At 44.4% G+C, this 62,160-nt stretch overlaps 2 protein-coding genes across 3 annotated transcripts; one reads left to right on the top strand and one right to left on the bottom strand.

Moving 5' to 3' along the window:
• Positions 1–5,043: 5,043 nt before the first annotated feature.
• MTRF1 (mitochondrial translation release factor 1) lies at positions 5,044–17,197 on the top strand (the record flags this gene model as incomplete). Of its 2 annotated transcripts, XM_084263371.1 has the most annotated exons (10): positions 5,044–5,070; positions 6,320–6,778; positions 8,789–8,880; positions 9,692–9,773; positions 10,009–10,116; positions 10,208–10,380; positions 11,584–11,701; positions 12,785–12,921; positions 15,599–15,697; positions 16,992–17,197. In XM_084263371.1, 9 exons carry the CDS (start codon positions 6,343–6,345, stop codon positions 17,112–17,114), a joined length of 1,368 nt encoding a protein of 455 aa, XP_084119497.1. In that variant the 3' UTR covers positions 17,115–17,197. The 2 variants fall into 2 exon arrangements, with proteins under 2 accessions (XP_084119497.1, XP_084119496.1); XM_084263370.1 differs by lacking the exon at positions 5,044–5,070 and having other exon boundaries at positions 6,295–6,778.
• Positions 17,198–24,831: 7,634 nt separating this feature from the next.
• WBP4 (WW domain binding protein 4) lies at positions 24,832–44,243 on the bottom strand. The gene is made up of 10 exons (XM_084278755.1): positions 44,140–44,243; positions 38,724–38,796; positions 37,179–37,241; positions 36,954–37,077; positions 35,894–36,124; positions 35,045–35,100; positions 31,934–31,997; positions 29,707–29,858; positions 28,514–28,728; positions 24,832–26,108 (listed from the first exon to the last, which is right to left on the bottom strand). Coding segments are annotated over exons 1-10 (1,188 nt in total). The 5' UTR covers positions 44,142–44,243; the 3' UTR covers positions 24,832–25,900.
• Between the last annotated feature and the right edge of the window lie 17,917 nt (positions 44,244–62,160).

Here is a 62,160-nt window from a genome sequence, read left to right as displayed (position 1 = left end):
CGGGGAGGCCTCGCCGCCCGGCTGACGCTGCAAAATGGCAGCCGGGGTCCCCTCCGCGCAGGCGTACTGCAGCCTGGCGGCCTCCCCCTTCAACCCCCACCCCACCGCCAGCCGCTTCCCCGCCGCTTCCCCCGCGCTCCTCCCCACCCTCCGCGCCGGGCTGGGGCGTGAAGGGGATCGGCCGCGGCGTGCCCCGGCTCGTTCTGTCTGCCCCATAGAGTTTGTTTGGCGGCGGTAGCTCTTCCCTCTCGGTGCCCCTGAGGGGGATCCCTGCCGTGAGGCGCGGGCGGCCCCGAGGAGAGGAGCCCTCGGCAGCACCCCGAGAGGAGGAGGAGGAGCGGGAAAGAAGAGGGGTAGAAGGGGGCTTCCCTCCGCGGAGGGTCTAAAAAATCGCCATTAACCCCCCGCTCGCTCAAGGTGCGAGCCACGGCTGTGGCTGCGGAAGGTTTTGCGGTGCTTGGCCTGCCCCGGCCGTGGCTGGGAGGGAGGGCAGAAAGTTTTCCTTTGTGTGCTCGGCTGCCCTGCTTCCCTGTCCCTAGTAACCTAGTTTTCGCCGCCTCCATCCCCGCAGCTCGCTCAAACTGGTGTTTTTTTGGGAGACCCAGGCTGCCCAAAGGCCTGGGAGGCTATTGCTGGAAGAGGGTACAGCACAGACTCTGCAAGCTGCAGAGCTTTCGGAGGCTGCGTGCTTGCCGTGTGCCCTGCCTGGTATTTAAGGAAACAACAGCAAACTTAGCAGGCAGACTTTTAGCAAGCAGGGGTGTCATCTATTGCATTAATGCGTTTTTCAGCAGTTGGTTATGTAAAACTTCCCGGCACTGCTGTGCACACTTAGAACAGTAAGCGTTTATTTGTGGCACGGCCCCATTCGCTGGAGGAGGTTTTAAGGTCTCTTGGAAACACTATTTTATTTTTTTTCTTCTTGTTATTCCCAGAAATTGTTCTGAAGTTAATCTTTGCAAGGATTTAAAACAAACAAACAAACAACCCCAACCAGAAACACTAAAACCACATGGCCCGGGGCGTTTGCTTAGAAAGAAAGCTGGTTAAACTGTTGGGAGTTACAAGCAATTAAAAGGACCCATTTTACAGGGAAAAAATTAGGCAGTTTAAATTAGAATCTCTGTTTATATAATTACTCTTTAAAATATTAATCGTCGTTTGGTATGTTTTAAAAGGAGATTAATTTTCTAATAGTGCTATCTGCCTACCATCCCAGATGATGAACATTGATAGATACCTGCAGTAAAGCAAGTGTGTGGGAAATAGTATATAACAACAACCAGTTAAGCCGTGCACTTAACATGTTTTATTTGGTTACACGTGAAGTAGGTGACTGTGTGACAATGACCGTGGATTCCCCACAGTGTGTCTTGGACTTGTCCCAAGTCTCGTGGACACTGATGGACGTGGTAGCTGCTTTCCTTTCAGGAGGGAGCAAGAGAGTAGACAACCTTCTTGGAAGAGAATAACCTAGATGATGGCCTAACTTCGGGCCTCCTAATTAGGAAAAACAAAACAAATGAAAACAAAACTGGTAGGCTTAGGAAGCCTCCTGAGATGAAAATAGCAAAGATGAGAATATTCAAGAAGTACAGTGTATGCTTTCATAGTTGTTCCTAGCTGAGCATTGATTTAAGGCCAGTGCTTTTGGGGATGGTGGTTGGGTTTGATGGTATTTTGTTAATGTGTGGTCTGTAATAAGTTTATTTGTAGAAGGAATATCTTTATTGTGTTTATTTCTGACTTCTTTGTTCTGCCATGCTCCTAATGACGTCAGTCACCTAGATGAATGACAGCAGCGTAATTTCAACATGCTGTATCCAGTTCGCTGTTCTTTCTGCTATATGGTGTAGCCCTGCTGCACTCCATACCTGATTTTCTCAAAGCATGAGTACTGTTGACAACTTGACTTTGGCCTGCTGCAGCATTTTCAGAGCCCTTTTGTACCACAGCGTGTATTCAGCACTTTTTAACCCCTGACTTTATGAACTCTAGTTTTCTGCCTTAGCAAAAGGCGTGCTGTGCCTCCGGTTGGTGTGAGTGACAAACAGATGCATCTCTGAGGAAAATGCTGTTCTAGGTGGATCTTTGTTTCAAAGCAGTAAAGCTGTTCCTGGCAGCTAAAGGTCTCCGCTTCTTGCTAATCCAAATACTGGAAAGCGTGCTGCCTGAAAATAGACAAATTGCAAGTAAGAGGCAGAGGTTTGATATGCATTTAGACTTGCTTGTATTTAAAATCTGTGTTAAAAGCAGAAAAAAAAAGCTAGGAGGCAGTAAAAGAAACATTGGTAGGCTAGCTGGGAGAGAATAAACAAAGAAACAAGCTTTGGGGGGAGGCAAAGCTCTAGCTGAAAGTGAAGTTTGGGAGCACAGTCAAGAAAACTTCTTGTCATTTAATCCCACTGTGCTGGGCAAAACAAAGCTCTTTCTACAGGCTTTGTTAATAAACAGGACTGCATTCAAGACGCGTATGATCCTGTCACCAGTTTTTCCTTCAAACAGAAAGAATTCAGGAGTCTGTTGGCAAACTATTTGGGTCAAAAGGGGGGGAGCAATATTAAAGTGATACATATGTTATAACAAGCTTGTGAGTTTGTTGCGCCTCTCACTTTACTCCATGACCTGTGAACATCAGCTAATGTCCTGAGAAGTCACTGCACGCTGCTTGCAGATCAGCAAACCTGGTTAGGACCCCCCAGCAAAAAGAGGGCCTCCGTGTGGGTATGGACCTGCCTTGGAGCCAAGCACATTGTGAAGCCTGTTTTGTCTGATGGGCCATTTCTTTGCCTTCACTTTCTAAAGGAACTGGCAGTTTTGGATTGCCAGATTTTAAAATACAGGACCGTTGTGCTGTCCTGAAACCCTGAAGCCTCGCTGTACTTCTGCTGTCATTCTTCCTTTCTGCACCTGACATCCCTGTGGGCTACTGTGGTGGCTGAGGAAGATGTTGGCACCCTGCCCAAAGCAGCCTTCATCCTGTAACCATCCCGCGCCGTAGGCAGCTGCTCTGGCCACGCAGGTTTTAAGGCATCAAAGCAAACGATAAGGAATATGGAAGCACAGATGGCAACAGGATTTCCCAGCCTTCATACTCAATTCCCATACTACATTCTAAAAGCATAGAGTAATTATGGGGAAAGAGTGTGTCTTAGATGTTTTGCATATGAGATGCATGGGCTAGGTCCTGTGGTTGATGGTGTATCTGGCAACCCTGCTGACAGTACGGGGTCCAGCCCTTGTCTTGGCCGTGTGGTTCCTTGCATCCTCTGCTGCCTGGTAGGGAGGGCTGAGAATTCATTAGTCTCTATTTTCACACTTGAGAGTTAAGGAATTCACCACCAAGGCATAACAAAAATTGAATAATGATTGCTTTTAATCAGAGGATTTAATGTAAGAACCGTTACTGGCTCGAGTAGAAGGTAATTTGATTTTCCTTGGCCTACCCTCTTCTTTTAAAATCAATTTCTGAGTGCATGGTCTGCTTACTGTTTTCATGTTCTTCCTAGCTTCTTGTTTGTCCTCCCACAGATTGCCCTCTCAAGGTTTTTAATTGTCAGATTGCATATTTAGTGTCCCAATGCAAGGATAATTTTATTATTTCCTTTCACTGAGGCCTATGTCATAGTGGAAGAACGAGACGTGATGGGGACGGCGTCTGGCTGATGGCATCCCTGATGGTGTGGCACAGCAGGCACCAGGCCTGGGAGATTGCAGGGTGCTGTTTGCTGTGGCCCTTTGGTAGATCAGCTCAGCTCTGGGGCGAGTCCTGTTCCCTGGAGGAGCCTTTTAAAGTGTCTGCCTTGCCTTCTGGGATGGAGCAGAGCCAGAGCCAGCCTTCGAAGCTAAACAAGCAGTTAGCCTTCGTTCATGTGCTGATGAAGTTTGATCCAAACCTTCCCTATCAGTCTCATCTTCAGTCTTTTGGAATATATACCTCACCAAACCCCACTGATGTTACGTGTGCCAAATACCAAGTTTTTACCTTTTTTTTAAAAAATCCTATTGAATGACAGCAGGTGGGAGGAAAGAAACTCCGAACACAGTGGCTTTTAAAGCATTCAACCACAGAGCTGGGCTTGCTCAAATAGAAGATAGGGTATGAAAGTCACCAAAACAAAATTCAGAAGAAAGAATTACTTCTCAGTGCAAGTGGCACACCTGTGAGAAACAGAGAACAGTTTCAGACGACAGTTTTGTTTTTTTTTTTTCATCTTGCCTCTTAATACATTTCCCTCCTATCGCATACATAGTATAGGTTTTTTTGGTGATTATAGGTATAAAAACCCGATTTTACTTCAATCTTTTTAAGAAGTAGAATTAAGGGTATATTTTTCTGTTTGATATTGTCTATTATCATGTGTTTAAAAATGTTTTAAACATGGTTTAAACCATGCCTTACTGGGAAGCTGCATCCTTTTAGCTTAATGTCAATCTGAGCAGTTGTGGATATAAATGTTTTATAACTGATGGTTGTTTTCAGGGACATAGTGGTAATTCCTTTATAAATATAATTGAATAGCGAGCTTTGACGTAACGTAGTTTTATGCAGACTTCTCCGAAATCCAGCTCTTGAATAACCAGGTTTGAAACGACCTGTGTCCTCAGCCCGCGTCTGGGAGACGGCGTGGAAGAAGCCCGTGTAAGGCGCAGGCTGGAAGCCCCCCGTCGCTTCTGCCGTGCAGCCGGGCGGTGCTCCCGGGCGGTGTTCCCGCGCAGCGCCGAGGAGCGCACCTCAAGCGAACACCTCTTTCTACGCGCGCCTTCCCCGTTCCCTACTGCGAGGCTTGCGCCTCAGCACGTTGCGGCGATGTCTGCCTTTACCGGCAGCGGAGTGCTGCGCTGCCCGCGGGGCTCCCGCGGCGGCGGCACCCCCGTCCCTCAGCAGGCCGGCGGCCCGGCGCTGCGGTGGGCGGGGAGGAGAGAGAGGGCGGGCCCTGAGCCGAGGCAGGCCGGGAGCGCGGTTTGTCCGCGGGCATGCTGGGACCGGGAGTTTTCCCCTTCTACTTCCCGTCTGCCGTGGCCTCTCCTCCCGCGGTGGGACCCGTCCTGTATGGACGTGTGCGAACGGTGAGTGCCAGAGCTCCGCGGCGGGTGGAGGGGAGCGTAGCCCCCCTCGCCCCTCACAGCCGCGGGAGGCCCCGCTGCTTGCGTCTCCCGCCGGCTCCGCCTTCCCCCCTGACCCGTGACCTTTGCGATGGCGGAGGGCTGCCGGGGGGCTGAGGGCTGCCGGGGGGCTGAGGGCTGCCGGGGGGCTGAGGGCCGCAGACTGAGGACCGCGCGGCTGTCGGAGGGTTAGCGGGGGGCGGCTGTCGTGGGAGGCAGAGGCGCGTTGGCGGTGGCCTCGGAGGCCCGGCCTGGAGCTGCCCCTGTTCCAGCGAGCGTTCAAGTGAACGTCTCTACCTGCATGTTTTTCCGTGCCTGAATTAATCTGCGTGGCGTTAATACCACCTGTATTGTTAGAAATCGCTTTTAAAACCTCTTGAAGTGATCACAGCAGTGATAACCGTTCCTTGTCTGGAAATGTATATATATATATATGTATGTTACATTCATAGAATCATGGAATATGCAGAGTTCGAAGGATCATCGAGGCCGACTCCTAATATTTGTAAAATAAGAGGATCACAGTTTCACTTTTGGGTACTGGTTTTGATCTGTGATGTGCATGGGGTCTTTCATCACATCATAAAGCTATGAAAACCTGGTTCGGAAAGCAGTTAATAGGTCATCACCTGCTCATAGCTCAGTGGAAGGTGTGCGTGGTTATTTCTGCAGGGATGTGAGGCGGCAGCGTCTTTCTGAAGGGGAGGTACCCTTTTTATTTAACATAGCAAAGTTACTTTGAAATTTCTGGCTTCCTAGGTCTGTGTAATGTCATTGCTTAGGTTTTTCTAGGCATTTTGAACCAAGGATTTTACTCAGGAAGAGCAGTACCACAGATCTGTTGTTATTTGAGTACATTGCTTCTTAACTAGGCATGAAATGGTTGGATTTTTCCAGTGAGATGTATGGCAGAATGAAGCTGTTGTCTGTAAAGCCGCATCTACGGTAGCATTTCCACAGCATAAATAAACTGAGGCGGTGAGGGAAGAGACCTTTTCCAACCCTCAGTCAGTGCAACAGTGCTAACAAGCTTCTGGTGTAAACCAGGATTAAAACAGGAGCTGTATTATCTGTGACAGTTGCATCTGTGTTGGTGTAATCAAAAATTGGACTTGGGCTTGATACAGTTCTTGTGTGTTTGTGTTTTAATAAAATGATCTTTATTTCCAAGGTAATTAACACTGGGTCATGGACTGTCTACTTGTAATTTCAGGTGGTGGAAAAACACCAAACAAAATGAAACCTTTCCAAAGCATCTGTCTTTTCAAGAGCCTGCTTGCCAGTTGCTACTGTCATGGTAAACTTCACAGCTGTCTTCTCTTCCCTGTTGCAAAGAAGATAAGTTATGTGGTGGGACAGCACAGCCATGGATTTTGGAGGCCAAAATCCTTGTTGGACACAGCTAGGTTCACTCTGTCTTTAAGTGATCGGCATAGGAAAAACCATCGGGATTCTCGAGCATTGTGGAAGCATCAGGCTGTGCAGAAGTACCTGGAGACTTTAAGCAAGGAATACAAGCAGGTTAGTCATCTTTTAAATGCTGGCTCTGTAAATGACTTTGAGGAAAGAACCCTGAGGAGAAGATGTGCCGATCTGTCCCCCATTGCAGCTGCATTTCAACAAATCAAAGAGGCTGAGAGAGAAGTTCACGAGTTAGAAGCTATGTGCAGAGGTAAGGAGAATACATCTCCTTGTTTCCAAACAGAGCTTTGCTTGCAATAAACTTTGTGGCCCAGCCTTTGAGAAAAGCCAGCCCTGGAATACCCCCTGGTCCTCCCTGCTCCTGGGAGCTTGTGTACTGCTAGGGCTTTTATGCATCCAGCCACATCCTTCAGTTTTTCATCTCACCTCATTTCAGCTTGAGGTCTTAATAAAGCAAACTTGGGAGAGTAGGGATTGCCTGGAATCTCGGGGCTCTCTGTCTAGCAGAAGTAGTTTGGAAATGTTTGTTTTAAGGTGTTTTTTGATAGAAACAACAGTGTGAACTGAAGGAGTGGAAAAAAGTGAGCCTAATACACGTGATACAGGCTTGACCTGTGTTATTTAAAATGGGATTCCACCTAGCCAGTTTGTTGATCCTTACTGAGTGAACTTTCATTAGGCCCTGAACTGCCAGCTTACAATTTAAATGGCAAAAGCCATTATTTCTTTAAAAATATTTGATGAGGCCTTCAAGGAATAAAAACTGATGGTTGTCTGAGTAGCTGCTGCTTTTGAATACTCTGCCACTGTAGATGTTGGGTTAAAAAAAGAGTTAAAAGTTATTACTGGTTTTGATACCATTCAGGAATAAGTATATGGAGAGTAAAAGAATTTACAAAATAAGTAAAGATGCAACATTTGGAGTGGAAAAATATCCACCACGGCGCTGTTAGAAGTATGAGGAGGTGCACACAATAGGAGAAGAAAAAATGTCATCCAGGCTGCTGCACTGATGGGTATTAAGCCAAGAGAGGGGAACATTGGCCTGGAGAGAATGGGGCTTATGTTAAAGAAGTAAAGCCAGGGAAAAGCAAATTTCAGGAGAAATGGATCACTGGTGGTGTAAATGGAGGAGGGGGGAGAGTTCATGGTGCTTTTCAGAGAGGAGACCAAGGGGTGTTGACAAAGCAGTAAAAGCCATATTGAAATGAGGCTGGTGAAAATGTAACTTGTTTAGAAAGGTAGAAAATGTTTGTAGTCTTTTGTTCTGGAAATAAATATACATGCTTGTGCTTCTGGAAGAAATGGTGGTTATTGAAAATGGTTTTATCCCCAGCCCTCTCTAAATTCTCTTCAGAATAAAGACTCCAGCTCCATTTTTTTGATGTCTTTCTGTTAGGTGGTTGTACACAACCATAAAACCCTTCCACCTGATATTCTCAAGGCTGAATAAACATGGTTTTCTCAGCATCTTGTGATACGTCCTTTGCGTCAGCCCTTGACCATCTTGGTGATTCTCAACTAGGCTCACTGAAGTATTTCCATGCCTTTCTTGTACTGAGCAGCTCAAAACTGGACAGGGTACTCCAGGTTGTGGTCTCAGTGTGTTGAAGAGAAGGGGAGGGAATCTCCTTAACAGAGTGTTGAAGTCTTCTTCATCCTCATGACTTGCCTCCGTAACTCCTGCATCACACTGATCTCTTGAATACCAGGAGGCAGAGGGTTAGAAACCTCATTGTTACCATCATGCCTGTATTTGTAAGGCTCACCTTAATGAGGTGGCTACGAGTTGTTGAATATGTGTTTCTGGGCAAGCCTAGAAACAAAAAATTTAGTTGCAAGAGAAATAGTGCTAAGGGAAACTGAGGCACTTACTGTCTCCAGGGATGTTTTTGACCTGTGTTATCAAATCTGTTTGTGGACTTACCCCTGCACTGTCAATGTGTGTGACACAACCATCACTGAGAGTCAGTAGCTGTCAGGTGTGACAAGCATCTGTTCAATGCAGACTTTGAGCCCTGAGCTGCAGATGGAGAGGTAAGATGCCTGCTACTCCTTCCAGCACCTCTGAGGAGTACAATCACTTAGTTAGCAATATGCACCCTGGCTTGGGCTGCTCTTACTTGATATTTCCTGCTGGCAAAATGCAACTGCAAGCTTCTGTGTGCTACAGTGCATGTCTTTGGACAGCTGCATTACTTGGTTTGCTCCAGGCTAGCTGAGATTGGCTAACACATCTATTCCTGTTGTTGGAATTTAGAGCTAGACAGGAGAGATGAGAAACAACTTCTAGAGCTGGCTTTGGAAGAGAAGGAAACCCTGGACAAAAAAATCAACGCACTGTGCAGAAAGGTGAGCCTGAGGTAAAATTGTACAGCTCTCTAAGTACAGGTGTCAGAAAAATGTCCCTCTGTGATTTTACCGATAGACTGACAGTTGTGTTTAATGAAACAGAAGTCCAGCTTCTCTATTGTCCCTGAATAGAAGTGGCAACATTAATTATTAATAAGCTTCTTACTGACAATTGTGTCTTAGAAGATTATTATTTGAGATGCTGAAGGGGATTGGAAAAATAGTGAGTGTGTGCTATTGAGATCTGACATGACATCCTAGTAACTGTGGCAGCAGAGCATGCATTCATGAAAGATTTCTGATTGGAACTTGCAGGCTTTCATTTTCTCTCAGCTGACAGCACCCCATGAGTGGGGAAATTAATTATCAGCAGAGAAGCTGAAACGATTCAGTGGAGAGCTCCACGCCTGGGCTCATTTCTGTGTTCAGATCGAATATGAGATGGGGCTTCCTGAAAAATAAGATTCATGTAAAGGTTGGCTGGGTTATAGCAAGTAACTTTGTATTCACAGGTAGTTGGGGCTGGGGTGGGTGACCTGGCACCTGACTTTGCAGGGTTGAATTTTGAGCTAGCTTTCCTGTGGATGCACCAGCCTGTCCCCTTTCCGCGCTGGCTGCACTGAGTTGCCATGGCCATTGGGAAGTTTTTGGTTCTGCTTACTAGTTTGCCAAAAGAAATCAGGGCTTGTATGTGCTCAGGCTGTGGCAATTGTGAAGAGTGGCTATACATTTGATTTAGAGGAGATACAGAGTCATGAAGGAGATAATGACGTGGGATTTTTTTGTTGTTGTGTTTGTTTTTTTTCTCCAGCTTTTCCAGCTTCTAGTACCAGAGGGAAAATATGATAGAAGTCATGTCATATTAGAAGTGACAGCTGGCAGAACAACTGGAGGTCAGCAGAGTCCACACAGGAAAGATTGCTTCCAACCTCCATCCAACTTTATTAAACCTCTCACGGGTTATTCTTAATGCCTTTCTCTACTTTAATGGTATAAGGTAGCACTTTCTGAGGAAGAGTATTAATCTGTCTAGTGGCTGTGCTTGGTTAGGGTTGCAGCTTAATCTAAAAACTGGTGGCTGCCTTGCTCTGAACTGCTATTTATGCTGTAGTGCCTTTTGTATTTTAGGAGACATCTGCCAACAGTTCACTAAGGAAATCTTTGAGATGTACCAGAACTATGCAGACTACAAACGTTGGACCTTTGACGTTGTGAATTACATGCCGGCTGAGATAGGTAGGGCAGCTCCTCCAGCATCCCACCAAGAGCAGTGAAACCTAAAGCAGCGTTTTGTGCTGTGTTTGTCAGGCACTGTGTGTCTCTCTAGGTGGGTTGCATCATGCCGCTGCTCACATTTCGGGAGAGGATGTCTACAGGCATCTGAAGTATGAAGGAGGGACTCACCGCGTCCAGCGGATCCCCGAGACGGGCATGTCATCGAGAATGCAGCGCATCCACACCGGGACCATGTCCGTCATTGTTCTCCCACAGCCAGAGGAGGTGAAGTCACTGTGCACCAGGGTGCTGAGGTGCTCTGTTCCTGCTGGCCCGTTTTGGCACTGGTGGAGATTTAAAAGCATCTTACTGTTTGGGGATTTTATTGATAGCCAAGTGCTTTGTGCCAGTCCCAGGAAGAGAACCACAAGTGTTCTGACTCTGGAAGGCGATAGTCCTTGGCTCTGTACCACACGTGTTTAAATGGGTCGTCGGTAGCAACTTCTAGGCTAGGGAGCCTGCTTTGGCAGGGTGTTGGACCCGGTGATCTCTTGAGGTCCCTTCCAACCCCTGTGATTCTTTGAATCTCAGAGATTTGCTGTTGCCTGAAATAACACGTCAATCAAAGATCGTTTCGATGAGTATTCCAGCCCCAACACTCCCAAAGCTGACTGCTATAAGGACACCAATTTTAAATTACGTCATCTATTAAGGCAGAGAATATATACAAATTCAGCATGTTGAATAGTGATGCCATTTTGCAGTTCTTTTTGATTTTTTTTTGTCCCCATTTAAAGTACTGTTGTCCTTTTCTGTTAAATCAGGGGTAGTCTGCCATGAATTTGGATGAACAGGGGTGTTGGCTAGTCTTTCTGACATCTCACTGGTACCAACAGTTCTTAAACCAGCACTTTGCACACAAAATAAACAATAACCAGACACCATAGGCATTCCCTGCAAGTTCTCCTGCTTCCTCGTAATGCTTTCCTTGCAACATCAATCAGATCTGAACGTTCCTTTCCCATCCACTGAGCTCAAACTATGGTCCAGGTCATCATGGACTTGTATTTCCAATCATTACTTGCATCTGTACACATCTGTTTTTTTCCTCAGATTTTTTCTGAATTGTTCAGAATTGACTCACGAACAAGGTCCTGGCACTGCTGTTTAGATGTAGTCTGATAATTTTCTTACTTCTTAGCACCCCTGCCAAAGCTAGTAGTTTTACAGAAAGTTGCTGATGGGGTTTTTGTTTCAGACAGACAGACACACACACGCCTTCTTTTGTGAAGGATCCTGAGTGGGAATTAGACCCCCACCAAACTGGAATATTTAAAGCATCAGTAACTTCACAGAGATATTTGACATGGTGTTTTTTTTAAGTATAGTAATTACAGCTGTTACTCAGGAGCAGTTGGAGGAATTTTTAGAGAGTTGATTCTGTTGGTATTAGAATGAGCAGAAAGCTGTATCTTGCTTTGATTTCAGGTGGATGTCAAGGTGGATCCCAAGGATTTGCGTATAGATACGTTCAGGGCCAAAGGAGCAGGAGGGCAGCACGTCAACAAAACCGACAGCGCTGTGAGAATCGTGCATCTTCCCACAGGTGAGCCTGGCTGCACTTTGGGCTTCTGATCATGCTAAGTCTGTGTCCTGAAAAGCTCCTGATCCTGCAAGCTGTTTCTTAGAGTGAGTTGGCAGGGTTGGGCTTTGTAACAACAACAAAAGGGAATATACCCCTTCTTGTCCTGCCCCTCTTCCAGCAGGGCAGCGTGTGAGAAAAGGGACATGGACCAGCAGCACAGCCATCAGCGTGTTGCTGTTACACCACTTTTGTCTTCAGAGGGAGTGTCTAATGAACACACTGTCCTTGAAGGATGAAAAAACAAATGGAGGGCGACAGGGGTGGGATAGAAGACGTAAACAGTTCGTGCCATGTGCTCTGTACCTTCAGGAGTAACGGCTGCTGGCAAAGGAGGATGCACTTTGCCAAGCTGGAACCTCTCTAGGTGTAAGACTGAGAAAAAAGGAGATTGGAAGGTTTTCATGCAGTACTAGGTGATTTTATTGTATGTGGAAGAGGAAGGAAAATGTGTATTCCAGTTGTGATCTGAAAACAGCTGTTTCCCATATGCCTTTTCATTCCAGAAATCAACCCAGAAGTAAAAATAAACAACAAATGTTTTTGAAAGACTGTTATTTTATTCATAATTAAGTTCAACCCTCTCCAGTATTGTTTAGACACCCTTCTCTGCTAGAGTAATCCATTTTCCGGTCTCCAAGAGCTTAACCTAGACCGTGACTTTAAAGATGTGTTACACTGTTTCCACATGCTTCTGTAGGATCTGCAAAGTGCATTTTTAACATGTGATAATTGGAGTGGAGCCACTGATTGGAGTGGAGCTGTTTTTGGGAGGCAGTGTCCTCCAGAAGCTCCTTTGTTTCACCAAATCTTAAAATATCCCTGACTCCTCTTTAGCACTGCACAAAGCCCCTGGTGCAGCTGTTTAAAAACATCCTAATGGTTCTAACCAGTGTCTTAAAGTGATGTTTTGCCCTTCAGCTGAAAGGCCCTACAAACCAGGCCCTAGAAGGTTCTGTCTGCCCAATGTGTTAGAATGAATTTAGCTTGTTTGTTCTTTGCTATAATGGGCTTTTGATGTGAGCTCTCTTCAATCCCTCTGTGCAGGACTGACAGTTGAGTGCCAGCAGGAGCGATCACAGCAGGTCAACAAGGAAATAGCTCTGCAGACACTGAGAGCTAAGCTGTACCAGCAGATTGTTGAAAAACAACTAAGTCAAGAGCAGAGCTCCAGAAAACTGCAGGTGAGAACGTGTGGTTGTGGAAATTTGGAGAGGCTGCTATGTTGTGAATTTTTTTTCCCGACTTTTTGAGCTGACAGTGGCTGAGAAAGCGAGTGTGTGTGTGTGTGTCCTGCCAGGTGTGCTTAGAAAGGAGAATCTTGTATTTTGAAATGGTCAGCCTGATCTTCACTTACCCCAGTTCTAGTAGGCTAGTGTAGCCTTCTCAGGCAATGCAAAGGAAGCATCAGCTGTAGCTGCAAAGAAAAGAGTCAGAAGATTCTTGCCTGAGATCCTGGGGTGTATTAAAAGGACCGTGGCCAGCAGGTCAAAGGAGGTGATCCTCCCCCTCTACTCTGCCCTGGTCAGGCCCCACCTGGAGTATTGTGTCCAGTTCTGGGCTCCCTGGTGTAAAAAAGGCAGGGATCTCCTTAAGAGAGTCCAGAGAAGGGCTACAAAGATGATTAAGGGCCTGGAGCATCTCCCCTATGAGGACAGGCTGAGTGAGCTGGGGCTGTTCAGCCTTGAGAAAAGAAAGTTAAGAGGGGATCTGATCAATGTTTATAAATATCTTCAGTATGGGATGCAGGGGGAATCAGCCAGCCCCTTTTCAGTGGTCTGTGGAGACAGGACAAGGGGCAATGGCTGCAAGTTGGAGCACAGGAAGTTCCGCACCAACATACGGAAGAACTTTTTCCCAGTGAGGGTGACAGAGCCCTGGGACAGGCTGCCCACGGAGGTGGTGGAGTCTCCTTCTCTGGAGATATTCAAGGCCCATCTGGATGCCTATCTGTGTGGTCTATCCTAAGGAACCTCCTTTGGCAGGGGGGTTGGACCCGATGATCTCTGGAGGTCCCTTCCAACCCCTGTGATTCTGTGACTGGCTGGAGTTACCCAAAAATCAGCGCTCAACATCACGTATTGAATCTGCATGTTAGGGCCAGAGTTACACAAATAAACCATCACTCAAAAGTTATTTTCAGTGAAAACCAGGATCAGAAGTTCTCAAAGGTGCATTACAACCTGTTCCTAAACCACAGCATGCGTAAGATCGTAACGAGCTTTTGGAAGAAATAAGTGTATAAACAATCCTCCTACTTTGCAGTTAGGTAGCAGTTTATTTGATGGTGATTCTTCCTTAAAAGGAAGAAACAACTTCCATAAAAGTGCTTTTCTCTTGAAATGTGCAATCATTCTTTTCCCATTCTTTGAGTATTTTCCCATTTGTGGTGAAAACTTGCACGGGGATCAACAGGAATAAAACCACTTCAAAATTACAGAACTATTCAGTTCGCCCAAGTTTCCAGCTTAGCTATTTGATCACTGATTTCAGGTTGCATTTAAGCCTGTTGTTCCTGCAGTGTATTAACCCAGTCATTGTCAGCAGCAAGCCATTTATCTTTTGGTATTAATTTTAGCTTGGGAGCCTTCAGATCAGCACAAAGGACTCAGATGTGCCTATCTGAGTGCTATTGGAAAACAGACAGAAGTAAATGACCCTTCCTAACGTTTCAGAATACAGCCAATAAATTCCTGGGTTTGAAATACTCTAGTGGGTGGAGATTGAGTTTTCAGCGAAGCCAGGGAAGCAGAACCCTGTTTCTGTAAGCTGTTTGGAGTGTCTAGCTCTCCATTCCAACACAGAGTGTAACCACCCAACAACACTGCGTTTGGAGTTCGGTTTTACAACTTGCACTACTGAGCTTTGCCACTAGAGGACCACCCTTCATGTCCTGGATTTCCTCCTCTTCCAGAGATAATTTTTGACAGCCAAACGTTAGTGCAGCTACTTTGCCACACGCCGACTGCACTGCTCTGTTATTAACGGTGCCTACTATCTTTTTGGGGGAGGAGATTGTAGGTCCCACCAAAAAAAATGTGAAAAACGCTCTGATTTTGAACTAAGGACACACAGAGGAATTTGGGCTCCCTGGTGTAGAAAAGACAGGGATCTCCTGCAGAGAGTCCAGAGAAGGGCTACGAAGATGATTAAAGGACTGAAGCATCTCCCATGTGAGGAAAGGCTGAGTGATCTGGGACTGTTCAGCCTTGAGAAAAGAAGGTTAAGAGGGGATCTGATCAATGTTTATAAATATCTCAAGTGTGGGACACAGGGGGAAATAGCCAGCCTCTTTTCAGTGGTCTGTGGGGACAGGACAAGGGGCAATGGCCTCAAGTTGGAGCACAGGAAGTTCTGCACCAACATGTGGAAGAACTTTATCACAGTGAGGGTGACAGAGCCCTGGGACAGGCTGCCCAGGGGGGTTTTGGAGTCTCCTTCTCTGGAGATATTCAAGACCCGTCTGGATGCCAACCTGTGCAGTATGTCCTAGGGAACCTCCTTTGGCAGGGGGGTTGGACCCGATGATCTCTGGAGGTCCCTTCCAACCCCTACGATTCTGTGATTCTGTGATATGACTTCTAAGAATTAACATAATTCTTCCAGCTACTGAGCTGGAACAGAAGTGTACTGGAGTATGTTAGAGCTTAGTCTGGCATGGAATCCCAGATAATACAGTTCAGTATTGCCACAGTGTTTAAAAAACCAAACCCAAACCCATCTGCCAAGCCAGCGGTGGCTAGGTCTGTACATGCAACGGGCTGAGCTGTTCAAGTTTGCTCTGGTTTAGAGCAATCTTTTTTGGTTTTGTTTTTGAAACATAATACAGGAGAACTTAAGTTTTGCTGCTTGACTTTGCAGTTGGGAACGAGAGCCCAGTCGGAGAGAATCCGTACTTACAACTTCACCCAGGACAGAGTCACTGACCACAGGATCTCGTACGATGCGCGCAGTATCAAGGTAATGGTGCTTGTGAGAGTGTTTAATCACCTGTGTGTTAACTAAACAAAACCACTTCAGTATATACAAGGATATTGGACAGCCAGCTGTGCTCTGACAGAACGTCATAGGTTTAGAAAGCTTACACTTTCTTTTCTGCCACGTAGGGGTAGTGTTAGAGGCGACCGGCGCAGGGTGCAACTCGCCGGCCCTCTTCTCTGTGTGTTGTTCTCCTCCTGTACAAGTGAAAAGTGGTCAGGAGTGTAGTCCTCAGTCGTGAGCTCTGAGAGTCCCTTGGCCAAACTGGACAAGTAAAATTTGAGATTCTCGAAGCTTAGGATACCCAAAAGAAAAACCTGACCAGAAGGACTTCTTTCCTAGTCAAGCCAAGTCTTTCCTTCTCCTCTTAATGCTGGAGAGAAGAAGTAGGACAACGTGTCTGTATGTTTGCCTGCAAGCCACAGTTAAAAGAGCCTGAAACGCAATGCTTGTGTTTTAAGGTTACCTGGTATTTTATTTCTAAGTGAATCTCTACCTGTGGCATGAATCTTATTTATTATGGGTTTTTTCACATGGAAACAGATCTGTATGTATTAAATTAATGGAAAATTATTTGAATAACAGGACAAAACTTAGGGTGACCCTTCACTATTTCGGTTAGTCACCCAGCTTACTGTAAGTGCTGTTGCATTTCGAACTGAACCCACAGATGTCCTGGGCAACCAGAGAATACAGGGTGTGCTAGTTATTGGAATGGTTTGTGTTTAATGGAGCAGGGAACAGGTACACAAATACCATGTGGAGGAGAATGGGAAAGGAGTTCCATCCCTGTATAAAAATGGCTTTTGTTACTCAGGCTTTGCAGTTACTCAGCGTTGGGAGTTTGTTACTTTTCTTGAGCTACATGGAAACCGTAAACTGCCTCACAGGAGTTGGTTAAGTTTCACTTGAAAACCAACTAGTTCTTGGCATGAGCAACAGTGTTTGAATTAGAGGCTTCAATCCTTTGTTGTCCTTGCAAGGGGAAATGGCCTGAAGTTGCCACAGGGGAGGTTTAGATTGGATATTAAGAAAGATTTCTTTACTGCAAGTGCTGTCAGATACTGGAACAGGCTGCCCAGGGTGGTGGTTGAGTCACTGTCCCTGGAGGTGTTTAAAAGAAGAGTAGATGTTCTACTTGGTGACATCGTCTAGTGTCGGACCTAATGGGGCTGGATAGATGGCTGGACTCGATGATCTTGAAGGTCTTTTCCAACCATAACCATGATTCTATGATGTACAGTCAGTAATGCTTTTCTCTCTTGTTTCTTTATAGGAAATTCTGAGTGGGAAGGAAGCACTGGATAAGCTGATCAACAGGCTGCTGGAGTTTGCAGAGATAGAGGCTGTCACTGAGTATCTGGAAAATTTGCAAGCTTTGGAAGGGGGCGGCTGCTGAAGACCTTGTGTGGAGCTGGAGCAGCAGAGTTGTGTTTCATAGCAAAATAAACCAAATGTCTCTGTTAGATGATCATTGATGATGATCATTCTCAGTGTGTGAGGCTGCTCTTTTTTGTATTTTGGTGCCAGTGGGTTGGATTTATTACTTACAGCAGCCGTGGCAGAGAAGAGCAAGCTCAGAAGTATTGTGTGCACATACCCTTCCGTCCTGTCGGCACGGCTTCAAGCCAACCCCCTCTTGACCATATTGCAGCTGGGAAGGTGCAGAATCGTGAGGATGGAGCAGAAGAAATACCACATAGTGCACATTTTGTTTTGGGGGTGGGACATGCTCCTCCCCAAGTGCAAGAACCCAAACTCCCCTAATAGACACTAGAATCTGTCGCACTGAACAGCACATATTCTTACCCATAGATTGGGTGAGCTTCCTACACACACAGTCCCTTAAAGATAACACCAGGTTATGATGCTTTGGTTTGTTACAGTGAACGTGCGAAAACAAAGGGAGTGATGTCAGGCAAGGGGCCAGGGGCTTAAAAGAGAGGAGCCTGTCAGCTTTCTTATGGCCATTCTTGGGCCAGCTTGAGGAGGGTCTGGGCCTGAGAGCGTAGAAGTACATGTTCCAGTTTCAGATTAAGTTGATCCGGACGGAGTTCAGCAGCAGTAACGGGCAGCTCCCTGCTTCTTGGCAGAGAAAACCCATTCACAGCCTAGATGTGTTTCAGCAAATGGAGTAAATCTGGGATTCGGTTCCTGCCTTGATGCCTTTGGGAACGTGTGCATGTGCCTGTCCCTGGGGGGGGTGCAGGTGTCCATGGGGCGCCTGTTGTGCGGTGTGCTGACAGGCACGTGTGCGTAGGCAGCCTGTGGTCCTACGCAGGAATTTGGGAATACCTCATGTGTTCAGCGCTGCACAGGTGTATGCCAGGGCTCTGCTGAACTGGGCTGACTTGCTAGATCACTGTGCCTTCGCCTGCTCTTCCCTGGTTACGCTGTACAGCTCTCCCCAGACTTTTGCACGTGGAAAATCAATTGATTGTTGCGGTTTATATTGGGCCTTGTGGTCGATCTGTATTTACACATTTATTTCCTGATCACAAGTGAGCCAGGACTGAGAAAACATCAGTTACTTTAAGAAAAAGAATTGTTTCGACACCGAGTTCTGAGCTGTGTTAATTTTTACTACTGCACGTAGAACACACCACTTCTCACTTTGTTCAGCTGTATTGAGGCAGACAGAGTTTGTGCCAGGAAGAAGGGAGGAAAACTCCTCAGTTTCTCAATTCTGGGGGGGATTTTTCAGTTCTTTTGTGTGTTTGCACATTCTTACCAGCAAGTCTGACAGGTCTTGACTTGCTTCCTGCGCTTTCACTACAAAAGCTTTTGGGTTTTGGTTGGTTTGAGGTTTGTTGTTTCTTCTTTTTGGGTTTTTTTTTTTTCACTTACAGCTCAGAGTCCTTCAGGAAGCACATTCCCGTCCTGTGCAACTTCTTAACAGTCATTCACACACTCCAACTTGGACTTCTTATGGTGAGCAGTGCAGGAAAAGAGACTTTCCAGGGGGATGCATGACTCAGCTGACAGTTCAGGCAGTGCTGACAGATGGGCAGCAACTAGTACTGGGACAGGACAGTGTCCAGGCACCGTGCTTACCCAGGTACCCTGCTCACTTGCATGATGCAATCAGTTTTATCAATTATGTGCCTTGAACAGCCTTAGAAACTTCTTACAAAGCAAGCACTTCAAATGATCAGGTTGCATTTGTGGGGCATACTAGTGCCTGTGACGGTCTGTACTGTGAGCAACTACTGAAGCACATCACAAAAATGGGCCTCACGGCACCAGCGGAACGATAGTCTCATTTTGACTGCAGGAACTTAGGGAAATTCCTAATGAAGTTAATTAGTCTTCTGTAGCCCTTGTTTGTTGTTCATGGTTTTGTGCAGGGTGGTGAGAGAGGGGAAGGCAGAAGGCAGTTCCCCTTCATTTCAGCTGTCCCCAGTGCAGGCATTGAAGTCAAGGAGCTAAATCCTTTCTCCCAGCCTGTTCTGGGGCATTCTGAAGGATCTTTGTCTGATGAAGCTTATCCTGCTGTTGCTCATGCCTGTCTGTGAGACAGGAAAATACTGCTGGGCCCACTTAGGTCAGAGAATTCCCTGCTGAGCAGACCCCCTTTTACAGGAGGTCATTGCCTGTAGCACTTTGTTTTACTACAGGCAGATACACTTCCTTCTCCTCACTGACAAAGCATTGTTGGAAGCAATGGCTTCTCCTTAACTTACAAAGTAGTATTTGATGCCTTATTTTATTCCAGGTTCTTCCACCCCAGTCTTTCTGTGTGATGGGGTTTGGCTGGCACTTGTCTGTGAGGAAGGGGTATGGGGTAGAGCGATGCCATCTCTGAGGCATTTCCAGGATGGAGAGTACTCTGAACTTGGGCTTTGCAGTTCCTATGAGCAACCCTGACTTTCAGCAGAGAAACCACCAGCAGGAAAAGTTATGGTAACAAGGAAATGGGCTCCCTGGAAGGCACTGACGGCCCTTGGGGAGAGCACAAGCAGTTGTGGGAGAGCAGAGCAAGAGCAGGTTCATCCTGGAGGAAACAGCTTCTCCTGCAGCTTCACGTTGCACACTCAAACTGTGTGGCAACGTACAGAACAAAACGCCACCCCTCCACCTGGCTTCCCCACTCACCATCGACTCCCCCTCTCTTCAGGAGCCCATCAATGTGAAATTGTGGTGGTTTGACCCTGGCTGGAGGCCAGATGCCCACCAAAGCCGCTCTGTCAGACCCCTTTTCAGATGGACAGGGAAGAAAATATCTATTGAGAAGCTTAGGAGTCAAGATAAGGACAGGGAGAGATCATTCTGCAATGAGTATCACGGGCAAACCAGACTTGACTCAGAATAAAGAAAAAAACCCTCTAATTTATTACACTGCACTGTACACCCAGTGAGACCAGAGTCAAGTAATGAGAAGTGCAACCAGATCTTGAAGAACCTCCCCCCACCACCCCAGTTCTTTCCCAGCAAAGAAGGAAGCCGGGCGAAAGCTGAGCCTGAGAACAGCCCTTTGTATGGCAAGAAAGATGGAAAGCAGCAGCCCCGGTACCTTACCTCAGTTACTTTCTCACCAACAGAATGCACAAGGGAATGTCTCTGGGATGCTGGAACCACACATGGATTTGTTCACTCGCAGTAGTGAGCTGCCTGTTCTCCTTTAGCTAACAATAGAACCCCACATTGCTAGCGGTGGAACCTGTTTCCTCGCCTGGCAGAACTGTTTGTCCAGATGGTACCTGACCCTTCCCAGCTGCTCTGCCAAAAGACCACGTTGACAAAAAGTAAGAGAAATCCTAGGAAATACTCTCTACCTTTTAAAAGCACGGATCTTTAGCTCTCAGGGCGCTGCTCATCGTTCTTCAGCCCAGCAAGTATGATGACTACTGGATCACAAGCTGTTACTGTCAGGAAGTGGATATACTCAGCTACATTCTGTAGGCCACTGAACAGTAGCTATATAAAATGAAGAATTTTATAATTAACAATTCTAACCCAGGTCATTTGTTGCTCCTAACTGATGCACAGAATAGAACAGTTTCCAGTAACTGCTCAGTGTGCTAACGAAGGCACCCGACATGGTGCCGGTGACCGCAAAATAAAAGTATTAAGAAGCATTTCCATATTTACACACCAGTTTGGGTTTGTATTTAACCTTGTCCCCCTTTTTAGCAGAGCATCCACCCACAAATCCCTCAGGTTGTCCTAAGGCCCTTGAATAGATGAACACTGGTAACAGCGATTGTTCAAACGAAAGCTTTATTTGGTATCTCCATACAAACTCCACTTCCAGAGCTTGTGATATTTTCTACTTGCAACCAAGAAGGTGTCAAGAGAAACCAGCTGTTGAACTCAGGAACAAAACCAAGCGCTTTTCAATCCCCCCTCCCCTTCCCCACCCCCCAACACACACTGTTCCTCCCTGTATCTTCAGCGAAGGGAGTCCCTGAAACCTGCTGTCTTCAGCCTGTGGTCTGCAGGAGGCCGGCGCTGGCTTTGAACACCGTCCGGTTCCGCTTTTACATGTGGACTCAAATTTGCATTTGCTCACGTTCTCTGGGAACCTCTTGGGCAAATTTAGCCTGTTCCAGCTTGTTACTTTTTGCTCTGTACAGAAGGTTTTACTCAAGCTCTATAGAACCACAGAACGCCTTGGGTTGGAAAGGACCCCAAAGATCATCCTATATATATATATATCTATATATATATCCTGAAATGTTTCATAAAGCTAGAGCTGTCACTCACACAGATGGCTAACACGATTCCTAAGTTAAATAGTTCAGCAGGTAGAGGGGAAGAGGACTTAAGAGGTAGATATAGGAGAGACTGAAGAGATATGGCTGATGAGACCGAGGCAAAGGGCTGCTGCAGCAGACAGCAGAAGGTGTGCAGACGGCTTCCGTCCCAACAAGCAAAAGGATTCAAGGGCTGTAAACCCCGCAGGAGGGATGGAGTGAAATCTCAGCCTCAGGAAAACAAATTACCAAGAGAGTGAAAAGAGCACATGTAGCCAGTCTTGGAATGGCCTGCATGTTGTATCGAAGTAGGCAAGGTTGTACTTCTTCAGGGCATGACACAAACAGGCAGCGGAAGTGCCAGGCGTAAGCCAGGGTCTGGAGACAGCGCGGGCTGGTTAAGCCAACGCGGAGCCTTCGGACGAGCTCGGTAGAGCCGGGATCAGGTGAAGGGAGGCTACAGCCGCGGCACGGCGGTGACACGAAAGCTGCATATACAGGAATGCTGGAGGAAGACGGTTTGAGGAAAACTCTTAACAAGAAGAAAAGCACTAAATAGGGGAGATGCAACTCAGAAAGCAAATCAAGGAAACCAAACAGCCTGAAAACAGCTTTTTACTCCCTTTCTAAGATACCAAAATATACACTGAAATGACACCTTTTTTGGGGTGGGGGGCAAGGAGAAATTTTTCTACACACACGGGTTAGTGACTCTAAGGCAGAGCCATGCCATGAGCAGGCCTCCCACCTTCTGCGTCTGAATATTGGGATTGGACGATGCCACAGCACACATTTTGTCTATGAGAGTCAAAAAACCCCCCAACTTCACCTTACTGGGAAAGTCTGGATTCCAGTCTACAAATTCCCACATGAAGGGTTAAAATTTGGCCCCGCTTAAACAGGAACAAGGATAATTCTACAACCTGCATCAAGCGGAGCAGGTGGTCTCTGCATGGCTCCCGGCACAACAAACGCCCAACAAAGCTCATCTTCAGTATATGCAATCTGTTTGCTCCTAAATGGATCACCAACTCCAAGCAGGCCCTGCTGTAAACACACACACACACACACACACACACACACACACACACACACACACACACACACACACACACACACACACACACTCTCCCAAAGATAAGCGTCCTGCGCTGCGAAGGTCTTTCTAAACAGACAAGATGGGTGAGTGATGAGGCAAGGAAACAAAAAAAGCCCATAAGCAGTGAAATGACTTGCACAAAACCATGCAGAAAGAACCATGAGGGATTGTGATGACCACCCCCTCCTCTCCAGCTCTCCTTCCCCTGTTGGCAGTAACACCGGTGACAGCCTAGGACACTGAGAGCGCGGCCCTCGCTCAGGAGCTCGCAGTAAAAGCAGACAGAGAAAAACACACTGTGTGACAGAAAACGGCTTAGAAACAAAATCCTCTTCTCCTGAAACCACTGTTCTTCTGAAACAGCAAAGGGAACATTCCTTTGCCAAACCCAGTGTGGCCCTGGGAAGGATTAGCAGATGAGGAGTGTAACTCTGGTAATACCTAGTGGATTCCTACGGCAGATCCCAAGGCAGAAGGTTCTGCAGGGAGGTAGCACAGAAGGGAGGGAGACCTGTGCAGAAGCAGCGTCTGCCCTTTACCTCTCACACAGGACAGAATTTTTGCACAGAAGGGAAAACACTTGGTTTAGATGCACCATAGGGAAGCTGAATGACAGCGGCTTTGGATACGTCAGGTGTGATGCAATTGGCCCTTGCTATAGTTTACACTTGAGGACAAAGAATATAAACTGGCCTCTCCCCAAACTGACTCCCCAAGGTAGCTGCATGTCTTTGTGAGATACAGGCTCTGCCAGTCCCACCAGCCAGAGCGAGCCTACGGTATTTAAAGCGGCCTCACTTGCAGTGAAAAAAGACGACGTGCCTCTTCTTTCCCTACTGCAGCCCCTGCCACAGACAGGGCCTGACAAGGATCTTTGGTTCGTGTAACAACTAACAGCAGCTCCTTGAGGAACCACCTATTGGATGCTTTTATCTTCAGATGTTTTTAAACACCCACTTTAGTCACAGGCAGTTTAAATCGCTGCCTGTGACCACTTCAGTGTGACACTACATTTTTAAGGAAGGATGCACTCACTAGGAGAGGAAAGATGCCTGCCTCAGAGGAGCCTACAAAAAAGCCCCTATACTAATAAACAATAAAATCATTTTACAGTGGTCGTAAGGAAATGCACATACTTCAGGCGTGGGGTAACAAGCAGGATGAGTGCAGCAGCACAGACCAAATTTGTAAGGCAAAAACATGAAAGGAAAGCACCATCAGCTGTTAACGCAGTGGTTGGCAACGGCAGGGGAACAGAAAGAGGCAGTTGTCCTGCTAGATCAGCAGACAGCGTGATGCAGTCATGTGAAAGGCAAATGTGGTTTAGAGACGTATGAAAGGTTATTTCCAATAGGCTAAGGAAGCATTAGTGACATCAGGCATGGCCTTAATCTTCCTTGAACACAGAGCCAAGGCAAACTCGGGCTGGACTGGATGAAGAGGGGTGCTGGTGGAGCACTGGAGGTCCCGTCACACAAGGACGCTTTATGTGACTCAGGAAAGACGTGGTGGATTCAAGAGGAAGACAAGCTACTTAGCTGGAAGGGCAATACTTGTGGTGGGTGGGAGGAAATGAGTGTGAACTGGTCCCAAAAATGTGGAGGCTTCCAGTCAGAGCAGGCTCCTGGCTGCTGGAGTAACGCTCGAGTAAGAACACACCTGCTTTTTAAGGAACCCCAGTAGAAGGGACATTTCTGTTCTTGGCCTGGCGTGTGAGGCCTTTGATACGGAGTACGTGGTGTAGATACCTGCCCCTATGACTGTGAGAGCATCCAGCACTGCATCCTGCATCTCCAAACGACAACCCAGGGCTAGGTATTCCTGGAAATGTCCAAACTTCTCAAATCAAACATCACAAGAAATGTAGCCACCCTGATGAAGCCAAAGACACACACGGATTTAATGTAATACTCAATTCTCTTCTAACACACAGAGAAAATGCCACAGAACAGCAAAAAGGACTTTGCTTCCTTCATAACACATGAACACCCAAATCCCCTGTCCTGTGCTCCTTTCCCTGCTGGTCTGACAGATTAACAGTTGTTTTCTCACTGAAGCTCAAGCTCAGCAGCCACCAACTGTTTTGCTGTAGCTGGACTCAAGAAACTCTCTTAACTGCACCCTCTGTTTCTGACTGAGGCTCTCCTGCACTTCAGAACCAGAGACTCTAGCAACAGAGATACTTTCAATGCATTAATGACTTGGACCTGTAAGGACCACTGTTTGATACCTGCAGAAGCAACACACGTAGTTCTATTCTGATGCAGCCAGTAAATCTCAAAATGCAGTCTGATCCCACCAAGTGAAGAAAGCAAACCTACAATCCTTAAGAAAACATCCAAGACACCTTGAACAGCACAGCCATCAGCTCTACTTATCCATCTTCTGTTCCCCTCTCCTGTGGTGCTGAGAAGGATGAAGGTTCAATGCCCTTAGCCCCTCTCAGTGAATACTGTCACTATTCAACATACTCTTATCAATGGAGAAACCCCACCAGCTTCAGAAAGAGTGCTATACTGGGGCCAGGTCTTTGGAATATTTTTCATGAAAATAGGAAAAAGACAAAAAGAAATCAAGACCAAAGCAAGTATGATTAAAAAAACCCACAATTTGATGTGTAAAAAGAAAAAAAAAAACCCATTCAAGCAAAGACAATAATAAAGCAAAACACAACAGGAAGACACCACAGAAACATCTGCTCCAACGGGGCTGGTGGCTCTGATGCTGTCACTAAGGTTTACACCCTCTGCAGAGGTCTAACACATCTGTCATGCATGCACACAAATGATTTCTTTTGGAATGTTATTGGAAATGAGTGGCACTGATGTGACTAACTCCTGCAAAAACTGCTTTCAAAGGATCTATGTGTAATGTTGGCTCTCTTACCACCTACTCCTGCAAGCAATTAGCCAAAGGTTAGTAAGCACAATATTTTCACTCATTAGCTGGGAAAGTATTCCACAAAAACAATCTTGGGGGATGATTTTCCTCTGCAGTACACGCCACTGATCGAGTTCTTCTGTAAAGATAAAATGTCTGCATCATTTTTGCCAGATGAAGGACTACTACATTCTCCTATACTCAGAAAAGGAGTAAAAAACCTTACACACTGTATTTAAAACAGCATACAGAGAGCAAATTGGAATTAGGTGGCATGGCTAAAATGAAAAAGAAATGTATTTACAATATTGCATAAGAGATAATATAACACAAACTTCAACTCCAAAATCAATCACATCAAAATAAAATAAAAAAATAGTACAACTCACATGTGTTTTGATACCTATAAATCCTTAAGTTCTATCCAACATTTCTTTATAAAAGCCTGTTTAAAATATTAAACTTTTGACTCACTCTAACTTAAATGGAATCTAAAATATTTCTGAAGTATTACTGATCACTCAGTCTTTGCCTTAAGTTTCTAGATTTTCCATTTTCAAATTTCCTCTTTTTAAAAGTCGGCACCCCTTCTGTCAGGTCTCCAAGGGAGGTGACTGTCTTCTCTTTGAATATCATGGTCGCATCTTCTGGGACATCTAGCACTGGAGGTGGTATATTGTCGCTCTCCGTAGTAGGAAGCTCCAGGTCCACTTTTTCACTGGGAGAGGAAAACATACAAGGGTTAATCTACGTGGAGAAAGCAACAGTGATATCCATATTGAACTGTCTGAGCAGTTCTGAGTGAGTTAGATACCGTCTTCTAACCAAGGTCACCATCGTGACAGGGGATCAAGAGAAAACCCAAACAACATGTCCTTTGTTCCTTCTGTGTAGGCTGGTATGAAAAGTAAAAACTCAAGGCCTTCTAGAGAGATGGCACAAGCACCCATATGTAAACAGTCCTGTAAAAGACAACAGGGCTGCATCTGTGTAAATCCAGGCATGCTGAAAGACAGTAGTAAACAGCAATGGTTTACTGCCAAAGCACTGCTGAGGAGCTTCCCACGGGTGCCCATCCCTGAGGGTCTGTATGAGGAAAGAGAGAACAGGCTGCAAAAATCAGCCAGTGACCCTAAACTGGGAGAAGTAGCTCTGGAGGACAGGATCACAGCTAATACCGACCTGAACAAGCCAACAGATACCGTCTAAAAATGACCGATTGGTTTTAGGAGGTCAACAGCCAAACAGTGTGTTCTACAAGAATAACCCATGGTGCACACACGTATGATGGAGAGAACCAAACAGTTCACAGAAAATGATCTAAATCACAAGTTCATCAGGAATTATGCTGACATAACAGTACTGTGAAGAGATACTGTATTCCTGGCCAATCCACACAAGGAAGCTTTTGGTACTACTCAGTGTTACTCTGATGTCAGCTCATGTGCTTTGCTGAGTTTCAGGTTCTGTGCTTGAAGGAAGATGTGGATCAGCTCCTGCACCCAAAAAAAACCCCATGAAAATGACTGCAAGTCAAGAAAGTGAGAGCACTGCAGTATCCCTACAATGAAAACTTTCTGGAAGAGGCCTAGTCCCAGTTTAAAGCAAATAACAAACAACTGCATTTGGCTCATTTACAGGTGTGTCTGTCGAGCCCGAGCGTTCAGGCACAGACTGATACAGGAGGCTCAGCAGCAGGAAGCACGTTTTATTGGACAGTGCTTTCCAAAACCCTGAAAGAACTAATCAGCTCTGGAGCCAAGGAGTGGTTAGTGGTCCGATATGGGAGGCGTTACGTTAACTGATCAAGCAACATGATCATCTCCAAGCAAGTGTATCAGTGCTCATGTGAGTTCAAACAGGTCAAAGCTGTATCTGCTTAGTAATTCAGAATTAAAATGTTGGAGAATGAAGTTAAGTATGAAGCAAACAAACCTGATTTCATTCTCCCAAACCTCTTTTTTCCATAATCCTAGAGGGCACCCATAACAAGAAACTGGCCATAAAAGACATCCTGCTTCACAAGCAAATGAGCCACCTCAGGCATTATGCAATGAAACAAAACCCAAACGCCCCTCCTGATCAGATGCATGTCACAAAAACATCTGCACTACATCAGCTGGACAGAAGAAAGAGAGACAGCTTCCAGATTTAAAACTGGCATAACAAGATTATGCCTGTTTTGTCCTTCATGGCCTTATTTAAATCATTACAGGAAATGTCTCCCACCACATTGTAAGAGCCTCCAGGTCTTGCCGACAGTGACAGCAGACAAGGTTGCAATGGACTTTGTTCTGGACTTTGCTTTGAAATGAAGGAAAGTAAGAAACAAGAAAAACAGTTAAACCACAAGTCTTTCACTGCAATACTGGATGGAAGTAGGACAAAAAAGTTGTGTGTGCTTCAAGTGAACAGTTACAGCTAGCACAACACCACAAAGTGAGGAATAATTACTGCTTGTGGAAGCAACTCAGCCAAACATACCAGGCTTTCGTAGAAATCGAGTCTGAAAAAACATACTCATTATGTCAGCAACTATTGATCCCACAGGGAAGGAATTCAAAGTGATGTTAACCCAGTAGGATCAAGATCAGGTTGCTGCCAGCCCGAGAAGATCAAGGTACATCTTGAACTCCAGGCAGAGTTGGCCCAACTGATTACTCATGAGAATGAAAGGGAATTTACCCTGGAAGCTAGAGGCCCTGAGAAAACTGCCTGTGCTGTTCCAAGGCTGGAAGCAGTTGAAACAACAGTCACAAGAGCTCCTGGGGCAGCTGAACCGGACTGTTGAAGGAGATGGTGTTAAGGAATAGAAAGTTAGAGTAACTAAGTTAATACAGATGACACTGAGGCTCTGTGAAAAACTGATGGATGACAACGATCCTTTAAATCACTTTGCTCTGTACTCACAGTGAACTTCTACACTAAAACCAAAACACAGCCACTATCTGCCATGGACAGCTATTACTTAAATAATCACTGTGGGAAGAGCTGTATTTCAGCAATGATTCCAATCACCGCTGTGCTAATCCTGCCAGAATTCAGAAGAAAAAGCTTCAGCTCTGCAAACAAGTGTTCTGGAAACAAATATTAGGAAAATAACTGTGGTAGAAAGATCCTCACCATGGTTCTTCTTCTTCTTCCTCTTCTTTTTCCGTAATCGCTTTCCATTTTCCGTAAGGGTTGGTCTTGTTAGCTGCATCACTGGAGGTTTCCTGGGAAGCTGACTGACTCTCCTCTTCTGGCTTAACTTCTCGCCATTGCCCGTAAGGACTTAGCTTTTTGGCTTTGGGAGACTTTTTCCCATCCTCTGAGTCTTCACCATTCCCTCCTTTCCTCTAAAGAGGAAAAAACCCACCTTAAACAAAAATGCCTAAATAAAAACACAATGTATCTTTATTTTACATATTTTATTTGCTATTATCTGCTAGTCATACTTTTCAATCAAGAGCAACTTGAAACAACAAACTCATTCTAATAAAATCTTTGAATTTCTCTCCTTGTGCTTTCATCATACAGAGTTGAAAAAATAATCTTAAATGCTACAAAAAGTTAAAGCTGGAAAATCCCACCTGTGGAGGCTGAAGTTAGCAAGAAGCAGCCAATGCAAACTTACTTAAAAACAAAGCTCAGCATGTGTAAAGTCAAAAAACAGGCAAAAATTCACAGGCAGCTTTCTGTGCATGCAGGAACTCACACTGTACAGTGAGTACCTAGTGGTTTGTCACAATGCAGGGTGACACAAAAAGATGCATTTTAGAATTACCACCTGTCTACAAATACATTTTATATATAAACTGTCTCTGCCTGTTCTGAGCTACCAGCTTCAGGAGAACAGGTCTGACCCAAGCAGAGCCATGGTCACGCCCTTTATCTGGAGTTTTATGTCTGAAGACAAAACCCTGCAATTGATGCAGGTTTTGTACTGGGCTCTGCCAATGCTTTTCTCGATTACTAACGAAGCTACAACCACGTCCTTTTCAGGCAAGGGCACTGCCTGACAGCCTCCTGGCAGTTACGTTTTCCAATGAGAGTGAGAAGTCATACCCTCACACCACATCCAAATCATTTTGTCAGTGATTTCAGAGAGATAAGTGACCTTTCTCAAAGCATATCATGCTTATTGCAGAACTACTCCCAGTGGGCTGAAGGAAAGAGCATGTTCTCTGTTCTGAAAGAGTGCCGCTAACGGGACAAATACTTGGATAAAGATTCATTTTACTATCCAAACCAGTGCAAACTTCTACTTTCAGTCACAGGGTTTAACTTCATCACACAAGAAGTAAAAGATAAACCATCTTAGGCTAGAAACTTACCTTGAATTTTTTTTCTGAACTCTGTGCTTCATTTTCACTGTCTTCTGAGTCTGACTCAGACTCTGTTTCCCCAAGCTCTTCAGAACGCTTGTCACGTGGACTCTTCTCATTTGAAGATGACACAAACCCATCTGGCTTTTCCCATGTCGATACTGTCCAAAATATTTGAATAACCACATTTGTTATGTTTCTAATTCTCACTTGTTATTGCTTTGACAACATTACCTTTCAGAAGCAGTGCTGCTTTGTGCAAAAATACAGCAACTAATTTAGCAGGAGGCTTTTGTGCTTGTTTGGTATGTTTGTTTTAATAAACACACTGAAAGAGGTAACATTTCACTTCCCAGCAGAGATTCTGTTCTCACAGCTGAGCTCATGTTGATAAAGCTTAACTCTTGAGAAAAATACCACACAGCAGACCACAAGGCCGTGGTCCCTCTCACCCTAACACAGGACAGACAAACTGCCCTCTGGGGCACCTGTTTGGTTTGACCTGCCCATTGATTACAAAGAGAGGATAAAGTGAAGAGCACCAACTGTGAGCCTCGGCTCTCCAGCAGACAACCCCCCTTCCTGTGCCAACCAGAACCTTAAGGGTACTGCTGCCACGTAGCTTTAGACTAGTAACTGTGAACGTTCACTTTGCTGGGTCTCACACCTAGCCAGTGGAGTGAGTGCAGCCTCCCAAAGTGTGACTTGCAGCAGGGATGAGAAGTAGCAGGAGCTAAGCCTTGAGATACTGGTCTTTTAAGTTACATGTTTCAGATGAAACCAGCAGAAAAAAAGACAGGGATCTCTTGGAGAGACCCCAGTGCAGGGCCACAAAGTGATTAAGGGCCTGAAGCATCTCCCCTACAAGGAGAGGCTGAGTGAGCTGAGGCTGTTCAGCCTTGAGAGAAGAAGACTGAGAGGGGATCTGATCAATGCTTATAAATATCTGAAATGTGAGACACAGGGGGAAATGGCCAGCCTCTTTTCAGATGTCTGTGGAGACAGGACAAGGGGCAATGGCTGCAAGTTGGAGCACAGGAAGTCCCACACCAACATGCGGAAGAACTTTATCACAGTGAGGGTGACAGAGCCCTGGGACAGGCTGCCCAGGGGGGTTGTGAAGTCTCCTTCTCATATTCAAGACCCGTCTGGACGCCTATCTGAGTGACATGTCCTAGGGAACTGCTTTGGCAGGGGGGTTGGACCCGATGATCTCTGGAGGTCCCTTCCAACCCCTACGATTCTGTGATGAGATGCTACCACCAGTCCCCTCGTTTAACAACAGATTAGTGTTAACAGAACTGACAAGTGCTTTTCAAGCACTTCCAAGATCCGTGGAGCCATGTAAAAGAAAGGGATTGCTTTAAAAATCTCACAGGCCAAACAATTTGCAAAATGCAACGACCTCAACCACATTCTTCACGAGTGTCATGTGCCCGTGAAGAACTTAAAAAACAGTACAACCAAAGGCATAGAATGTAATTGAACTTAGAAGGCAATGTTTAAAAATAACCAGCCTCTCATTTCCCTTTCAAAAGCAAAAAAAATTTGAAATCATTTGAGCCAGGGAGTGGCAGAGAGGGGACTGGCATGCTGAAAACCCAGAAGCTTTTCTAGTTTGTTTTGGGTTTTTTTTCTAGTCTTGGCATCACAGGGAATGTCACTTCATTCCCAACAGCAGAAGGAAAACTCATAGCCAGCATAAAAATCACTTGCTCTCCAAAGAGGCATCACTGACCTTAAAATTATTCAAACAGATTTAGAGAACAGATGCTTGTTCTGGGGTATATACCTTGAAGTTCCCCATGTAGGGAAACAACCATGAAAATAAGAAAGAGGTAAGATTCTGGACTTTTCTATCAGTGCCATGTCAGCAAGAGGAAAAGTTTAGGTGATTCTTCTACAGTTCTGCATACCAGTTAAATCAAAATCCTTCCCCTTTCTGGTTTCCAAACCATATTTTCAGTATATATGTAGAAAAGACAAACCCTTATTTTAGAATTCTCCAAGTTGAAAAACTAAGTCTAAAAAACCCCCGGTGAAACACAAATGCATACACACTGATGGTACAGCTATAAAGCCAGCACTGACTTAAGCAACAAGTATATTTCAACTAAGGTAACAACATGAAAACAAAACACAGTAACAGCCTTAAAATGCAGTTACTTGCAAAATGAAACACGGCTCTGAAAACCCTCTTCTGAAACAGCATAACTGGAAAACAAGGTCTCCTTACCTCCAGTTTGTGTGTTATAGTAATAAGTATGACCATCTTCACTGACGCCTTCTACCCACTCTGCCTGAGAAAAAGATAAAGGAGCTGATTAAAAAAAGTTTTAAGGATCAACCAAAACATAACTTATAAGACCATTCAACACCTGAGTGTATTTTTGTCATGATAATTTTACTGTTTTAAAGCATGAAACCCTCAAGCTGTTAGAAAGCATTCCCTTTGGCTCAAATGAGATTGACTTCCCTGACTTTAAAGTACCGCAAATGCACGAAGAAGTTTTCAAACAACAGATAATTAGTATGAGGCAGTACAGGAGAGGTTGCCACACAGTTTGGGTGATGATAAAAGCCATAAAGGCCATTATTTTACTTTTTACAAAATTTATTTCCCATAGTATTTACACATGAATTTGGTATTTCCTGGTTTAGTCATTGTCTGAAGTAGAGACCAAGAAAAAATGTCTCTGGAAGACTCAGGGTTTTGTGAGGGCTATAGAAAAAAAATACTAATAAATACTTTCTCAAATTAAACATAAGCAAACAACCCCCAAACTTCTAAAATTTATTCCAAAATAGATCTTCACCAAAAATGCTGAAGAAACAAACTTTGCAGGAATGCATACCATGAACTTACTTATTTAGTAAAGCAACAGTTTTCCTGTCCTAATTAATAAATACAGCTGAAGTGCAGCAGAAGTTGCTGGTATGTCTTTGTGGATGTGTAATTAAATTAAAGGTTGTTTTGCAGCACCAGCCACAGCTAATCAATCATTACTCACGACTTAACATCTCCCCTAAGAACCTGATTTTCATCAACACTTACACATATGCTATTTCACTGCTCTGTAAGTACTAATCCTGCCCACTCCCCTGTATGGGGCAGAACTTCCATGCACCCTTGCCATACGTGATTTTTGCATTAATAAACATTTCTGTGTGTACATATATACACACAGCCCCCTAGACAGGCTTCTGCATACACATACCCCTGCACCTATTAAAACTTTGGGGTTTTTTACAAAGACAACAAAATCGGGATTTCAGGTTCTCACAGCTGAGTTGTAGAAAGCTATGTATGAAACAGGAAAACTGTATCAGTAGGTTCGGAGCAGGAAAAAAGCATGAAAGCCTTCAGTTTGCAAGTTTACTTGAGGCTTTGCTCTCAAAAGTTTCAGTGTGCTAGTTTCAACAAAAGATGAGGAAAGAAAATCTATTTTATGTAAGTAGGAAGAGGACAAAAGACTAATCTTTAAGCACAACTTCTTTTTTTTTTTAATGTTGAGTTATATCCTGAACATTTTAGATCTGTTTTTAGAGGTTCTGAGCAGATATCTGACATTAGGCACACCAAGTATCCTACTACATAAATGCCAGCATGTCAATCTAACTGAAGCTGTAGGTACTCTTCAACAAGCCTTTTCACTACTCCGTTCTCTCCCCCTCTTACTAATTCCTAGCAGCAAGTTAATGTGCTGTAAAACAGGGAGGGCCTGTGAATCTCACTTGCACTACACACTGCAAGCATGCCCTTTAATTTCTGGGCAGTGTGAGTCCTTGTTCGAGACCTGGAATGTTCCCAATATCTTTAGCTCAGACTAAATAAGGGAGTAATCAAATGCTTGTTTTTAGCCATAGCAAAAATAACTCAAGACACCACAGAGTCACCAAGCAGGGTGAGGGAGGAATGGCAAAATACAGCCATGTGGCATTAGAGATAGCCGAGAGCTGAAGGTGGGTGTTTGTGATAGAGATGAGCTAACTTCAAATCGCTGCCAAGAAGGGAGCTCCTTCCCTCCTCCATCTGCTCTCCCTGCACTGGCATTTCTCCAAACACCCAGAGAGCTGATGCAAGGTCATAAGCCCGCAGAGCACTAACCTAAACTCTGGTATCTGCAGTCCCTGAACTAGTTCATGGTTGGGCTAAATACGCACCAAGGACCGTACAAGATTAGTCCCAGGACCACCTCTGTCAGTGGAAGGCTGCAGTTATGACTGGCTTACAAACACTGCAAAGCTAAGCCTTGTCTGAAAAGATAACGCTGAAGTGCTGGTTAAGAAGGAATCAGAAAGCCAGAGTGACATGTGATGGGCAGCTCTGACACAAAGTCTTGTGGCAATGAACACCGGGTGGCAAAAGCCTGCATCTCTGCCTTAACAAGAGAGGCAATACAGGCAATGGCACCTACACCTTGTGGTTTGATTCCATTGCCTAACCACACAGAGAGTCACAACCATTTTCTCCTCAGGCTGTAAGTAACCCAGTATCAAGCAGAGGCTACCTTCTCAGATGTGACAACAGAGTGCTTCAGAACATCAAACACTCTGAGAAAGCCAGGCCTTTTTGATCCCTTACATAAACCCCAACATTAGCAAACACCAAGTTTCAATCATACTGTAGCGATGACACCTATCTTGAAAATGGGGAGAAGTGACATCGCTTCATGGGAGTGTTGTAAAAATCCTGGTTTTAATATTGTGAAGCCTAAAAAACATGGACTGACAAGGATCAAGGGAAAGCCCATTAATAATAAGATTTTTTTCCTATCTTTGGGCTATTCTGCAAGTTTTCTAGTGACATAAGTATGGAAAATAAAGTAATATTCTAAAAGGTTGTTTGCACAAAGGTTCCATGACCATAACAAATCCATGAAAAAGACAAATTATCACATAACTGTATCCTAAAGCAAACAGGAAAAAAAAAGGCACTTTTTTCCTGACAGCATAACCTCAATGTTTCCTAAGATAAAGGAACTTAACTATGTCAAATGTGTAACTTGTAATTCTTTTAATTACACTGCAGTCCCAAAAGGCTAAGCAGAATTTATTAAAAATTTCCCCAAAACTTTCAATTTTTACGAAGCATCAAAAAAGCACATTCTATAAAAACACCACCACCACCATTGCTTCTCTTCCCTTGGTAAGGAAATTAGCCAAAAAAGATTTGTATAGCAGGATTCCAGTTTTCATCAATTGTATCATAACATTCTATAAATTTAAATTATGTTTTCCTAAGTTTACTTAGACTGATTCATCTTTTGCAGTCAGAAGACCTGCAAATTGCTTATTTCTGATGAGCATTTGGAAGGGCAAAGCAAAAATAAGGGCATTTTGTTACCGTTTGTGAGTTTTGAGAGTTGCCTTGGAATCCTTTAGGTCTCTCCCACTGTGATTCTTAAAAAAACAAAAACATATTTCACCTGTCATTCAATACTTGCATGCACACATACAAGTAATACAGTCATCTTTGATCAAACAATGGTAGGAACAATAAAGCAAAGTATCATAATTACAGTTGGCTTTACCAGGACTAACCACCTTCCAGACTCTATGGCCAACACACCCATACTGGAATTTTGGTACAAAAAAAGGTGTTTGCTTTTTAAACGGTAGCTCAGGCCAGAGGAAACCAAGCACACGCCATTTTTACCTTTTGGAAGTTATCCTGTAGGAGGAAAGACTACAGCTACAGTAAATACTAACGTCAATCCTTAAATTGATAAGAAACAGCTTGTAACAGTCTCATTAGTCATAAAACTCTCTAGAGTAGATCATAACATAGCTCCTCGACAAATGTCAGTCAGATAAATCCTGTGAATGTGGAAAGAAACAATCAGACAGCAATCCATAACCACTCTCATTTACTTGGACACAATCAATTTCCTTCACATTCCTGCTAAGCAAGCTGCTTTAGGAAGATCACAGCTCTCTCTTGCATACTTAACCTCTGAAAGGCTGAACACCTCCAGAAACGGTGGAACTGCTGCATTCTGCCATCGTTAACAAACAGCAGTGCCTGTCTGAAGCCCAGGATGTCTAAGTCATGAATGTTAAATATTGAAACTCCACCTAATTATTCACATTTTAATAAACAGCTTACTATAGGGGACAGAGTAAAGAATGCAGGTGGTCTTCTCTCATTTATATCCAATAACTACATCTGCATTTGCTCCTCTCTAGTTTTTACCTCCTGTCCTTGTGTTGTAGTAATATGTATAGCCTTCAGGAGAAAGTCCTTGCACCCACTCCTTTGCTTCACTTTTTGGTGGCACTGAGGTGTCCTGAGACGTCTTTTTTTTCTTTTCTTTCTTTTCTTTCTTCTCCTTCTTTTCCTTCTTCTCTTTCTTGTCTTTCTTTTCTTTAGTTTCCACTGTAGTACTCTGTGTTTTACTTTGTGTCGAACTGGGACCTACTTCATCTTAAAAAAAAAAAAAACCTCTCTTAAAAAAAGTAATAATCTGAAGTTAAATATTAGTCACTCTTGAGCAACAGCAAACAGGAAATTTTGTTCTTATGAATTTTCACTCATTGGTATTACACTCATAGCAGGTAAACTTACAGATCGTATTCAAAGAATCTTGCCTTGCAGATACTGTAGTGTCATAAGGAAGTCTAAATATCAAAGGATGAATGACATAAAGAAAATATCAGGCCAGCAGGTCGAGGGAGGTTCTCCTCCCCCTCTACTCTGCATTGGTGAGGCCTCACCTGGGATATTGTGTGCAGCGCTGGGCTCCCCAGTTCAAGGACAGGGAGCTACTGGAGAGGGTACAAAAAAGGGCTATGAAGATGATAATGGGACTAGAACATCCCTCTTACAAAGAGAGGCTGAGGGACTTGGGACTTTTTAGCCTAGGGAAGACTGAGGGGGGAATCTTATAAATACTTGAGGGGTGGGTTTTTGTTTCCAGCTGGCAAAACTGCAACATAAAATTAACTACTGGAAGCAGCACTGCTAACTCAAAGCATCAACTACAGCCTATTTTTTGTTACCATATTGTTTAATTTTTCTACTCCAAATTGGATTGTTCCATGGACCAGAGAGACACAGCAGCTGAAACAAACCACTGTGTTCTGCAACTTCTGCAAATGGCAACTGGCACACATATTGGGTTTTTTTTTTAAATGAGAAAACATAATCCTGGAAGCTTCCTCTGATGTTCCTAAAACCTAATTTAAGAAAAGAACATTCCTATTCAATACTCTTTCAATTCTCTTTTTAAACCTATGGCAAATATATGAACTACCTGGCTTAATTCCAAGCCTTTTCAAGTCCTCTTGATATGCTTTCATTGCAGCCTCCTCCATTGCTGCAAATTCTTTTGACATGTTTTCTTCTTCTTTTGCTTTTTCCAAGCTTTTCTTTTTAATCTAAAACAAAAGAAATAAAAACCCAATACAGTAAATTAAACGAGTTTGATAATGAAAGAGATTTAAAATAAGTTTTTCTACAAATAAGATATTTGTGTTACCTCACTAATCCTTTTTGCCACATTTTCTTTATGATTCTTTCCTCTTTCGTGAAAATCAATGCTCTTAAATGCAAGAAAAATCAAGAAAAAATTATATGTATTATACCATTGTAATTTAGTTATTTTTAGTTAGTTAAAATTTAATTAAGATTAAACTTAAGTTAAACAAACCTAAGTGTAATCAGTTTTGAAAACACTGACAGCAAACACTACAGTTATAAAATAGCTATAGGAATTGAGGAACACTGAGAAACACTCCACATAGAAGTAATGAAAAACATCAGTAACACTCTGTAACACCCCAAAATGGTACCATAAAACTTCAATCGGTATTTAAAAGACTTACAATTTTTCAAATAACACTGTTCAGCACACAGGTTAGAGACAAGTAAGAGGGAATTTGGGCTCCCTCTCCATGCTATTCTTCCAAGTATCACCCCTTGATTTTTTGATCCTGTTTTCACACAAACTTTTCAAAACCATATGGCTTACTTAGAGTTCCAAATATATGCTATGCTGCTTTTAGAGTTCCAAATATTAGCTATGCTCCACAGATATCCCATGAACTTAAACTAGTCTGAAGGTTCCCAAATTCAGGAGGGAGGGAGGAAAAGGCAAGATGGAAGAAGTGGGTCACTAAGGACAATGGAACAGCCTGCAAGCCAAAAAGCTGCCAGAAAGACTGAAGCCAGCAGGACTTGGAAGTTCAGAAGCTCTACAGATACAACAGCTGAAGTGCTTGTGTGGCTCTCCTAAAAAATACCTGAGTTCATGTGGGTGCTCAAACGTTAGGTGCCTGAGCCTGACTAGTAACCCATGAATTTCTTTGGACAAACCAATGTGCAGGGGATGTGTCACCTCATTTAAAAACAGACTTTGTAAGTTACCCCCTTTAACATGTATTTCTCTTCATTGACTACATGAAGAAACCAAAACCAATCAGCTCATGCTTGTCATTCTGAACTGCAGGTATCTTAAGGGTAAGCCAGATGAAGCTCAGCTCCAGGAGCACCCCTGGCATCGAGTCAGGAATGCAAAACTCATTTCTGAGAAACCAATGGGGCTGGTAGTCCACAAAAGGCATCTGCAAGTCAGAAACACCTTTCCGTAACCCAGTATCGTTTCCGTGGGCTGTGTGAAATCAAAGAAACCTGCTTTCAATGCTCAGAGCACTGGCTCTACCAGGCCTGCCAGACACAAACAGCATGCATGCCAGGTTTTGCTTTCAACTTGCATATGAAGGTTAGGAACAGGTGTGGATGTAAGTTTCAAGACAGATCAAATGCTAAATTACAGAACCTGAAGAAAAAGCAGAGTCAGATATTTCAGTTCTGGTATGTACTGCCAAGTGGAACAGCACACACCATCTTCAGTGCAGTATCTGGCTCTCATGTAATACATCTTAAATATCACAAGTATTACGAGGCATTTTTAAACCACACATTTCATGCATCAAGAGATTAATATCAAAAGGGATGTGAAAAGCCTGTGATTGGAATTCCCAGTGTTTCAGAACCATGGGCATAGTACTGTAGACCATCGTACAGGTCTGTTGTCTGCTATCCAGCACTTGCAGTAATCGCAGAACTTTTTTGGCTGAGATTTCCAGTAATCGGCCCTGGGGAAAGAAAACAAAAAAATAGAGATGGAGAATTTGAAATAGTAATCAAAGGCACAGGTTTTTTTCTCATATATGTGTGTACATATATGTATGCATCTTCAGAATCTAAATTTAGTTGTCTTTAGGTAAACGAGTGCCAAGAGTTTGCTTTTCACTTCTTTTTTTCTAAACAAAGTACATGAGCAAGCAGGAGTACTATATTGACTACTGTGCCCCATAAAACACAACTTGGTACTGGAATTGTGCCCATCTGACCCCTGAAAACAGCCATTTTTTTTACACTGGAGGTGATGCTGCAAGAACCAGAAATACAAGAAGTAGCAAGCCAGAGAGAAACGAGCAGCTCCAGATACCCTAATTAAACACAAAACTGTCCGAGAAGTGCAAATTGCACTGTGTTTCCTAAAAACGCAGAGAAATGTTTCTAAGTGTAAAAGTTCATATTTGATGTCAAAGTCTACTTTGGGTAACACAACACAAAGGTGCTGCTCCGGACAACATGAGCTACTGTAGGGTCCTAGAACAGATTCTAAGGTGGGGTCACAGACACAGACATAAATTGTTTGGATGTTTCAGCGTAAAAACGTGAGTGTTTCTGAACCACACAATCTAGGTCGCTTGCATATGTGTCAGGAAACGTGGGGAAAACTCTTCAGAGCTCAAAAGTTAGTATATAAAAGTATTTAACAATAAAACAACCCCTCCAGTAGCTGCTTCTTCATCAAAACCCACTTTCTAATGCCAGATGAAGCTTGTGCAGAAATAATTCAATTTCTCATTGGCTTGCAGCAACAGAGTCAATGCTTCGCTTCAACAGAATGCACTCCAGCAACAGACTTCTCTGGGGCTTTTTTTCAGTTAGAATGAATCAGAAAGAGGTGCAGAGCCAAAAACCAGTCAGGATTACACTGAGAACGTTAAAAAAGAGGTCAGTCCCAAAAATTCCTCTTTGCCTTCCACCTGAAGATCACGGTACAGAGCTCAAGGAAAATACTTCCTGATGCTTCTACTAAATAAAAAGAAAACAGCGCCCTCAATCCATAGGAAAGATCTGCTCACACGTGTAGAAACAGACTCACCTCTTAATCAGGTATCAAAATATGCTCTCCAACCGGTGTTTAATGTACAAATACAATTTCTAAGATGCTATGATGTGTATATGATGCTATAAAAGTGTAAATAAGAAGGATATGCTCTGCCAAAATATACCAACCTATAAGCAATACTGTGTTTGCAACGCCGCAGCTTTTCAAGCAGTTTTCTGGAAAGCTAGAAGCAAGCAGCTGGGCTTCCCCCGGTTTAAACAGGAACCCGCCCATCCCTAAGTGGTGTATTTTAAAACTGGGTGATTACTCAGTCACACATTTAATTAAAAGGCTTCTGAGATTTATGTATCAAAATGTACAAGGGCCAAAGCATGGGAAATCGAACGCTCTGGCTGAAAAACCAGCTGAGAGGGAGGGAGAATTTCAGAGCTCAGAAATACCTTGAGGCCCTTTTTCTTTTTGAGCTAGAGCTACAAAACGGTCTCTAAATTTTTCATCTAAGAGAAATTTTCAGCTGAAAGCTGGGTTGACCTTCCTAAGGCAATGGACCAACTCTGACAGCAAACACATGAACTGCAGAAGAGCCTCACCACGTGTTTCGGAGGCACAAGTACATCTGTGCATCCCCAAGTTTAACCTGTCAGGGATGGCTCTTTCTCTTCAAGAGAATCAAGAGTAAGTTAAAATTAGGACGTACAGCTGCACCCACCAAAAGCCAAGCCCTGAGATTGTGATGAGCTGTATTTTCATAGCTCTATTTTCCACTAACTCATTTCCTAAATGCTGCTGGACATGACCTGTGTTGCAAACCACTGCAGCTACATGGAGAGTACTTCTGCTGGAGAACCTGAGGGCATACCTGGGGCCTAACTACAAACCCAGAAGCCTTTTGTCTTCATCTTCTATTGGTTCTGATAAAGATTGGAGCTGACTCTCTGCTGTTACATAAAAAGCAAATGTAAACAATATTCTGTGCAGAAGTCCTGATATCCTGGGAACCTTAAATCCTGCATTTCATTATTAATGGAGTTACTTGTGCAAATTGCAGCCCAGATTCTGCAACTTAGGAGCGTACAGAATGTTATATACTGAATAATCATCTTGAAGATTTCCTGCTTGAGTTCATACAGCTCAAAAAAAGAAAAAAAAAAGCAAGCTCAGCTGGAATATCTACTGAGTAGCATCTGCCATTCTAACACTGTAACAGCCATGGAACTGCAAAGAAGCACCAATGGTGCTGCAAGGAGAGCAAACCAGGGGAATGTTCAGACAGGAGCAGCAACTGAAGCGAGACTCCACTTCAGTGAGATGCTACAAGTGCTTCACGGGCTCCAGTCACAAGCCTGAAAGTTAATGCAGAGCGATGACAACGTGTGTGTGATTGTTTTATTAATCTGCCAAATACAGGCCGGAGAGGAGATGCTGTTAAAGTGGTACAGAGTTCTTCTATACTTGAGTAATCGTGTTCAACTGAAGGGAAACAGCTATTTTTAAAAGTTACTGCACTCAAAACGATACAGCCTTTAAGACTCTGTATCTTCTGCTTGCACTTGGACCAGGAAAGTTAAGATTGATTCTTGTTTTCAGCTTTACAGCTGGCCTAACCTGTGAAGGACCAGCTGACTGGCTAGCCATCACCACAGCCATGTTTCTTCCTTTCGCCAAAGCCAAGAGACAGACCAGACAGCGTGTCCCGGCCTGTCCAGGGTTGCAGGGCTGAGACTTGAGCACTGCACACGTTTACCCTGGAGCGGCTATCAAAACGGGAGCTGGTGACACGCACCCCGAGGGGGGTGCGGTTTTACTACAAAGCTCTACCTCCTGGATAGGGTTCTGACAAAGTTAACTCAGAGCTGGACTTCCCAGAGCAGGTCAGCTTGGAAACCTGCTACTGGGCACACGGGGAACAGAATGGTGCTGGTACAGATGGGGACAGGTTCTGTTGACAACATTCAGAAAGCAACTTGCAGAGTAACTCCATCAGTACTGGGGTCCAGGGTCCCGAGCCATCAGTGTGCAAGCTGCTTCTCCTCACAACTTACAGTACTATTTTAACAGGTGGTGCAGTCAGCCTTCCTTACATAGGGAAGCTTAGGAAACCCTCATAAAGAAGCTACCGTCAGCTGAGGCAGCTTTGCTAAGCTTTATTGTGAGACTGGGCTGGAGATTTTGGTTCCCACCACATGCTGGCTGAAACTAAAGGGAGAGTACGGGGAGAAAAAGGAAAAAAAAAAGGAAAACAAAAAAAACCTGTTTCAAGTGGTTCTGAACACACACACACACACAAATGAATTTGGACATGTAAGCAAAGTCTGGTACCAGACTTGAAATTTGTCAAAGATGCAGTGGAGTTTATATCAGGCATGGATCTGTCCAAATTATACGTGTTGGGTTTTTTTTTTTTTGGGGGGGGGGGGGGAGGAACGACACCATACACATGCTCAGCAAGCCAGCTGTCTTTGGTTTTAATACTTGCAATCTCTGAAGACTTTACCCTGAGTACCATGAAGTAGGATCCAGTGTCATTGCCCTAACAGCCCATGCTCCCAAATAATTCACAGCAACTCATTCATAGTGCACTAATCCTACCCTAAAAAAACCTCTCCATAGATAGATACCCTTTATTTTTTTAAATTATATTTAAAAATAAGGACTCAGCAGCATCCCAGCCCCAGTAAAAAATGCTGCCCTTTTACCCAGCCATAGCCTGTTGGCCCACTACTATATCACAGAACACAGGTCTACATGTGAGCTCCTGCAGAGTAGTACTGGATAGGATTTTCATCCTCATGAAACAGGGCAGTTCTGTGAAGAGTTTCATTCTTCTGGCCTTCAAATCAATCTTACTGTCTGCAGTCCTTCTGTAAATTCTAATTTACAGCCTGAGTGGCTGCTTTTTTTTACTACCGTATTAGCCCACTCTAAAGAGCATACATATCATGTCCTGCAAGACAATCTGATCAGAGTGGAGTCTGCAGAAGCTGTTTAGTCTGACCTGTATTGGTGCTGAAGATCATTTGCACAAATCTGCTTTGCCAGATCTCTTGTCTAAACTGTAAATGATGTAACATGAAAGGTAATGCTCCAAGTATTTTTAAAAATATACAAGAATTCACAAGAATGTTGGGGCAGATAGCCTTCTGCATGTATGGAACTTCAACAGACCTCATCTCCACTAACTTCAGTCATCTAAAAAGTGAAATATCAAGTTGTCTTAAGTTCTCCACATCAGTAGACAGGAGACTGTAATTTCCAAAACTGCACTCCTTCCATCCTAATAAGCACCTCAGAAACAAAGTCAACTCCATAGACGTGTGTTTCCCCCTTATACAGGGAATCTAAAGCGAACTGCCTGGGTTAGCCTGCAAAAATTAAATATCTTTAGTCAGGGATATCTACTGAGAGCAGAGGTCTGCTGCTGTAGATGCAAAAGAAGGATACGAGCTATGTCAGGAAGAATATGATAAGAGGAAAAAGCCAGCAACATAAATTGGGTCAAGAAACCGTTCAGGTATAATTTTAGCAGCAGCTAAAATTAAGCACACTGCTGTATGTAGTATCAGCCTGCAAGACAGGCTCTCACATCCTGACCATCAAACACTTCCTTGCAGAGGGATCTCTGAAGGAATTTTTCATCGGTTTACAGTTTTATTTTTCAGCAGGGAAGGTAGTGTATCTTGAAAAGTAACAGACTAAAGGCTAAAGCCATTCGTATGACACAACCTCCAAACCCTGGGTTTCTACGCACTGCAAATCTAGGCAGGCATTAACACCGATTTTCTAATTAAAGACTTAAAAAGAGACGGGCAGGAAAACCAAGGCGGCGCGGCTTGTTTCCGTGCGTTTCACCCCGAAGCGGAGGTGCCAAAGGAGGCCGCGGTTTGAAGGGTCTGGGGGCACGGAGGGACAGCCCCGCTCCCCGCCCTACGCTGCAGGGCATGAGGCGAAGGGGCCCGGCCTGTCAAGGAGAGATAAGGGGCCGAAAGCGCAGCAGAAACAAACAAGCGGGAGGGGGCGGGGAAGGATTTAGGGGAGCAGAGAGACCGCAGCGAGAGGGGAAATAACTCGGGTCAGCGAGGCGGGGGTCGCCGGCCGACGCTGGGGCACAGCCGCGGCACGGCTGCCCAAGGCCTCCCCACGGCCTGCGGGTACCGGGGACCGGGCCCTGCCCCGGCTTCTGCCACCCTCAACCCCGCGCTGCCGGCCCTGCGCGCCCCCGGCCCGCAGGACGGGGCTGGGGGGGGGTCTGCGCGCGGCCGGCGCTGCCCGTTCCCTCCCGACCCCCAGCACTCACATCGCCGCTTCCCTGGTAGCGCCGCCGAACCGCGCCGCGCCGCTCTGAGCCGCTCCGGTCCCCTCCGCTGGCCGCGCCGCGCCGCTGGGGCGGGCCGGGGCGGGGGGAGGGAACACGGCGACGGCAGCCGGGAGGACTCAATCCGCGCTTTGCTCCCCCCCCGCCCTTCCCCACCTCCTGCCTTCGCCCGCTCCTCCTCCCCCCGCCCTCGGGAGAGGCGAGCGCTCTGCGGGGAGCCGCTCGGCGAGGGAGCCGCCGCCGCTCGGTGAGTGCCGCCGGCCCGTGCGCCACAGGTTGCGGCGAGCCCGAGCTGCGGGGGGCGCGGAGGCTCTTTCTCCTCCCCCGCGGGGGGGAGCGAGTCTCCGTGGGCCACAGGTTCGAGCCCTGCCGCCGGCAGCACCCGGTACCGGGCTGTTCCTGCCCCGCCGCGGCTTGTGAGAGACGGGGGTTGCGAAGGGGCTGGGGAGGTGGCAGCGGGCTCCGGGCAGGCGGCGGGCCGCGCCTTCGGGCCGCGGCCAGCGGCGCCCGGTCCCGCCGGACCTCCCTGCCAACTTTCTCAGGAGTTCAGGCAGCGCCTGTGCGGGGGGGGGGGGGGTTGTGGGTGCTGCGTGCCGACTTCTTCCCCGCTACCTCCGCCTCTCCCACCCCCCGTCGCCGCCGCTTTTCTCTCCCCTCCCCTCCCGCTGCTTCCCCCCCCGCCCCCCCCCTGGCGCCACCGTCGTGGGGCAGCGGCGGCTCCGCGCTGCCGGGGTGGGGGCGCGCGCGCGCGCGGGGCGGTCGGCGTCCGCGCGCCCCTTGCGCGCGGGGAGGCCCGGTCGCGTGTGTGCGCTCCGAAGACGGCGGGGGAGGGGGGCGGGGGGCCGGCGCCACGACGGGCGACACGGGTCCCTCTCCGCCCCAAAAATAAAACTACATAGGCCCCGGCCGGGCTGTGCTGTCGCCCGGGGCGGCTTGTCCATTCCCGGGTGGCCGTGGCTGGTGAAGCCGGAGCAGCCCCTCCTCAGCTGCCCCCTCTGGGGGTGTATTCCACCCCCCGCCCCGGCGCCCTGTCACTTATCTCCCGGCGGTGCCGCGGGAAAAAAAAAATAGGGAAAAACAAAAAAAAAAAAGGGTAAAAAAAAAAGTTAATTCACTGACTACAGCTGGCAACCTCTCCGCTGTAGCCACGCACAGGGGTGGAGGAGAAGCCTGCGCAGTGAGTCATGGATTTCAGAGGCCCTCTGGTTGTTTATGGCAAAAACAGGGGGTGGCTCGCTCAACATGTGGGCAATAAGTGGAGGGAGAGTCGCTTGAATTCATAGCGGAAGGGTAAAACAGAGGTGTACCCGTTGGGAATCACACCCACCCTCCTGCCCCTGCTTGCCGTCGAGCAGCCTTAAAAAGAAGCGGGGTGGGGGGTATGTGTGTGTGTGTGTGTCTGTGTAGGGGGGGAGAGTAATGTTGCTCTTTGCTGGAGGAGGACTTGTGGTCAGGCTGTCATAGCTAACTGCAGTCGTTATGCGTTTGTCAGCATTTCCATGATAAGCGGAGTTTTTCATGCCGTTTACAGCGTGGTTATAAAAATATGCACGGGGTTCAAATTTGGTCAGCGGCCTCTTCTCCAGAAACATCGTACAAGCAAACACTGACATGGTGCTGCTTGGATGCCAAGTGGAAACCTGTGGAAAATGTTGGCTTCTTTTTTTTTTACGTTTTTCTGAACTTCAAAACCCAGCTGCTTACGCACATGGACACACTGACAGCTCTTAGTCCGAAGCATCATTTCCTCCCTGAGCTCCTGGAATTAGAGTTTAAAGGCTTGCCCTCTGCGGCACTGCGCTTTGTGTACTGACCAGCGCAGCAGAGCCACTCTGAAGGCCCTTGTGCCTCACGTTGGAGCACTCACCTGCAGAAGGGATGTTGGGCGTTGCGTGGCCGCACAGCTCTGACCGTCGAGTGCCACGACAGTTTGAACGCCTCAGCTCTGCAGACAAGAAGCCGGCGTTAGAATGAGGGTGGAATATGTTAACTTCTGCTTTGGGACTTTTTTCCCTTTTTTTTCTTAACCATGTCTGTTCAGTAGCTGCCTCTGAGACAGGGACCAAGCACGGGATTTAAGGTTACGTTTATGTACGTCTGTATGTACATGCATCTGCGTCCCACGAAACATGCCTGCCACCCAGTGGATGTAGCTGATCCCTATATGCTCCATATATTTTACTACCTCCCCGCACTGCCCAGCCCTACCTGCTGGGTAAGTTTGTAAAGCCAAGTGCTCAGCGGTTACGAAAGTGCCAGGCTCATCTGGCTGCGCCAGGCCTGCCTGAGATGATGCCGTCGGTGTGACGTGATCTGCTCCTGTCCTTCCCGGCCAGCTCGGGTGATGAGCCCCAGGTGCACACACCAAGGTGTAGCAGTCAAAAGAGGTGATGTGAACCAGGAGGATGATTATGCGTAGAAGGAGAGGAGGTTTTGTGCCTGAGACAGATGGAGAATTGGACTTTGCAGACCCTGCCTTTCCCATAGGATTTCCACGTAAGCATAAAGGTTTTCACATGCGGGCTGTTGTTTTTTCTGGGTGCCTGGCCTGAATCCCTGGGATCTGCTTTGCAGTTAGGCTGAACTTGTCCATCTGGAACAAAAGTCAACAGCTGTTTGCTCTCAACGTACAGAAGATGTTTTGTGCGTCTGAACATGTTAGAAACACAAGTCGTGAGTGTCAGAATTGCTCTTCAGTGTTTTCATCTTTTTGCTTTAATCTTTTCATATCTTAGTTTCCATCTTTAAAAAAAAACCATGGATAACAATTCCCTTTATCTTACGTATTACTGCAGCGATGATAATCATAAAAGAACCTGGGAGAAAAGACATAATTCCCTTTCTGTTGAAGTTATGTAGTGATGCTCTAGAGAACACAGACAGGAGGAGGAATTTGTGTCTTAGTTGTGGCAAAGCTTCTATGGGGGAAGAAAGAAAAACGTGACCAGGTCAGTTGCAATTAGAGTTTGACCTTTATGTGTATAAGCACTAGCAGATGGTTTTAATTACCATTGGCTGCTTATTTCTAATAATTCCTAATTTCTGCCACGTTGATTACATTTTTGATACTGCTTTTTGTGTGTAATTTCCTAGGTTTTCTTTCCCTTAGGAAAAGAGCCGAAAAGCAGATAGGCAGCCTAGGGTAGCGTAGTTGTGTCGCCATCCTTCACCTGTTGGATTCCTGGTGTAATGCCTGGGACTCTGCTGTTGGAAGTCTCTGTTGAGGATAACCAGCAGTGGTAGGTGGTAGCTGTGGTCTGTGTTGCTGCAAAGACTGGTAGGATGTGGAAGGGAACGTGCAAGGGAGAAGCAGGACTCCTGCTCGTGCTGGCTTGTACCGGCACCTACATGGAAAGCCAGGAATGGGTTGCTGCTCCCTGGCCTTGGAGCACAGGAGCTGCAGCCATGTCCTGCGCTGCCACTGGGGGAGAAGTTACTTGTTTGCTGTGGGGATGGCCTACATCATCTGACCAGCCTGGGGAGTTGAGAAGAATGTGGACATGGCCTAGCAAGTACCTACTTAAAATGCACAAAGTGCTGTTTGTCTCTGGACGTTTGACCAGATGCGGGTGGATTTTTCACGGGGGCAGCACAAAGGACATGTGAAATACAGCAGCTCCAGCCCTCGTGTCAGATTTATTTCAAACCTGTCACCAAGAGCTCTGGAAGGGTGCTATAGCTTTCCAGGTCTGTCAGAGATTTCTCTTAGCGTTAAAAGACAGCATTTTCCCTGTTCTTGTTCTGAAAGCTGCTGAAGTTGTTCTAAGAGCGCTCTGTCTCTTTCTGCACCCCTGGCTCAGCGGCAACCTCTACAACACATGGAATAAAATTTAGCCTGAGGCAGACATTCAACTCGGAAAATTTCAACCCAAACAGTCAAAGCTTGGCCAAGTTACAAGCAGCTGGATGCAGCATCTTGCTTTGGAAGTGTTCGGCAGCTGCCTAATAGGCGGTGCTATGAGCTTCATCAGTACTGCGTATGTTTGTGTATGTGGAAATACACTGCTGAATTACAGTATTAATACAATATAGAACTGGTTGACTAGCTGGCAGCCAGTCGATTCTGATGTATTTTTCTTTAATAGAGGATCGAACCTGGAACTCTTTGGTTTAATTGTATGAATGCTTTTCATTACTCACATTATTCATTGTTGTCTTCCTGGCTGAAAAATTGAAAACTTTAAAATGGAGCCTCTGAAATAAATGACAAGCCAGGGCTTACTCGCTCTGCATCTTTCAGAATGACTTAACAATTGTTAAAGACCAATTTACAGTAGAGCTAGAGCAAATTGCTTCCTAGCGTTCTGAATTGTAAAAAACCACATCTCCAACATCCTTGAGCTATTCATCAACTGTTCAATTGTAGCAGACTCACCCTATATTGTGTCCCTGATATATCTATTAACTCTGCAGCGAAGTGTGAGTTTAAAACAATTGTGCCATGGAGTCGCTGTGGAATAAATACCACAAACATTGGCAAAGTTGCTTCATAAATCTTTCCCAGTTTAGAGAGGAACTTAGGCGTGCCTTTCTTCTGTGAGAGAGCAGCTGTTTCTTGAGGGGTCCCAGGGGGCTGGATCTTGGTGTAAAGCTGTTTAATGTTGTTATATTCACAGTTTTTGTGATGATACCTCGTTTTTATCAATAGATTACTTGCGGGGTTTGCGTGTGTGTGGAACAAGTTACTAGTACAGCATACTCCAAATCACCTTTATAAATGGTCGGCATCCAGCAGAAGGCATTTTTCATGCAGCCACGTACAAAGGAACCAGGAATGCAGTTACACCAGCAGGATAGGAGACTGTCTTCAAACTGGTAATTTGAAAGAAGGCTTAAGAATTTGTGCGGATAATCATCTCAACAGGAGTTTTCATTGTGATGCTGTGACTGAAGTGTGGTCTTTGGCTGTGCAGCAATATAAATACTGCACAGAAATAGGAAAGTTATGTGCCATTAGTAAGATCACGGGAATTCCGCCTCTGGTTTTGCTGTTCACATGTGAGGAAGGGTGTGAAATAATAGTAAGAGCACAGTGACGGAAGTGATCCAGGGTTTGGAAACCAAACTTCACAGTGCAGGGTGTGCAGAGTTTATCCAGCACAGGGAGACTGAGAGGGGAAATCATGTCTGTTTACATCATACAGAAAATACATGATATTTACTTGACCCTACTGAGGCATCCATTGTCTGGGAGATGAAGTTGGGTATGTCATACCTTGAAATAACAAGTAGCAGTGAGGGCAATAAAGCATTGTGATGGATTTGCTGTTGCTGCGAGTGTTTAACGTGAGGTGGAGTTTCCTTCTCAAAGATGTGCTTTGGCTTGGTTTACTGGGGATGTTTCTGTTGCCTGTGTGGAGAACATTTTCAGTCTGTGTAGAAGGGGGAAGGACCATACTGTATTCACCTGAATTCTTCCCTAGATGGAGAAACAAGATTATTTGCTGTGCTTTCCATGTATTGTAGGACATGTTAAAATAAAATGTCATTCTTCAGAACATGGTTGGTTTCTCTTGGGTGAGGAGGACCATTTTTTCTTGATGCCTAATTTGACTTCTGGGATTATGAGTAATTACTGTGTATTTTCCTCCAGAGCATCAACATCTGGTGACAGATGGAGACAGGATATCAGGTATTCACCTTCCTCACTTACTGCTCTCTGTCACTACAGAGTCCTCTCATATTCCCAGGTTGGTTTACTGTCATCTTTCTTTGCTCAGGATACTGACAGATGTATTCAGGGATGAAGAAATTTCCCCTGCTGTTAGATAGGCAAGGATGTGATTCTCTGTGGAGAAGTCAGCTGCTGAGGGCTTGCTCTCTTCTTAACTACCCCTCTGTTCTTTGGACATGCCTTTCCTGCTGCCAGATCTGCTGCAAGTAGACACCAGAGACAGGGACGTGGGCACCTGCGTGTGGCTTGGCTATGCAGCACCCCCAGCAGTTGCTAAAACAACTGAAGTTATAGCAGTGAACTAATTTTGTAATCTGAAATGCACGACTGGCTGGTAAAATCAACTTGAAGCATTACCTGCAGAGCTCTTTTTCAGGCAGTTTAGCAAGAAAGTTGAAGGTTTAAATTGTAGTGGTAGTTGTACTTGAGCCTAGATAGTCATGTGGTGTTTTATAATTCCATAGTTCATTTCTTAATATAACAAACAGGCACTTTTTTTTTTTTTTTACTCTGGAATATGAACTAGAATAAATATACTTTAAGTATTAAAGTATTTCTTTCTGTGGAAAATTTATTTTATTGTGCTTACTCCAGGTACATGGTACGCAAGGAGTGCCAGGGTCTGATGTTCAATATTTCACACAGTGGTTTAGATGTGGGATTTTTCATTCACATTTTAAAACATCCCATGAATTGTTAAAGGTAACAAATTGCATTTTCTATACAGGATGATGTTACTGGAAGTTTTCTGGTTGAGAAGAAATGAAACTCGAGGAGCCTAAGTTCTTGTAAATCACTACCCCTAGGCTTCTTGAAAACATACATATAAGTATTTCTGCTTGCTTGGAAATAATTAAGCACTACTGTACTCCTTTCAAACATGATTTCTAAAAACACTTTCCCCAGCTGCCTTATGTAGATGTGCATGTTTGAGAAAATAATGACAGTACAGCCTTCTAGGCTTTGGCCCATGTGCCTACCACTGTATTCACCGGAGTTAATGATAATGCACTATTGATTTCTAGCTGATAAAAGATCCAGCTCACTAGAATGTGCAAATCAGATTGGATGTCTTTAAGCACTCTGGTTAGGTTACTTAACAAATTTATGCTCAGAAAACGGTGAAATCAAAGAATCAGCAGTAAGTTTTGAATCCTCTTTTAATGATCCAGCAGTTGGATAAAACTTGGGTTGACATGGAGATGATAATGAGTATTACCACATGATGTCTGTTTTGACAGTGCCATCACGGGTTGTGGTTTGCCACCTTGTGATGTCTTACTGGGTTCATAATATTTAGTGATTTTTTTATTCCTGTACTGGCTGTGAACTGAAACAGTGTTTTAGTCTGAGATTAAAATTCCCAGAATTGTTAAGTGACCTCTGTCCATCTAAGGGGGATATGAAATTTGAACACAATACTGTCAAATAGCTGAGCTATATAACCGACTGTGCACATAACAGCACAAATTATGTGTGTGTGTGGATAATTATGCACCCAGTCAAGCAAATTAACAAAGGCTAGAAATAGTAGTGGGACTGTGGTCTCTGCCAGGTTTGGTTTTCCCCTTCACCAGTGCCAAATGTAACTATAATTAGGATACTGAGGAGTTAGGTGTTTATTTTGAATGTATTACGCTGTACCTGCTGTGTGTGTGCAAACTTCCCACATAGTCCCTAATCCAGCACATCTGTGGCCAGTGAAGACTCAATTTTGCTGCTCTCCAGAACTATTTTAATTACCTTTTTTTATTTATGTGTATACAGAAATACCTTCTTTTCTTGTTAAAACCTATTCTTTCAGATTCACCTGCATACTTTAAGCAGCATGATATTCCAGTCTTTTTTCTTGAATGAACACAATAATGACATTAAGCAGTTACGACCTCTGAAATACTGGTCACACAGGAGTCAGTGAAATTTAATGAGGTGTTTCAGCTTGCTTGACCTTGTTCTGTGACTGTTTATGTGTCATACATTCAGGTAGGAAACTGAGCATGCTCAAAGTCCTGGCAGAAGGTCGCTTGCATGGTATCTGCTGCTGCAACTTCTGTTTCAACATCTGGTGCTGCTTGGAGAGACAGCTGCTGTGTTGTTTCCAGCAGCTTGCATGTTAAGCCTGTCTGTGTCAGATGGTTTTGGGGTGTGCTTGGGTTCTTTGTGGGGTTCTTTGTGTGGGATTACTGGTGAGAAAGCTGTAGGATTCTGCAACTTGCTGCAGACCTTCAGAGACCTTTTTTGGGCAAGGCAGGGTTGAACAGCATCCTGGCATCTGTTCTCTGCTCTTTAATTTTTTTAAGAGGGAAAGTTCAATGAGAAATTGCAAGGTCTCTTGTTGATCAAGGTCTGAAGTTAATCAAGAGAATTAGATAAGGCTTTTTTTGAGGGGAAACTGAAAGAGCTCATTTTGTCACCAGTTTAAACTATTGAAGAGGTGAGGAGGTTTTGCTATCCTGTGGCATAGGATTTGCTGGGTTTTTTTAAGATATAAATGACAGGGGAAGTGGTATTGTGGGTAAGATGACAGCAAGAGCAGTCAGAACAAGAATGGTGACAGTGTTTAGTGTTCATATACAGCTGCAGGAACACTGACTAATCCAACATGCCATGATAATAATGTGCTACCTAAGGAACAATTAAGTCTCTAGGAAAAGAGCAGTGTCCAATGCAGTTTCAGAGACTAAAGTATTTGGGGGGAAATCAACTGATTTAAACATCAAAAATGTGCAAACTGAGTAACTTAAGTGCAGATGACTGAATTGATTCACTCATTAAAATCTCTTTCCTCTCAAGCCTGAGGAAGACTGTTCCTTGTCCTCAGGCAGCCATTTGTATGGAGTGAAGTGGCAATGGCAGACACAGAGCTCCGATGCCTGCCCAGCTGGGACTCTGGGCCTCCTCCTGCCCGTTCTGCTTCCTGGGCCGCTGGTGAACGCAGCGGAAGTGAAGCTGCTGTCAAGTGCCAGAAGACAGTCCAGTGCTTAAATATTTCTAGTTGTAATTCCTCCAAACAGATACACTACCTCAGAGGAAAACACCTTGATGCAAATTGGCTTTCAGGGAGCTCTCGCACAGCGCTCTTCCTCGTCTCCCCATGCAGCCCCTCACACAGGAGAGAAATACCACGCTAGTGAAATGGCTGACCAGCATGGGTCCCACCTGCAGACAGGCGACTTCTAAGTGAATCTCTGGGCCTGGGGGGCTTCTCTGCAGGCAAAGGCACCCCCTTTTCCTGCCAACAATGGAAGTGGAGGTTTGCACAGGTGCCCAGAGGCCAAACGGGGCCAAACGGGTGTGCCTGTGCTGGACGTGGGCACCCTTCTGTTTCTGCTGAAATGATTTTGCTTGACTTACATGGTTTAAATGTTAGATTTATTTCAGTCAAAATAAACTCAGGAGCTTTGGTGGCAAAGCTGAAGTAGGTCCAGGTAACTGTATGGAGAAGCTGCTGGGGAATGGGTTGAGGAAATTAGTGCATTTGTGGAGAGAGCAGAAATAAGATGTGTCTGCAGTCTGTTGAACTCCAAACATTTCTCCAGCTCTGTGCCAGCAGATTCGTGCCACCATTATACTTCTGTGTTTTCTTCTGCCTAGAGAGGTTGTGGAAGCCCACCTCCCCCGGCAGTGTTCAAGGCCAGGTTGGATGGGGCTTTGGGCAACCTGGTCTAGTGGAAGGGGTCCCAAGGGCGGTTGGAATTAGGTGATCTTTGAGGTCCCTTCCAACTCAAACCAGCCTGTGATTCTATGAATCTGGTAAAGGGGAATTACACCCACACGTAATTGTGTGCAGAGAACAGGTGCCCCTGCACCTGCCTCCCTGTGCTGAAGTCGTTCTGAGCTTTTTCTCACTATTTGGGTATCTGCTCTGTGCAGCTGACTTTCACTGGATGTCTTCTCAAGTGAAACCTTCACCTTGAGCCATCCAAAACAAACCTTTAGGTTTTTCTTAGGTTGAATAAATTTTGTGGGGTAACAGCTGTAGTATTTAGCATTTGTAAAAATTTTACTAAGACTTTTACAAATTAATTTCTCAAATGTTAACTGTGTCATAAAACCTTTCATCTACTACAGGTGTAATATTTTAATGAATGAATTAACTGGCTTCTGACCGTAAATATATTGCCTCCAAGATGGTGAGAGCCAGAAATATACTTTTATATTCTTGGCAAATGACCATTTATGAAAACTTTGCAGGATGCATCTATTGATGTTACATATTTTTCATTCCCTTGTGATCAGATTTACTGGTATACTTTTACCATTTTTGTACTCTTTCAGGAGTGGGGGGTGTGGTTGCATCATCATGTACCTCATTCACAGCGAATTACTGCAAATATATTACATAAAGTCTGATGTAGCTCCTGGCTTTGCCTCTGGATGTAGTTCCTGGTGCAGTGTTAACCAGGCTGAAAGCTGAACGGTCACAGCATGTTTTCGGGATGTTGTTTGCTTAAGAGGTCTTCATATTTTTTTCTGTGAGAAAACCAGTACATTAACTTTTGTGTAGGTGCTACGTTTTGTACCTCTGAAATGAAAGCTGCATCAGAAATCGGGGGTTGTAGGCCCTGGGTGATGAGCAGTCGCAAGGTCAAGTTATACATGAGGCTGTTGTTACTGTACAAGCTCGCCTATTGACTTTACTAGCTAGGGCTGTGGGGGGGGTTGTCTTCTCCCAAATCTGTACACCTTTTGTGAAAGAGAACAACTTGTTGTCATGTTTTCCTGAAGGAAAAAAAAATAAAAAGAAGGTAGTTTTACAAGGAATTGCCTTTATTCTTGAAAATTAGTGATAAATATGATATATTTCTTCACAGACTTCATGGCTCAGTCTAGGTCCTTAGTCTTTGTTTCAACACCTGTCAAGAATATTGCTTACTTTTCTGAATTTTCTCATGCTCCCTTTTCTTGTTTCAGGTTAACTGTATATCTTGACATCAAAAATAGTTAAGAGACTGCATTGTTCATTGGAGCTTTTGTTTTAAGACATGGTGGATAACCATAAAAATTATTTCTTTTGGTTTGGGGTTGTGGTATTTATGAGGTGGAGAAGGATCCATTATGTACATATTCAGATTTACATTTCCATTCCTTATATGTAATCATCAGACTGAGCTGTAGTCTTATTACGAGTGTTTAAATAGGCACAAGTACTGATGCAGGTGTAGTTTAAGGGAGAAAATGCATAATTCTGGTTCTTCCGTACGGCACCACATTCACGTTAGCAGAATGGCTGCATTTTAGCAGAGGAAGCTATTCTAAATGGGAAGTACCAGGAAAACCACAGAATTTGGATACTGTGTTAAAGAGATGGGAGGACTGATGTGAGAAGATGGCTTTATGAACACCATTGCTGGAGCTTTTTGGTATGCTTGCTGCCTCTTATCTGTTCAGGTTTCTAAATCATGTTCTTTGAATTTTTTACTGAACTGAAGACAGGTAGACATAGAAGTCCTAAAGGTGGTTTTTTTCAGTATTCTGGGGAAAAACTTTTCTTGAGATTACTTGTTTTATCTGCCAGAAAGTCAACTTGATTACCAGTTCCAGATATGCAGGCGAGAAGATGACTTCCGTACCTGGATTGTGTCTGGAAAAGGGTCACAGCTTAGGTGACAGCTTAAAACCAAACTTCCCTACGGGAAGTTTTCCATTTTTATTCCAAAATGTATCTCAAATGTTCATTCATATGCCTGAGGAATAGGGAACAGAACTGGGGATGAAAGAAAATGAAGTAAAACAAATTAGAAAGGGAAGAACAGAGAAGAAGGTAGAGTTAAAGTAGTTTTCTCCTTCTGTCAGGATATGAGCCATGGAAATGAGATGCAGAAGAAATGGAATAGTCCTGCTGATAAAATTGAGGTAATTTCAGCCGCTATAGAATAACTGAGCACTAGATCGGCACATACAGATGAATGTTGAGTTGAACTCACTACCTGCAGTGAGAAATTCTTCACACCTAATTTAGGTGACAGTTGTTTACTGAAGGATTTTTTCGGGTCCTTTTTGAGAACAAAATGGTGTATTTGTGTCTACCTTAACTATGTTCTGTTTATTTGTCTGAGGGTATTGTTCTTCAGTTGTGGTCTTGTATTTGCTTTATTCTTTTGAGTGTCTCTTGGACTGACGATATTTGCATAAAACCAAACCTTTAAGGGTCCAGAGACAGAGGGAAGGATTTTGCTGTGTATATTTACCTTTCCCGTAAAATGTGTGGGAATTTAGTGACTTGACTTCAGCAGTGTTTTAAATGCAACATCAAACTGAGTCATGAGTGAGTCCCTCTTATCCTCTCCCCTCCCACTCATGGATTAAACCTCACCTAACACTTCTCATCTGGCACCCAAATGCCAGTAGGAAAACTGAGTTCACAGTGGTTTTGGATACAGGGATAAGGGGAATGACCTCGTGTTAGTAAATGTCCTTCTCCTTTTGTGTGGTTATACCAGTAATGATGTTCTGCAAGGTGGAAGGCTGGTGGACAAAGATGTTATAATTTTCTTTAGTGAAATAGAACTAGGAAGGAGAAGGTCATATATTTACACCTTACGTTACACCACCTCCTCCCCCCTCTTTGCAAGGAATACAGAAGAGTGAAAGAAAACAATCCTTAAGCAAACAGAACTGCTCAGTGGTTATTTGCTGTTTTTCCCATTCTTCTCTTGTTTTGTCTATGTAGATGAAAAGAACTTTGCTGTATTAACATTGGCCTGCCTATCTTCAGCGTGCTCTCTTCTGCCTGTAACCATGACTTGTTCTCTGGGCAGAGCGGGGTTTCCTGTTTATTTGCACCCAAAGTGTGGTGCTCCTTCCTCCCTCCCTGTTTCCCTCCGTATATGGTATCCATGTTACCTCAGAAATGCAAATGCGCGTCTCCTGGCGAGTCCAGTGGTGTCTTCCCTGTTTGCTGTCTGGTGTTGCTAGTTGGTGTTTAATGGGGCAGGTGAATTTTCCAGCGTGTTGTATAATTTTGTTGCGTAATTCCCAACGCCTCCAGATCTGACTTCTCCCAGAATGGTGCACAAATGATACACTTGTGTAGCTTTGAAGACGTTCACCGGATAATAGAATTTTATTGTGTAGAGTGAAGGGAAATTAGTATGTTCTCAGCAAGTACCTAACCCTGTTTGAATGACCTGGAACCTCAGCCCTCAGATAGGTTGTTTGGGATCTTCTGGGAAAGCAGCAGCCAGCTGCATGCAATTAAGGATTAGCAATAAAGGAATTAAAGGGTGCTTGTTTAGCGTATGGGAGTTCATTTCCTCGTAGAAGGAAGCATAGCAGGGAGTAAGCTGCTCCTAGCTCGTGCAAAGTACCAAGGGCTCATACTCTAAAACGAACAGGATGTGAACAATGAATTAAAAAAAAAAGTCATTTTCTTTACTGTTTCTCCTTCCTGAGATCATTGACCCCTTTTTGAAGAAATGCTGCTTTAATTATTCTGAATATTAAATTGTCTTCATGTTTATCATCATTGGTGGTTGAAATAAAGGAAGATTTCTGTGACCACAGTCACAAGGATTATATTTTTGTCTGGAAAGATGGAAAACATTTCTCATGTGTCTTGCTGAAAAGGGGGAGCATTAAAAGTTCAATAAATAAAATTGGTTACAGAAAAGCAGTGGATGAAATGCTACAGATTTAGGCTTCCATCCTAGAGCGTGAGCATTCTACCCTCAAATTTAGGTCTCTGTCCTTTGAGGGTAGGGGGAGTTTCAGTCATTCCACTCTGGCTAGTTCATGTTTTCCAGAGCACAGATGTCTTTAAAGCTGTTGGGCCCTCAGTAAATACTGTACAAAATGGGTTATAAGGTTAAACATATATACTGAAATAATAAATTGGCAGTATGAGATTAAAATAACAAACATAAATCTACATACAGTACTTTGAGTGGAGCATTGAGAATGCTAAGTGTTTTATGACAAATTACTTGAGGAGAACGTTGAGCTCCCTCCATCAAATGAATGAGTTCAGTGGTGAAAAGCAAGGAGAAAAATCACATCTGTGAAACTGTGCCTGCTGTAATGTCCTCTCATCCTTTTAGCCTCTGGTTCCCCATTCTGTTTTCAAGGGTCACTAAACCACAGAGTCAAGAAAGATGATTCCTGGGAAGCCTTGGGGAAACACATTGTTGTAATAGCAACAGTTCTCTCTGGAACTGAGTGTCAACACTGCAGTGTTACCTTCTAGCATGTGTCCGGCAGCCCTACCTTGTTTTTATGGGCAAGTGGCAACAGCAGAGGTGATGGTTTGCACTCTTGGAGGATTGTGATTTCAGAGGATTTGATAGCAGGACTGCTCACCTGGCCAAGGATCAGCGTAGAAATGCAAGGCTGCTGTCTGTGCAACTTGAAATGTAGTGGAGAGATCAAAATGTTGGCCTTCTAGGGGCCAGTTTACCTTCCCTGCAGCACCAAGCTCCCTACATGTCTCCTTTTTGTTTCCTGCAGTCTTTACTTTTTATTTTATTCATCAGTTGGTTAATGTAGCCAACTGATAGGTAAGCCGGCTACTAAAATTATTGATTATTTCCTGAACAAGAAAGTAATTGGGTTATGTTTCTAGATAACTCTTCTTTAATAGCCAGTTCTCTTGAGTAAGTTGCATGGAAAAAGGATTCATTAACTTGAGCTTACTTTTTTGAACAACTTGTTTTGTTTTGTTTTGGTGGTTTTCTTGTTTTGTGGGTTTTTTTTTTTTTGTTTCTCCTGCCTCTCCAAGCGAGTGCTTTTATCTTTTTCCATTAATTAGAGCAGCTGGAAGAGCAATAATACACATGCTTTCCTTTCCTTTGTGTTCACATCCTGAGCAGTGCAGAAATACCCAGTTGCATGCTCATAAGCATCTAAAATATTTGTGGAACTCCAGCTCAACGTTTTTCTAAAAATGATGTTTATCTGGATTTCCTTAAATTCCATAAATTTGGCCTGCTGCCCATACAGGGAGTTGGCACAAGTGTGCGAGGTAGCCACTATGGTCTGCCTAGGGGGGTGGGATTGAAAATTGGAATAGAAGCAAACAGGTTTTCAAAACATCAGGAGCAGTGGAAAACCTTGGAGCAGCTACCCCGACGTGTGCATAGACTGGATGCTCTTTGTTATTGTCTAAAACACAAACGTGAATAAATAATTCCCTGGGACTTCTTCAAGATATCAACAGTGATTTCCTGTAGCAGGGCTGGCTCCGGGATTGCACAGTCTCCACAAACTATCTCCCTAGCCTTGAAATAAAATTAATGAAGGAAAAAAAAAAAAAAAAGGCAGCTGCAGAAGTACAGCTCTGGGCCCAGAACCGTCTAGCTAAGGGTGGTGCCTGGCTGTTCTCCCTCAGGGGAGGGTTTGATGGGGAACATTATGATCCCTCCCCCATCCCCTCGCTCTGTATAAAGGCCAAACAATAATAGTAATACTAACATTGCTGTGCTGTAACTTCTGTGTGTATCTCTGCCCTTGTCTCTGTACCAAATACTTTGTCTGTAATTAATAGCATTCCTTGCTTAGAAACTTCCACAAATCTCGGCTTCGTTCCTGATTTGATTTTTATACCTATATATATATATATACATACACACACACATTAAAAAATCCAATGTGAACATTGGGTATTTATTTTTTTTACTTCTCCCCACTATGTGTTTCTTACTCATTAATGTGTTGCAACAACCAAAAATGTAATGAGTGACTCACAGAATGAGAAGAGGAAAAACGTAGCTTTTTAATGAGGCTCCCTCAGCTAGCTACGGTGTCCCAGATAAGAAACCACTGTTAGACTATGAAAAAACCCACCTAGTCCTTGCTTCTGTGTTCCTTCTCTGTGCATTTGCAACACAGTTTTACTTGGTATTTATTTCTAGTCATTCATTCACCTGATTTTTTTTTTTATTTTTTGGGGGGGGGGGGGTTATATCAGGGATTACAACATTCCAACATCAAAAACCAAAACTAAAACCACACAACATGTTTGCAAATAGTTCTGGGGTTTTTGTTGTTTATTTTTTTCTGTTTGTATAAGAAAGGAAAATAGCAAAGGCTAAGCTTACCACTGCTGGTGCAGTAACATCTCTAATAGTTTTAGGCTGAGCTTGTATCCTTAATAATTACCCTTACAAGGACTCCAGAACGCATAAAACCATCCTATTAAAGCAACACAGCTCTGAAGGAGTGTTTAACAGTGAGGAAACTGAAGTTTACCTTGTGGGATAATGTCCGCTGCTGATCTACTTGAAGAAGCAACGCTGACTTTCTGGAAAGATGGATTCTTGTTCTTGGAAAATCTAACCTTTTCTTTCATACCTATAGGGGTTTTTTTGAATTTTAGTGGTATTTATCAATTTCATTTCATGCCTAATATCGCCTCACCTTTGTGTCTTTCTTGCATGATAGCAGGAAACCTGTATTTGTTTAAAAGATTTGTTTTGAGGGCAAATCCAAAGAAATAGTTAGATAACCTGTGTTTCAAACTGGCTGTATTCCCAGGTGGTTATTTCCTTTGGAAAGCTAAGGATCTAGTGTAATCTCACTGCAGCCAGGATTGTACAGCCTTGTATGACATTGACATATAGTAAAAAGAATTTTCAGGGCTGGTACATTTACAGTGTGAGAATTTGGATAAAAACATCATATTGCAATGCCCTTGCTAGATTTCTTGGGATACCCAGTAATTACCACCATACAAAAATGAGGAGATTTTGGCTTTGTTTGTTGCACTTATGTTGTAGTGAGGTGCTCATCACCTTTACAGTGTATATAACACTCGAGCATTAATTAGAACTACCCTGTCTTTTGCTTTGTTTCAGGAACTGTTTCTTTCTTTTCAAGCAGTAAACTCTTCTATGTGAAACAAACAAACAAACAAAAAATCCAGATAGAGTTATCCATTTGTTGGTATAAAACACATTTCTCTGCCCATTTACTTCCCACTAGTCACTTTATTTGTTGGAGGGCCCATGCTGGAATAGATGGTATTCAAAGATGTAAGAGATGTTGGCCTATTTGGATCAGTTGACTGAAGAACTGGGAAGTAGTAAATGATGAGTGAGTTGGATTTCAGGATGCAGGAGCCTTAACTGTCTGCCTAGCTGTAGTTAGAGATAACAGTAGTTATGCACCATGATTTATCCTGTCTGGCACCTGAGAACCAGGTAACGTTGCGTGTATTTTACAAATATTAGCAGACTGTAGTTTAATTCCCTTCTGTCTTTGTGATTTTTGTGGGGTCTTAAAGCTCACTGAGAGAAGTAGTGTGGGGTATAAATTTGTCCTGTCCTTACTTTGATTTCTTTGCGTGACTGCCTCAGAGCTTTGGGCTTACATGTGCAGGTGTGTTTCTAGTAAGTTAAATGACTTTGAGTGCACTTTTCCTTATTAAAATAAATGGGCAGGTGCTGTGTGGAGGGAGGGTGGAACATGGCTAGCTCAGGTCTGAGCGCCGTGGGTTAAATGGCATCTTTGTCCCTTCTCTTTGCCAGCAGCATTGCCCAGGTAACAGCCTTGAGCTTTTGTTTTTCTTTCTTTTTCCCCAGCTATTGTGCAATCCCAGAGTCTATGGGTGAAAATTTACCCTGGTGCTGGCCCAGTTCATTGCTAGCAGAGGAAGATCCTACGTCCTGTGCTGGCTCATCCCAGTCTTTCTGAGCTGATAACAGGGGCTGCCAGTGCTCCCCACCCACCCCGGTCAGCTTTCTGCCACATTAAGGTGTTTAATGGGTTCAGTGGAAGGTTTAACAGGTATTGCTTGGACCAGAGCCAGTGCAAGGAGAGGGTGGGGATAGAAAACCGTGTTTGGGGTTTGTAGAGAAGTGTCAGAGAGAAGCTGGAGCTGGCAGCTTCTGACTGAGATTGTGCTGTGTCGGAGATGTATTTACTACCTGGATTTTTGCAGTTCTTTCCCTCTGAAGCCTGCTTGCTTGTCAGTAGAAAGGAGGATATAACCACATTTTAAACCATTTGCAGGAATACTGAGAAGCATACTTCTCAGCAGAGGCAAATCCCTAACAAAAGGAGGAAGGAAGGAACTTAAAAGAGCGAGGAAAAGCAACTACATAAGTAGATTTTCCTAGAGGCTTGTCATCTCTGGGATGTGACCTAGGAATACCTTAGAGGTGATCCAAGAAGAATTTGTGCAAGGCTGTACAAGGTCAGGGGCTTGTAGCTGTGTAGGATGTTGCTGTGCTGCTGGCAGAGTCAGCCACCTTGCCAAACCTGCCTTCGCTACAAAACACTGGAAGCAAACTTGGAAGCGTAAAATAGATGAGGTTAAAGCTGCCTGGTGCTCAGTTGTGGATCCATTTAATTCCCAACACCTCTCTCACTCCTCCTGCGAGCAAGGCATCATT

Source organism: Gallinula chloropus, assembly GCF_964237585.1.
Source record: "Gallinula chloropus genome assembly, chromosome: 1".
Lineage (NCBI taxonomy): Eukaryota > Metazoa > Chordata > Aves > Gruiformes > Rallidae > Gallinula > Gallinula chloropus.
This window is presented reverse-complemented; position numbering and strand designations above follow the sequence as displayed.

Excerpts from the sequence above, each read along its gene's own strand:
- WBP4 (XM_084278755.1), bottom strand. Across the intron at positions 28,729-29,706 it reads GTTCAGAAAAAAAATTCAAG|AGGAAAGGAGGGAATGGTGA; the intron begins GTAAGTTTCTAG and ends TTTCCTCTTTAG. Across the intron at positions 26,109-28,513 it reads GAAGAAGAAGAAGAACCATG|TGAAAAAGTGGACCTGGAGC; the intron begins GTGAGGATCTTT and ends TTCCTCTCCCAG.